The sequence below is a fragment of the Xenopus laevis genome, chromosome 2L (genome assembly GCF_017654675.1).
Source record: "Xenopus laevis strain J_2021 chromosome 2L, Xenopus_laevis_v10.1, whole genome shotgun sequence".
NCBI classification, from domain to species: Eukaryota; Metazoa; Chordata; class Amphibia; order Anura; family Pipidae; genus Xenopus; species Xenopus laevis.
The window spans coordinates 61,741,803-61,813,891 of NC_054373.1; the positions used below are offsets into that span (position 1 = coordinate 61,741,803).

Consider the following 72,089-nt stretch of genomic DNA (forward strand, 5'->3'; position numbering starts at 1 on the left):
CACCGAAAAGCCTTCCTGTGGGCTAAAATCGGAATCGCCAGTGGGATGTCACTTGGAACGCTTCTTTTCTGAAGTTGGCCTCAGTTGACTCACAAGGTAACTTCAGACGTCTAAATCTCCCCAAATCTTGACGTGTGCCCTTACCATTAATGATAGTTTAGTCACTTGTGGCACTTTTAATTAGAATATATGAAGGATATGCACACAGCTTGAATGTGTTTCACTGTACATTTACGTAGATACATTATTCCGAAGATACATTAACATGAACACTGTCGTGAGGAGTGAAGATAAAATCTTCTGTTTAACGGGCACATTTGAAAGCCATGTATCAATGACATAAAAGAGGCTTGGAAACATAATAAGCAGATAATGGCAGTGGTTGCACTAGTCTGAGTATGCGCATCACATTAACCTGTAAGATCTTGGATGTAACAGTATTATTTAATAATGGTGTAATTGGTCACAATTGTATAGTGGCTACCTCCGCTCACCTCCCAACTAAAAGATAAACCCTTTGTTATCGGGTTTATTAACCAACACAATTTCTGTCTATGTGTATTTGTTCCCAAATGCTTTCCACATAGCAAAATACAAAATGCGTTTTATGGTAGATTCAGATCCATCCAGCTCATGCATCAGATCATCACAAACAAAATCTAACAGGTTCATGCAATCCAGTTATGAGTGTTGAATGTGTTTATTTTAATTATTTTTATTTGCAGGGTGAGTAATGCTTAAATTAATTTCTCACCCCTAGGCTTATACTCGAGTCAATAAATTTTTCCAGTTTTGTACAGCAATTTTGTACACTTTGCATCTGAAATTACCCCCCACACTGGAAACTGCACCTGATCTGACACCTCAAGCCATTTTCCTATGTCATTTTGGGCCACATAGTTCCCTCCAGCACCTCCAGCCTGCCTATATCTGGTTAGTCTCCAACAGTGTTTTTCCATGAGTGTTTTTTCTCCTAAAATATCTTATTTCCTGCTGTTACTATAAAGAATGAAAATCACACTGTATAATTACTATTTTATTCTATCTTTTTCTTCCATTTGCAGTTGTGGCATTGCTGATGGCTTGTTTTTGCCTGTAGCAGTCCATTCCATATGGAAGCAAAGAAGTGCAATTTATTTCTGTAATGCCAGTGCCACACAATGAAAAAATTCCAGGAGTGAAATTAGTGAAATTAACACTTGAGTGCAGCCAATCCTGTACAAGCAGTGGAAATCCTGGACAATTACATACCTGAACTGGAAAAGGCCAGTGTTTTCCGGGACATGTAGGAATGTGAATGTTTAACTGTAATGAAAATTAAACTGGTAAGTGGACGGAGCTGAACAGAAGTGCCTAAAACACAGCATATTCATTATAGTGACACTTTGGTTAGAAACTTTATTACAGCGATTTCCCTCCAATTCCCTCCAATAAAGGACAATACATTTATCCCAGAACAGTTCCAAGTTTTAAGTTAAACACCCTCCTAAGGGTCAGTTAGAGCTTGTTGTGCAGCCCCGAGCAGCGATAAGCACAGTGCTCTCTGGTTAAGATCTGATGGAGCTGTGCTGTAAAGTCCTGTTACCCACCTCTCAGTCCTGTTACCCACATATATATATATATTCCTTCCACCATGAAAACTGAAAAGAATAGATCAGAATCACTCATGAACACTGCACAAAGCTGGAATATACTTAACCCAAAATACTGAAAGATCCTGTTGCTGCAAAAGTCAGTGCTACAAAATATTAAGTAGTAGGAGGTGAAGGCACTTTGTATACTATAAATAATAATGTTAGAATGAAGTCTCACAAGTGGTTGAATTGGCACATGGTTACCCATGTGAGCAGTAACGCCACGTCAAAGCTTCAACTCTTGTTACTGTCCATTCACACATCTATTGCAGCAAATGGCTCACCCTATCACTTGCTGCAATAGTTTCCTCTCTGGTCCTTCATGGAGTGACATAAACTGTCATGGGACCTTTCCTCTTCAGGTATCTGACTAATCACACACACACACACACATCATTGACTTTTACTCAGACATTTTTAGATTTAGTTTAAAAATTAGATTTTAAGTTTTAGATGATATATACAGTATACAGTACTGATACAGGAATCATGATGGACCTATTTAGCTGACCACATATGACAAACTATGGGAAGAATAGGGTTGTTCCTAGGTGGAATTTTGGGTCATACACCTCTGCCCAGTCTGTTTATGGACCTTTCTTCCATCCTTGAGCTGACCTGCAATTTATTCTAAATATGGACCTTGGTATTTTGGACTAGTTGTTACAAAAGAGCCAATATTCACATTCACACACGTCTCACACAACCATACAACATTCATACACATAACAAGAATATCACACATGCTATAATTATTGCTGTACTTGACTGTACTTGATTTTTCATCCTTTAGTCCTCTCCTATACATAGGTGGTGATGATAATAATAGAGATAAAGGGAGGTTTAACATAACCCCAAAAGGAAGTGTGCTACAGTATATAATCATAAGTAAGTTCTTCTTTTAGTAGCCTCCCCAATAACCCTGCTCCCCTCTAACTACTGGTTTATAAAAGTCAACCTGGGACATCCCTATTTAATTTAGTTTTTGGCATGCCTTTTCCATTTTGGGGGGTTTGTCTTTTAGTTATATTTATTTTTAATGGCCAATTATTTGCAATGAAATAAATGTAAATGATCCAGGGGGGGCATGTCTGACTGCGCAGTACACAAGACATGCGGTATGAGCGCTCCTGGGGCCCAAAGCTAATACCGGGACTTGCGGCTGCAGAGAGGGCTCACTACCCTCAAGGTCTATCACCGGAGGACTCACCCAACGCCTCCGCTGCCGCGCGCCGCAAATCCCGTTCTTGTAGGTGCTGCTGTGGCATCGATCCGACTGCGGCCTACACACGCTGTTGAAGCCGCGGACTAAATTTCCCGGCCGGGAGTGCGGCTGAGTGACGCTGAGCAGTGCCCGCCCAAACCCAGCCATGTCATAATCCTAGAGGGTGTGCAAAGTGCATCTTAGGCCCCGGGGGTACTATAACACAAATGGGCATTAGCACTAACAGACCATAGATTGAAAAGCTCCGCAGTAACTTCTCAATATCCGACACAATAGCCGGCGCAGAACCGCTTGAAAAGAGACAGCTGCCTACCCCTCACGCTTAAGTCATTGAACGAAAAGCAAACTGAGGAGAGGTGAACAGAAGAGCCGGCGCAAACCGTCTAACAGGTTAGACCAATACCTATCTCCATCGCAAAATGGCGGCGGCAGCCAACAAGGCGCTAAAGGACCCACGGCCCGAGCTTCCTCAAGCAACACACCACCAGACACTGAAGTGGCTGGAAATTCAGTGGAACCTACAATGGCGCAGATGCTCACAGCTATTAATACCAATACAGCGGCGCTTCACACAAGTACTGCCACGCTATCGGAGCGCATAGATGGCATAAAGGTTGATATTTCGCTGCTGCGCCAGGACCTCCAAAATGTCAGAGACAGAGTGAAGGAGGTTGAAACACGGATTGGTGTAGTGGAGGATGATACCGGGCCAATGAGAAATGAGCTACAAACCCTGGAGAGGCAACTAAAACAAACCCAGGCACATGTGGAAGACCTGGAAAATTGCCAGAGGCGTAGTAATATACGCATTATAGGCCTACCAGAAAAAGAGGACCGGGACGCGCCAGAACAATATGTGGAGCAACTACTGCTGCAACAATTTGGAGCAAATGCTTTCTCCTCACAGCTGGTTGTGGAGCGTGCACACCGAGTTCCAAGCTGCCCCCTCCCCCCTGGGGCACCGCCAAGACCGCTACTGGCAAAACTCCTAAACTTTAGAGACAGAGATGCAGCATTAGGGCCGGCCAGACAAAAAGGGCCCAGACGGGTTTCCGGCTGACTGGTATCTAGCAAAAGCCAAGACCCTATTCCCACATTTACATGATACTCTAGCTGATGCCCAAACAAATGGCGAACTCCCCCAAACTATGCAGGAAGCGATTATTGTGGTTATACCAAAAGAGGCAGGGCACCCGGCCTTATGTGAAGCGTGCAGGCCAATATCGTTGCTTAACGTAGACGCAAAAATTCTGGCAAAGGTTTTGGCCACCAGACTGACTAAGGTCATTACTACCCTTATAGAGCCAGACCAATCTGGGTTTATGCCACAAAAAGCCACGGATATAAATATCAGGAGACTATACGCCAATATACAGCTCCCACATATAAACAAGGGTAGTAGAGCTATCTTATCCATAGACTGTGCAAAGGCATTTGACTCAGTTGAGTGGCCTTATTTATGGGAGCTTTTGGCCAAATATGGCATAGGGCCTAAATTCATCGCTTGGCTCAAGCTTCTATATCACAACTCAACAGCCAGAATCAGGGTGAATGGAGTCCTGTCTCCGCCTATACAGCTACAGCGGGGTACAAGACAGGGGTGCCCCTTATCCCCTCTGCTTTTTGCAATGGCAATAGAGCCACTAGCCACTAAAATTAGAGCTTCACAAATTTGCAAGGGATTAGAAATTGGGACTCTTGAGGAGAAAATCTCCCTACTGTATATGCGGACAATGTGCTTCTCTACCTCCAAGACACAGGGCCGTCATTAGCGGCAGCTATGGAAATCATACAGGAACACGGGACTCATTCTGGGCTACAAGTAAACTGGCAGAAATCTGTACTTTTTCCTTTAGACCTACCCCTTGCTCAAACAACATCTCCTAGACAAGACCTTCGAGTTGTGGATACATTCAAATATTTAGGCCTTAAAGTACACAAAAAATTAGCTAATTTTAGTAAGTTAAACCTAGAGCCAGCAACCCAACACTTCACTAGAATGGTGGCGGCATGGCAGCACTTACCACTCACGCTATGGGGAAGAGCGGCCCTATTTAAGATGGTATTTCTTCCCAAATTTTTGTACCTGTTCCGAAATTCTCCAGTGCATATACCAAACAAATTCTTCCAAAGCATTGAGAAGGTCACATTGACCTTTATATGGAACAATAAGGCCCCTAGAATAGCGAAAGAGACATTGTACGCGCCACTGGATAGTGGGGGACTGGCGCTGTCCAATCTCAGGGCTTATTACCTGGCGGCGCAGGCAGCCTATGTTCACTGGTGGCTTGTGCCTAGTGCGGAAAACCCGAACATGCAACTGCAGGCCTCATTTCTGGGTTCTTTGGAAGCCATTCAAAATGTCCCATATAGAGCACTATCAGACATTCCTAAAGATTTCGAGGTAATAACAACAACGCACAAGGCCTGGACGTCAGCATTACGTATAGCGGGAGTAGATCCCCCATTGTTTTCCCCAAACCTACCACTTTGGAGGAACTCTAATCTTATACACTTTGTGGACCTTCCCAATTTTCAAGAGTGTCCACTGGGGGGCATAAAAAAACTAAAGGATGTGCTGGTAGAGGACGCGTTTATCCCATATGTGACCCTCAGGGATAATATGATACCGGGTAACCCTAGACTTCATTCCTATTTTCAACTAAGAGAAGCCTTTACAAGGCAATTCCGATCTCAGTCATTAGTATTTGAGGACTATCCACTGATCAGGCTTGTAAGCTCTGAGACGCCGGCAAAGCGCACATCTCAGATCTACGGGCTGCTAGTCCGAGCCCAAACAGCCCCATTTCACCGAACCTACCTTAAATGGCGAGATACACTAGGGGATTTGGGAGAAGACCAATGGAAGGAGGCAACTGAGAACTTTTTTTCTGGTATCCTCCCGGGATAGACTAATACAGTACAAATGTTTTCACCAGGTTTATCTGACACCCACCAAACTTCACGGATTTGGTAAAAGGGATAATAGCAACTGTCATAGATGTCAGACGGATCAGGCAGACTTCCTACACATGACTTGGCAATGTCCTCATATACAAAACTTTTGGAGAGCAGTCACAACCTACCTATCAGAGCAGCTGGCCCTTCCCCCATTGCTGTCTCCCCACTGTTGTTTGTTGGGGGTGCTGGAGGGAGTGGTTGTGTGTGAGGATTCGGGTCCGCGTTCTGTTCAGCGCAGGCGCAGTCGCGTGAATGCACGCTGGCGCGTGACGCCGGCGACGGGCGCGGGCGCGAAGGCACTGGCGGCGGTCGCTGGTGCAAGGACGCGGGCGAAAACGCCTAAGACGTGCTGACGTCAGTACTGCGACGCCGGCGAAAAGACGCCAGTTTGGCGCCAAACTAACAATATTTAAACCTGGTTCAGACTGAGATGCATTGCCTGGTTATTAGGTTGTTTAACTGAAACCCTAGCATCTCTATACTCTTTGAATTCCTGTTATCGACCCTTGCCTGTACCCGGACTACGTTTCCTGCTGCCTGTCTCGACTCTTCGGCCTGTCTCATCGTTTACGAATCTCGCTGCCTGCCTTCTGACCTCGGACCTCCTGACTACGACTTTGCCTAATCCCTTGTACTTCGTTGATCGTCTCATTGGCTACTCTCCATTGCTCCCTGTTCCACTCCAGGTTGTAGCGGTGGTGTGAGGCGCTTGTGGGTTCACTATCTATGGCTCCAGCTCCTTCTACGACTGGATTATACTGGTAAGCTTGACAGTATAACCAGGCCCTAGGATGGATCCAGCTGAAGGAGCGTCTCCATTTGCCGTCCTAACCCAACAGCTGTCCTCACTAACTCAAGCTGTTCGGGAGCTGCAAAGTGGCTATTCGCAGTTGCAGGAGCATATCAGAACCCATCCGCCAGCTGTTCTTCCTTCCACGGCTGCTCCTCCTCCAGCTCCAACGGAAGTTCAGGTGATTACCTCAGGAATCTCCGAACCTAAAGTGGCCTTTCCAGAAAAGTTCGCTGGTGATCGAAAGGTGTTCCGGAACTTCAGGAGCAACTGTAAGCTGCTGTTTTCTCTTAAACCCCACACGTATCCCACTGAGCAAATCCGGGTTGGGGTTATCATTTCTTTCCTTATGGGCGAACCACAGACCTGGGCCTTCCGTCTCATGGATCGTCAAAGTCCTGTATTGGCCACAGTTGATTCCTTTTTTGATGCGATGGCAGTTATTTTCGATGATCCACACAGAGCCACCACTGCTGAGGCTGCCCTGCGTGCTCTGAAGCAAGGGGACCATCCAGCGGAAGATTACACGCTGGAATTCCGGCAATGGGCGGATGATACCGAATGGAACCCAGCAGCATTAAAGAACCAGTACCGTTTCGGACTTTCATCTGAGTTAAAAAATGAGTTAGCTCGTACTGGCATCCCTGATAGTCTGGAGGATCTCATCCTCATTTCAATCCAATTGGATCAGAGCCTCAGGGAACGCCGGGAAGAAGAAAAGGCTGAGAAAGCAGGTATTTCCCCTCAGACTTGGCTGTTACCATCCGCTCCTCCTCCTGTCCGAATGCCTTCCACAAGTTCTCCAGTTGCTTCTCCATCCATCTTCAACGTAGCTCCAGAGCCTATGCAGATCGGTGCTATTAGGTCTGCGTTAACGTCAGAGGAGCGTATTAGACGTCGCAGACTTAACCTCTGCCTCTATTGTGGACAAGCTGGTCATCTGCTTCGGGGTTGTCCGACCCGCCCAACGGGTAAGAGGATTTTTGAAAAGGACTTTTCTGGGTGTCATGTTCCTGTGCCTCTCCTGACAGTCTCTTTATCTTTGCAGTGGGGAGACAAGAGGGTCGAACTCCAAGCAATTCTTGACTCTGGGGCAAGCGGGTGTTTCTTGGACAATAAAGTGGCATTACAATTCCAGATTCCGCTCCAGTCCAAGAAGAATCCTATAGCTCTTCGTGTGGCAGATGGTTCTCTGATTACTTCTGGCCCTGTGGTGCAAGAGACTATCTCTCTTTTTGTTTTGTTTAATAAAGGGCATGCTGAACTCATGAACTTTGACGCAGAAACACAATCCGTCTATCAACTGGGCAACTGGTGAAGTAACTTTTCTTTCTAACTTTTGTCTTTCCCAATGCATCCTCCCTTCAAATGGTGTGTGTTCTTTATCTCCTGCCTCTGAGATCCAAGACCTTCTTCCTCAAGCATATTGGGAATTTACGGACGTTTTCAATAAAAGAGGGGCTGACAGGTTGCCCCCTCATCGTATTTATGATTGCCCTATTAACCTTCTTCCAGGGGCTCAAATTCCTTTTGGACGAGTGTATCCGTTATCTGAGTCTGAACTTTCGGAGCTCCGTTCGTATTTGGATGAGAATCTGGCTAAGGGATTCATTAGGCAGTCTTCTTCTCCGGCAGGAGCTGGGATTTTCTTCGTTGAGAAAAAGGATCATTCTTTAAGGCCGTGTATCGACTACCGGGATCTGAACAAAATTACAGTCAAAAATCGCTATCCACTTCCTCTCATTCCAGAACTTTTCCAACGCTTGGCGGAGGCTAAGATTTTTTCTAAACTGGATCTTCGGGGTGCATATAACCTAGTCAGAATAAGGGAAGGTGATGAATGGAAGACGGCCTTTCACACTCGTTACGGACATTTTGAATATTTGTCATGCCTTTTGGTCTCTGTAACGCCCCTGCGACATTTCAGCACTTCGTTAATGATGTCTTCAGGGACTTTCTTGATATTTTTGTCATCATATATTTAGATGACATCCTTATTTTTTCTAACTCGTTGGAGGAGCACAGGTTACATTTGAAGAAGGTCCTGACACGTCTGCGTACTCATCAGCTGTATGCTAAGATTGAAAAATGTGTGTTTGAACAAATGTCTGTAGATTTTTTGGGTTTCTTCATTTCTCCCCAGGGAATCCATATGGACTCCAGGAAGATCTCTGCAATTCTTGACTGGCCAATTCCATCATCTAAAAAAGCTGTTCAACGTTTTATTGGTTTTGCAAACTTTTACAGAAAATTTATAAAGAATTTTTCTCAAGTCATTCTTCCAATCACTGAGCTGACCCGTAATAATCAAAAGTTTTGTTGGTCACCTCAGGCTCAGGGGGCTTTTGAGAAACTGAAGACACTTTTTACTTCAGGCCCAATTCTTCACCATCCAGATGTTTCCCTTCCTTTCACCTTAGAAGTTGACGCTTCAGAACTCGCAGTGGGTGCTGTGTTGTCACAGAGAACTGGGATTCAAGACGATCTTCATCCTGTTGCTTTTTTTTCCCGTAAGTTGGCCAAAAGCGAATGTAATTATGATGTAGCTGACGCGAATTACTTGCTATCAAGCTAGCACTTGAAGAGTGGAGGTATCTTCTTGAAGGGTCTAAACATCCGATTCTCATCTTTACGGATCATAGGAATTTGGAGTATCTACGCTCGGCCAAGAGGTTCAGACCTAGACAAACAAGGTGGGCTTTATTCTTTATGCGATTTAATTTTCATCTCACATACCGACCTGGGTCAAAGAATGTTAAGGCAGATGCTTTATCACGAATGTTCTCCCCTGAAGATGAAGTTCCTCTGGCTCCTGAGACGATTTTAAACTCTAATAATTTCCTCCTGTTACAGTCTGCTCTTGTAGATGGAATTAAAGATGCATCTTTAAATGTTTGCGAATCATCATTAGTTCCCAAGGAGGGTTTTCTTCTTCATCAAGGCAAGATTTTTGTTCCGGAACAAATGCGTTTAGAGGTCCTCAAGAATATTCATGATTCCAAACTGGCGGGTCATCCAGGTGTCAAAAAAACTATTATTTTGGCAAGAGATTATTTTGGTGGCCTGGGATGGCTAAAGACTGTTTCAAGTTTGTCTCATCATGTGAAGTTTGCACCAGATCCAAGGACTCTCATTCTAGACCTATTGGTCTTCTTCAACCATTGCCAGTGCCTTCTCGTCCATGGGGATCAGTTTCTTTGGACTTTATTTCTGATTTACCATTGTCATGTGATTGTTCCACTATTGCTGTTTTTGTTGACCGTTTAACTAAGATGGCTCATTTTAAGTCTTTACCAAAACTTCCTTCTGCCTCTGAGACTGCTGATACCTTCATTAAGGAAGTAGTAAGACTCCATGGTCTTCCAGTTGAGGTGGTGTCAGATCGGGGACCGCAGTTCACGTCACAATTTTGGAAATCCTTGTGTGGAGCACTTAAGATTTCGGTGTCCCTTTCCTCTGCTTTTCATCCTCAGTCCAATGGTCAGACCGAGCGAACCAACCAGACCCTCGAGCAATATTTGAGATGTTATTCTTCGTACCTCCAAGATGACTGGGTGAATCTTCTTCCTCTTGCGGAGTTTGCTTATAATAATGCTCATCATTCCTCCATCAGACAGTCCCCTTTCTTCACAAACTATGGTCTTCATCCAGTAACTTTTCCCTCTGCCATTGTTTCTGATATTTTAGTTCCTGCAGTCAAGGACCGATTAACTTTTCTGTCCAATAATTTTCAGAAACTCCAAGAGAACATGAAGAAGGCTCAACAAAACTTCAAAACTTATGCTGATCGGGGACGGAGAGGTGACCCAGAGTTCAAGGTGGGTGACTTGGTTTGGTTGTCAACTGTTAACCTCAAGCTTTCTTGTCCCAGTAGGAAGTTGGGTCAACGTTTCTTGGGTCCTTTTCCCATAATTCGTCAAATTAATCCTGTGGCTTTCCAGCTTAAACTTCCGGCATCCTGGCACATTCATCCAGTGTTTCATACTGCACTTTTGAAACCGGCCTCAACGTTTCGATTTCCTGGGCGTACGGCTCCTCCTCCGCTTCCTGTCGTGGTTGATGGTCAAGAAGAATTTGAGGTTGAAGAGATCTTGGATTCCAGGTTGAGAGGCAAGCGTCTTCAGTACCTGGTAAGGTGGAAAGGTTATGGTCCGGAAGAGAATTCTTGGGAACCAGCGTCTAACATTCACGCTCCAGAGTTGTTGGAAAAGTTCCATGGAACTTACCCTGGTAAGCCTTCTGGTTGTCGCGTCCTGAGGCCGCTCCTTGATGGGGGGCAATGTGAGGATTCGGGTCCGCGTTCTGTTCGGCGCAGGCGCGTGAATGCGCGCCGGCGCGTGACGCTGGACGCCGGCGACGGGGGCTGGCGCACGGACGCGGGCGGAAACGCCTAAGACGGATGTGCTGACGTCAGTACTGCGACGCCGGCGAAAAGACGCCAGTTTGGCGCCAAACTAACAATATTTAAACCTGGTTCAGACTGAGATGCATTGCCTGGTTATTAGGTTGTTTAACTGAAACCCTAGCGTCTCTATACTCCTGAATTCCTGTTATCGACCCTTGCCTGTACCCGGACTACGTTTCCTGCTGCCTGTCTCGACTCTTCGGCCTGTCTCATCGTTTACGAATCTCGCTGCCTGCCTTCTGACCTCGGACCTCCTGACTACGACTTTGCCTAATCCCTTGTACTTCGTTGATCGTCTCATTGGCTACTCTCCACAACCCTGTTCCACTCCAGGTGGGTAGCGGTTGTGTGAGGCGCTTGTGGGTTCACTATCTACAGCTCCAGCTCCTTCTACGACTGGATTATACTGGTAAGCTTGACAGTTGTGGGCAAGTATATGACTCTTCTCATTAGAGGACTACTATATTACACAAAAAAGTGTATTATGAGATGGATGGGGCCTAGGGTACCCACGCTGGGAATGTGGAAATGTCAAGTTAATAATGTTTTACCTATGATTAAACTTACCTACCTGGCACGGGGCTGTCCGGAGAAATTCGGGAAAATTTGGCAGCCATGGACTGAGGCTGAAGGCCTAAACGAATTGGATGCTTGAGATTAAATTGAAATGCGAATACCTACCTGAGAATTGTATGCATATCCTGATAAATATGAGTGAACCCCAGGCGGAACTGTTACCCCCCCCATCTTTATTTCTGTGTTGTATTGTTGAAAGAAAAACAATAAAAAAGTTTTGTTTTAAAAAATTCAAATGATCCAGAGGAAGGCAAAAAAAACCCTTCTGAGGCGGTCTCCAATCTGCCTCAGAAGGGGAAAAAAATTCCTTCCTGACTCCAAAATGGCAATCGGACATGTCCCTGGATCGACAGTAGCCTTGTAAAGGAAATACAATGCCACATAGGGAGTGTACGGGTTCAATTCTATTGCTCCCGTATTGGCATGCCATTAATGAAGCACCAGGCTATAAAAATAACCTGATACTAGTGACTGATTCCTTGAAAGGGAGAACAGGTCATTTCCAATACAGAAATGCTTGTGATTCCAAAAGGGAATTCAACTCAGTGTTCTCCTGTTCAAGGAATGGGTGAGCATTGCAAATAGCTAATTCAACTGATGCACACACACACGTACACACACACACGCACATACACTGAAAGGTGGTAACAATAAACCCCTATATAATCAGGTCTCCAGGGGGTATACTTACCACTACTTACCATTAGGGAGCTCAGCGTCTACTGAGTGATAAAAACCCACCCTTCCTTCCCTAAAAGAAAATTATTTTAGCTTTATTTTAAGAAAAGTTTCTATTAAGAGCATATGTTTTCTTTTCTACCTTGTTTTAGATGCTTGCCTGTCAATAGTTATATAATATCTATTATCCTTCAATAAACTATTGTATAACATTTTATCTAAAGACCTAAAACCGTTGCTCAAAATTGCCAGGCGTAAGGGTGCGAAGTAAAACTAGCGAATTTACGCCAGCGTTCGTTAGTGAATTTGCGAAGTAACGAAAATGCCCAACGCTAGCGAATTGACGCTAGCGTTACGCGCTTCAGCGCTTAGTGAATTTGCCCCAGAGCCTCAATGTAGGTTGACAATCCACATGGAGCTTCCAAATGGCCAATCACAGCACTTATTTGGCACCAAAGAACATTTTTCATGCTAGTGTTACTCCCCAACTCCTTTTACTTCTGAATATTTGTCTCCCTGCTCTAAGAGATGAGTAGCTTCTATGGGAAATGCTTGCCTACAGCACATATAGTGGTGACAATCCATCATCACACAGTAAATCTATGTGTCAGAAAGCACATAGAGACAACACAATATACTGAAAATGTACTCACCGATGAATGATGCCCTTAGAGTGCAGGAACTGGAGGGCAACCACCATCTCCGCTGTGTAGAACCTTTTACAAAAAGAAAATCATCATTGTTCCTATATCACATTCATTACATAGGATTTTTACAGTTAACTATAGAGTTGCCTCGCAGTGTTCTCTGTGCTTGCATCTGATGCAAATATCTATGTGTAACATACAAAAGGGTGCAGGACACGTCTTACTGATAGCACAGGCAAACATGCTACATATGTAACTTGTTATGGGTACAATTTCAGCCCTTTGAAGTGCCCAGCGTCTTCCACTAATAAAAGAGCTCTACTATCTACTAGAAAATCCATTAAAGTGATCCAGCTATAATTCCTTAAACATATCCTGTCCATATCAGTAAAATTAAATCAGAGAAATGAAAAAGGGAAATGTATGAAACGTGGCAAGCAGTGATGGGCGAATTTATTCGCCAGGTGCAAATTTGCGGCGAATTTGTGCGATTCGCTGCCAGCGAATAAATTTGCGAAACGGACGCGAAAATTCGCCGGCGTCAAAAAAAATTTTTCTGAAAAAACGGACGCCGGCGCAAAAACGGGCGCCGGCGTCAAAAACGAGTCGCAGTTTCGCGACTTTAGCGCCGTTTAGCGCGAAATTCGCCCATCACTAGTGGCAAGTATAAAAAGTACACTTTCTAATGCAGTTCCTCTGCAATGGCCCATCGGTTGGGGCAGCAGGGAGGGGTGATATTGCAAGTCTATGGCATGTTTTAGCAACTCCTTTGGCATTGGCCAGAATTTAAACAGCAGCAGAGCAAAATTCATTAAGTGGGCAGCTTAAAGAGAGGAATAAGCACTATGTACCCTAAATTTCTCCGTAATAACAATTAATATAATTCCTGTACAAAGCAGCCCTGTACTTATCTATGGCAAGGGCACAGGGACAGGCTGCATCTTGCACCCAACTAACTAGAGCACCTGAATGAAACACAAGTTACGGTTCAGGAAAGGGGACACTGCTACTCAAGCTTGTCCCTCAGTAAAACAGTGCTGCCATTGTGGAGAACAAAGACCTATTAAAGGCTAAGAGGTAGACATTGAGCAAAGTATGAAAAACATGGTGGGCTGCACCTATTCTTTCCAGATTGTTCCCTATCCCATGTACTGTAAATGGGTCCTAATGTCACTTACATGATTCTTGCCATTGGCAGATTTCCTTTGCGAAGAATCATTTGCATTAAAGATTTCCTGCTGGCATACTCTAGGCTGAAGAAGGCTTCTAGCTGTTAAAGAGAGAATAGAACAAGGTGAGACATAGAACATCCAGCCTCCCAACCAAATATTTAAAACTGTCTGAATAGAAGTGGTAATGTGAGTAAGTGGAAAGCAACATCTTGGCACTCCATGGAGATATAGAAACAGCCATGTATGAGGAGCAAATAAGACCCCACCGCATAGTTTGTCTAACACTGGTCTAATCATGCTAAAAGTTAATTTAAATGCTAGATTCCCTTTAAAGAGAGTATATGCAATTAATAGCAGTATTTACCTCTGATTAAAAAGCTGCGTAGGAATGGCATAAAAATGTGCATCCTCTAGCGGCCGTCAGCACTCGGGCCTCCTTCATCATGATATGGAAGTTGTTCTTGTCTGGACTTTTCTGCATGATCTTTACTGCTACCAATTGCTTCTTAGGTGTAAACGAAGCCAACATCACCTAATAACGAAGGGCAAATATTAAACATGACATGGTGTATGGTAAAGGTAAACTCTAAACACTGAGAGGCTGAATTAAAAAAGTTATTTGTTTTGACTTTACACCATAGGTGGAGAATAATGAAGATTTAAGGAGGTTCAGTCTCCCCAATTAATTAGAAACAGTGTCTTCCAGTGATTCCCTCCCCAACATAAATGTCACCGTTCTATATCACCACTTTATAATGATATTCTTAGAACTGTATTTACAAAACAGTGAGTAATAATACTAAACTACTTTGTTCCTGCCTTTGTTTTCTGCTTCCCTATGATTTATACCAAGAGAAATCATTCCTGGGAAGCTCTTCACTTACCCGGCCAAAGCCTCCTTTTCCCAGCTCTGAATAAAACCTGTAGTTCTTAATATCCAGAGGAACAGGTCTGCTGATATCTACACAGAGTTTCTTTGCTGCGCTTCCACCTTGTTAGGGGAAAAACTCCATTAGTACCTTGTATTACATATAACCTGTACATAGCATATATTAATAAACCCATCTGCAAGCACAAGGCAGGGCTCCTTAATATGAGGCAGCACAAGGGAACTGGAGAGGGGATACCTGCACCTATGTGCCTCCCCTAGGCGGCCCCCATGAATACATCTCCCAGAAAACTTAAACCCTTGATTATATATTGAGAAATGCCAGAAGCCTGCGTTTCTGACATATTGACACGGCAGACCATTAGTGATAGTGATGTTCATCAGAATCAATCAGTACCGTAATTAGATTTGAACAGTTACATAAAAGGTAGAAGATGAAAGCAGATCTGATTGTTTGACATTGGCATCATCACTGATGATATTTATTTCCTATACTATAGAAAACCAGCCCTCATTGGTTGATACTGGCAACATCACTGGTGATTTTTATTTTCCCTATGTTATAGTAAACCAGCCTTAGTTTCATACCAAGATTAAAAAAAGAAGAAATAATGAATAAAAAGATGAGTAATTTTTAATCAGAACAAGACTTTGCATAAATCAGCAAGCTATAAACATCAGGCAAACATATTAATTGCAGAAATCCTTATAAAAAGACATCCCAGCAAGCATGTAATCATGTTATAATACATTTACAAACAATATAAAAATTAATATAGTTATAAATATTAACCCTACAATTTAGATCTACCTACAGTCTACATACAGAAATATATACAATTATGGGCTGCAGTTTAGAACCACCTCCTATAGATATTTGCCACACAGAGCACCTGGTATGAATAACTGGCTGAGAGGGTATGCAGGGGCAGATATGTAAAATTTTGGTACAGAAATGTACATTGAGAAACAAGCACCATAGGGAAATGATTTGGTTCAGACTTTGCATGGAACAGTCTTTAAATAAAGGCAGTCAATACCAAAAGAGCCTGTGATGGACAAGACTCTGAGATACTGTTCAGATATATTGTATTCACTTTGTGATTGGCTTCTGTTAAAGCATCATCATTCTTTAAACATAGCTGTAGATTCCAGGCATCTAACTAAAAGTAATACATGTTTCATTTTAGGAGACAGAGAAAAAAAGGTTTTCCGGTGGCTTAAATTACAGACTTCATTCTAGATCCCTCAGATACAATGCCCTTTATCAGAGTGCAGTTCACCCAAGTGCATTTGTACAGAGTAGTCACAGATATGAAAAATTACTCTGAACTCTCACTTAAAGGGATCCTGTCATGGGAAAACATGTTTTTTTTCAAAATGCATCAGTTAATAGTGCTGCTCCAGCAGAATTCTGCACTGAAATCCATTTCTCAAAAGAGCAAACAGATTTTTTTATATTCAATTTTGAAATCTGACACTGCAGGCTGCTGTTTTTCCTTCTCAATGTAATTGAAGGAGTCTCAGTGGGACATGGGTTTTTACTATTGAGTGTTGTTCTTAGATCTACCAGGCAGCTGTTATCTTGTGTTAGGGAGCTGTTATCTGGTTACCTTCACATTGTTCTGTTGTTAGTCTGCTGGGGGGGTGATATCACTCCAGCTTGCAGTACAGCAGTAAAGAGTGATTGAAGTTTATCAGAGCACAAGTCACGTGACATGAGGCAGCTGTTATCTTGTGTTAGGGAGCTGTTATCTTGTTACCTTCCAATTGTTTTTTTGTTTGGCTGCTGGGGGAGAAAAGGGAGGGGGTGATATCACTCCAACTTGCAGTACAGCAGTAAAGAGTGACTGAAGTTTATCAGAGCACATGACTTGGGGCAGCTGGGAAACTGACAATATGTATAGCCCCATGTCAGATTTCAAAATTGAATAAAAAAAAAAATCTGTTTGCTCTTTTGAGAAATGGATTTCAGTGCAGAATTCTGCTGGAGCAGCACTATTAATTGATTAATTTTGAGAAAAAAAATTACCCATGATAGTATCACTTTAAACTTTCATATAGAAGCACTGGTATTTTCTTGTGTTTAATACACTTCTTCATTTTGGAGTGACCTGGCATCAGCCTCCTCTTAACAACAGCTGTGGAATAGAATTAAAGAAAATACTGATAAATTGGAGCATCTTTTCCATTAAAAGTACTATGGGCAAGCAAGATGAAAACCCGGACCTAGTAACCTGCATTGATTTAAATAAGACACTGGAATACGAATAGGAGGACCTGAATTGGAGTAATAAATGTGTAGCTTTACAGAGCATTTGTTTTTAGATGGGGTCAGTGATCCCAATTTGAAAGCAGGACAGAGGAAGAAGACAGAGGAAGAACACATACAATTAAAAAAAAAACTATGAAAGAATGTAAAAAAAGTTACTAAGAGTTGGTGAGCCATCCCTTTAATGAAGATCACTAAGGCTAATGCTAGATATGGCAGTTACTCCACCTGCGTTTAAAGTTGGAAAAACAGTCAAACCAATCTCGTCTGCTCTTTTATGGCTCTACACTGACAGGGCTATGTCAGTCTGGGTGCAGACACATAGCATAGGGCAAATATGCACTCACTTTCCAACCACTGACATCCGCTCCATGTATCTGCACACAGGCCAACACAGTGACTGTTAATGCAGAGCCATCAAGGATCGTTTCTCCACATGTCACACCTTGAATTAGGCTAATGGTGTTATCTACTGAACAGATTATAAATTCAATCCACCCTTAGGTGGCTAGCACATGGGCATATTCAGGGAGATTTAGTTGCCTGAAGACGAAACGCCTCTTCTGCAGGGCGACAATCTCCCCAAACTGCCTTTGCTGTGCCTGCTATATTGACAAAACCCTAGCGCTAATGCACTCGTGGCGTTTCCATTTCCGAAGTCGCCCGAAGATGCCTCACGAGGCAATTTATTGCGACTTCGGAAATCTAAGCGCCGCGAGTGCATTGGCGCTGGCGTTTTGTAATTATAGCAGACGGCAGGCACAGGGAAGGCAGTTTGGGGAGATTTAGCCAGGCGACTAAATCTCCCCAAATCTGCTCGTGTGCTTGAGGCCTTATTGCTAATTACCCTATTGCTCAGATTCTCTACTCACAAGCCACAGTCTCTGTCTCAGCTGCAATTCCTTCTGGGAGCCAATACAGACTTTAGCTCTTGTGGAACTTGTAGAGTTTTGTGTACAAAACTGACAAAATCAACAACACAAATAGGAAAGTGAGACATGCAGCTGCCGACGCTGCCTCCTCTGTTTGTTGGGAAAAAATAAACACATCTGAGGCCTTTATTTGTCCAACACCAGAAGCCTTCTGTGCTGCAGCCAATGCCTCTTTTGTTGGCTCGTGTTTGCAACTGCACTGTTCTTTTTCTTTTATAATGGCAGCAGTTGGTTTGGGAGCAGTAGTAGATAAAAGACCCACAAGAAGTTTAGGCATCATTTCTTCTTGTTGGGTGGTTGTTGCAGTACCTGGGCCCTCAACAGTAGTTTTTCCTGCAATGCTATTTTTGTAGGTTTTAGAAGCTCCTGACTCTTTTTGCATGGAAGTTGGAGATGGCACAGCCTGGCTGCCCCCTAGATCATTGGATGTGTTCCTGCTTTGTTCAGTTGGAGAATTCAAGTTCATTTCAGGAGAGCCTTTGGAAGTGTTCATGAAGCATTGCTCTCCATATAACGGCTTCCCCCTGGATCTACAAGGTCATCTATTTTTTCGGACCAGAAGGATCTAATGTTACATGAACCTTATTTTCAGATGTTAAAGATTATAAAGCAGTCTTCAATACTGTGTGTGAGATTACTGGCTGAATTTTATTAGCATCAAATGCTGTTTGTTCTACTGACACTGCAGTACTGTACATTATTCTTGTGATGCCATTATAAATAGGGGTGCTTGCTAATATATGGGCTGAACCAAGTAACACATAGTCCCTTCTTCTTCTCTTCAAACCACAGTTTCTTGCTGAAGACATAAAGAAAAGTAATTTTATATGAGATGCATGTTCTTGTATACAAATATATGTTTTTGTGCAGGCTCTTTTATATACATACATTAATTGAGAGACTCACCCTTTTGATATAAACAATATTATAATTACTGGTCACAACCAGTGCAAGCTTGCGGACACTATGGTCTATTCATCAAGAACAGATTTTATAAAAGTAAAAGTTCTTCTAGACCTGACCTGCAGGTAATTCAACCCACATCCTCTCCATACTTGCACTCAGCAGCGTTCCTAGAGGGGGGCGGGCCCTGGTGCGTGACGCGCAGCCGGGTCCCGCCCCCCTCCGTACGGCGCGCTGCAGGGGTGATTTCAGTGGCGTGCGGCGCTGCCGGGGGGCCCTGAGGGGGTGTGGACCCTGGCCCGCTCGCACCCCCTGCTCCCCCGGTAGTTCCGCCACTGCTTGCGCTCTATTGTCAATGACCTGCTCAATGCCCACCTACCATTGTGGATAGTCACGGCTTATTGAATCACTGCAGGGCCCAAACATGGGAAAATACAATATTAAAATAACCTGCTAAGATCAGTAGTAAGGTGTTAATTTTTGCCTTAGCCAGGACTTTGCATTGAACAGCTCGGTGAAAATATATTGGCAAAACTAGAAGAGATATGTTTCTTACCTGGCAGCAAACTTTGGGGCAAAGCTTCTTGTCATGTTTATCAAAGAACACTGACAATGGCCGGACAAGCAAGTCCTGGTATGAACCATCCATGTCCATTTCTCGTTCTCTAGTCCTGTCCATGTTGGCAGTTAGCCAGTTTCTAACTTCACAGAGTTCTATATGTGACATCCCCAGAGTGGAGCCCCAAGTGACCAGGGCAAGAGGCCGAAGAAAGAACACAACAGGCCGGAGCATAATATGATAAGACACAAACGCTTCATTGAAAGCTACAAGGTAATTTATACAACCCACAGCAAAACCACTGATGTTAGTAATAGGCCATTGTTCTAAAGTATTAACGGTCATTCCTGTTAAAAAAAACCATAAGATATAAAACTGATTCTACCCTAAAGAAATAATGCACATAAAGTACAAGCCTATAAAGGTTTTATAATAAAGGGAGAATGAGCATCATGACAAAGTGCTTGTATATTCTTCCATCAAAAAAGTATATAAAAATAAAATGCAAATTACAGGATTCCTCCACCAATGATATCTGAAGTAAAATGAAGAAAATCTAACCATAGATGTGCATTTTTAAAAATAAATTCCAATATGAAAGTCTAGTAGATCCTCATTCTGGGTAGTGGGACACCCTCAAAGTCAGTAAAAACAAACCCCATACCCGTTTAGTAGCACATTATTCACATCAAGACTTTCTGTTAAAAAAACCTTTGTAAGCAGCTGCAAAATATTGAAACAGCAATGAAACCAGCATTTGCATCCATATTCTCTAGATCAATGTCACGGTCGGCACCCAACACCAGAACAAACACCAGGCATCCTGGTCTCGGCTCGTGCTTCACCAGGGAGGAGCCCTCGGCTTACTTGGATGCCACCTGGACTTAAACGAGAGGTGCAAGATGAGGGTTCTGGATAGGCAGAGGGGCACGACTGTAAAGCAAAGTCTTTGGACAGAAGATCGTAGTACAAGGCGTTAGGCAAAAGAGAAGTCAGATCAGGCCGGGTCGAGGCAGGCAGAGAATAAACGTAGTCAGGCAGGCAAGGGTCAAACCAGGAAGTCAACCAGAGGGTTAATCAGAAGTAGTCAGTAATCAGGCAAGGGTCAGGATCCAGAAGTGAGAATAGTCAAAATAGCCAGGCAGGGGTCACAACAGGAATCAAACAGGTTCAGGATATAGCAAACAAATAGCACAAGGCTCAGGAGCACCAGGAAACACAATCCTATCACGGGCACCGAAGACCAGTGGAATGGCCCTTTAAATACCAAGAATGTTTCGAGCCATTGCGCGCGACGTCACACATCAGCACGCCTGCGCCTAAAAAAATAGCAGAGGCGCACCACGCGCCCCCTTATTTCACCAGCGCATCAGGGAGTGAAGACTGGTGTGGCGGGCATCCCCGCCGGCCCGCTAGACCACCAGGGTACGTAGCTTTTATTACATTACCCCCCCTCTAGCGGGGGCCACTGGACCCCCAGGTCTCTCAGGAAACTTTTGGTGGAAATGTCTCCTGAGACGGTCAGCCCTGATGTCATTAACTGAGACCCAAGAGTTCTCCTCGGGACCAAAGCCCTTCCACTTAACTAAATACTGGAGCTTACCACGTACAAGGTGGGAGTCGAGGAGCTCTTGGACCTCAAATTCAGACTGACCTTCTACCAACACTGGGGGAGGAACAGACAGCTGACGGACCTGTGCAGCTGGTTTCAGGAGGGAAACGTCAAAAGAATTAGAAATCTTAAAATAGACTGGTAACTTAAGACGGACCGAAGATGGATTAATTATTTCTGAGATGGGATATGGACCAATAAACCTGGGTCCCAACTTGAGGGAGGGGACCTTAAGCTTGATGTTTTTAGTAGATAACCAAACAGAGTCACCAACCTTATATTTGGGTGCCTCCCTACGGGATCTATCAGCTGCTTTTTTCTGAGCGGCTGTAGCTGCGGAAAGAGAGACCTGAGACCAAATTTTTGCAAACTGTTTGACAGAGGAGTTAACGGAGGGTACGGGAGACACAGAACCAGAAAAGGAAAATGCTTTGGGATGTAACCCATTGATAATAAAGAAAGGGGACTCCCCAGAGGAAGAATGGGTAGCATTATTGTATGCAAATTCTGCCCAGGGTAACAGTTCAGACCATGAGGACTGCTGATCAGACACATAACACCTGAGATACTGCTCAAGAGATTGGTTCACTCTTTCAGTTTGACCGTTGGTTTGGGGGTGATAAGCAGTAGAAAAAGATAACTCAATCCCTACCAAAGAACAGAAAGCACGCCAAAACTTCGAGACAAACTGAACCCCCCTGTCAGAAACAATATTTTCAGGAAAACCATGTAACTTAAAAATGTGAGTAATGAATAGATCAGCCAAGGTTTTAGCAGAAGGGAGGTGTGGAAGGGGAATAAAATGGCCCATCTTACTGAACCTATCCACCACCACCCAAATCACAGTCTTCCCTTGGGAAGGGGGCAAATCCACAATGAAGTACATCGAAAGATGGGACCAAGGTTTTTCTGGGATAGGTAAAGGGATTAACAGATCCTGGGAAGAGTTATGAGATGATTTTGACCTTTGGCAGATCGGACACGAATTAACAAAGGCCTTTGCATCCTGTTTGAAAGAAGACCACCAGACATAGCGGGATAACAGAGACACCGTCTTAATAATGCCCGGATGCCCCGCCATTTTAGAATCGTGAACCTCCTTCAATACTTGTTCCATTAACTCCTGTGGAACGAACAATCTCCCAGAGGGAGTTTCTACCGGAGCAGATGATTGAACGCGGGACAATAAGGAGGAAAGGTCCGACTCTAGTGCTACTACAATTACTTCCCTGGGGATGATGGGGATGCACTCGCTAGACTCTGAGGAATCAGACTCAAAGCTTCTAGAGAGTGCATCCGCTTTAGTACATTTGGAACCAGGCCTAAACGTTAGACAAAAATTGAACCTGGTGAAAAACAGCGCCCATCTAGCATGCCTTGGATTTAGTCGTTTGGCCGACTCAATGTACCGAAGATTCTTATGATCAGTATAAACCGTGATCACATGTTTTGCTCCCTCCAGCAGATGCCGCCATTCCTCAAAGGCCCATTTAACAGCCAACCATTCTCTATTTTCGATATCATAGTTGATCTCAGCAAGAGAAAATTTTTTAGAGAAAAATGCACAGGGATGCACTTTGTTGGTTGTCGGATGCCTTTGAGAAAGGACTGCCCCTGCCCCAACTTCAGAAGCATCTACCTCTACTATAAAAGGAAGTGCAGTGTCGGGGTGTCGAAGAATTGGGGCAGAACTGAATTCCTTTTTGAGGAAGTCAAAAGCTTGTACAGCTTCAGGAGGCCAAATGCTGGGGTCAGCACCCTTCTTAGTCAAATCAGTAATGGGGGCCACAATTAGGGAAATTATTTTAATAAACTGACAATAGTAATTTGCAAACCCTAGGAACCTTTGGGTAGCACGCAGTGATTGGGGTTGGTCCAATCCAGTACAGCTCTCACCTTGCCTGGATCCATCTCAAGACCCTTGCTGGAAATATTAAACCCCAAAAACTGAACGGAAGTAACCTCAAAGATACATTTCTCCAGTTTTGCATAAAGATCATTCTCCCTGAGTCTGCACAAGACTTGATGAACATGATTTCTATGTTCACCCAAGTTAGAGGAGAAAATTAAAATATTGTCAAGATAGACCACTACGAATATCCCCAGCAGGTCCCGAAAGATGTCGTTGACAAATTTTTGGAACACTGCGGGTGCGTTACAGAGACCAAAGAGCATTACAAGATATTCGTAGTGGCCGTCCCTGGTGTTAAATGCACCCTACTTCCACTCATCTCCTTCCCTAATACGTATGAGGTTATAAGCGCTCCAAGCTTGGAATAGATCTTAGCACCCTTAACCTGGTCAAACAATTCAGAAATTAAAGGGAGGGGATAGCTTTTTTTTATGGTGATCTTATTGAGACCCCTATAATCTATACAGGGGCGCAGACCACCATCCTTTTTCCCAACAAAAAAGAAGCCCGACCCACAGGGGAACTAGAAGGCCTCAAGATTGTCTTTTATATACTTTTTCATTGCCTGGGCCACCGGCAAGGAAAGAGGGTAAGTTCTACCCCGAGGGGGAGTAGATCCAGGAATTAGATCTATAGGGCAGTCATACTGCCTGTGTGGGGGTAGGGTTTTTGCATTTTTCTTAGAAAATATGTCAGCATATTCAGCATATGCTGCAGGTAAACCTTCTACCACCACCTGAGGAATACATGAACCACCACACTTCTCCCAAAATAAGAGGAGAAGACGCACCCTCAATAATATGAAGGACTAACCTCTCACTGTGAAGATTATCAGTGCACATGGAAAGGAACACAGAATTTTTAGTTACCAGGCCTGACCCTAAGGGTTTTTTATCAACTGCCAAAATCCTCATAGGAGGAATTAGAGGGGTTAAAGGAATACCACATTTTGCCGCAAAAGCATCCAGAAAATTCCCCTCCGCCCCTGAATCCACAAAAGCTGACACCTTGACAGAGCCCGTTGGCCAGGTAAGTTTAACCGGTATCAAAATCCTAGAGGTAGACTGGGGAGAGGAAACTTCTGCACCCAAATGGAGCTCCCCTTCTCCATTTAGGCTTGGAAGTTTCCCGGCCTCTTAGGACATAGATTCAGAAAATGACCCTTTTCCCCACAGTAAATGCAAAGACCAAGGGAACGCCTGCGGGCTTTTTCCTCTGGGGTTAGATGGGATATGCTTAATTGCATGGGTTCCTCCTGAGGTTGAAGCATGGAAGGGTTGGGGACTTAACATTGGACACCACATTAGAAAAGTTATACTTACATTGGTAAACCCAGAATGCAAAGAAGAACCCCTCTCACCCCTTCTTTCCCTCTGCCTCCTATCTACCTGGATGGCAAGTGACATGAGATCATCCAGGTTGAAAGATAAAGGGTAATTTACCAAACTATCGTTGACAGAATCAGACAGCCCAATACGGAACTGGCTGCGAAGCGCCATGTCGTTCCACCCAGTTTCCACTGGTTCAATACACCTCCTGTTTCCCCTGGCGCAATTTACGAATCGCGGAGTCGGCAGAAGATGCACGATCCGGTACAGCCATGGTTTTAAAGAATGAATCAAGTGAAAAACGGGCAGGATCTGAGAGGGGCAATCTCAGAGCCCAAATTTGGGGATCACCCATTACAAACCTCACTTTTTCTTCGCCAGTAGCAAAAGAGTGGGGGAAAAAGCTGAGGTATAATTTACATGCCTCTTAGAACACGAAAAATTTGGACCTGACCCCACTGAATTTGTTGGTGAACACAATCTTGGGTTCATGGGTTTTGGATACATTACCCAACAAAGCAGGAGAACCCACAGGAGGGGTGACTACTGGAGCTGGAGACTGAACAGAAGCATCCAGTCGATGGGTCAAATTGTGGAAACCTTGCATCAGGTAGTCTTGCCTCTGCTCATGTTCTTCCAGTCGCTGTAACAGTGTGGTGAGTAGCGCTTCAGTGGTGGAAGGAGCAGTGGCAGCAGCAGCGCGACCTTCTTCGTCCATCTTGGGCCCATGATAATGTCATGGTCGGCACCCAACACCAGAACAAACACCAGGCACCCTGGTCTCGGCTCGTGCTTCGCCAGTAGTGTGACCGCCTTTGGGCCTCGGGAGGAGCCCTCGGCTTACTTGGATGCCACCTGGACTTAAACGAGAGGTGCAAGATGAGGGTTCTGGATAGGCAGAGGGGCACCACTGCAAAGCAAAGTCTTTGGACAGAAGGTCGTAGTACAAGGCGTTAGGCAAAAGAGTAGTCAGATCAGGCCGGGTCGAGGCAGGCAGAGAATAAACGTAGTCAGGCAGGAAAGGGTCAAACCAGGAAGTCAATCAGAGGGTTAATCAGAAGAGGTAGTCAGTAATCAGGCAAGGGTCAGGATCCAGAAGTCAGAATAGTCAAAATAGCCAGGCAGGGGTCACAACAGGAATCAAACAGGTTCAGGATATAGCAAACAAATAGCACAAGGCTCAGGAGCACCAGGAAACACAATCCTATCACAGGCACCGAAGACCAGTGGAATGGCACTTTAAATACCCAGAATGCTTGCTCCATTGTGTGACATCAGCGCTCCTGCGCCTATAAAAAATAGCGCGCCCCTTAGTTCACCGGCGCATCAGGGAGTGAAGACCGGCATCCCCGCCGAGAGCACGGAGGGCGTCCCCTCCGGCACGCTAGACCACCAGGGTACGTAGCTTTTCTTACAATAAGATAGAGCACATTGCCTCCACTGATATTTAAGTTCATTTGCACAAGCAACAATTGTGAATGCCGGGTTACGGAATGCATTTTAGGACATCACCAGAAGAACACATGCTCCTGCATGCGCTCTACTAACGAAGAAGTATGCAGACTCGCCTCTTATTATATTCACTTATCCCAAGAGGCTGCATTCACACCTCCGTGCTGCCCTCATATGCTGTTGCAATCTCCCCCCTCGTGGCTCATTCCTCATTACAAACACTCAGCCCTCCCTCTTCAGCCCTCCCGCCTCATACCTCAGCTCCTAAGCCAGGCTGATGGCTGAGGACGGAGGGCTGATGGCTGAGGAGGGAGGGCTGAGGACGGACAGCATTTGTACTGAGGACCGAGGAGGGAGGGCTGACGGATGATGCCTGAGGAGGGAGGGCTGAGGAGGAAGAGCTGAAGGCTGAAGGCTGAGTAGGGAGGACCCCGGATGGAGGTGCGACTCCAGCCTTTCAGGATGGGTGAGAGAAAAAGCAGGCAAAGCTGCATTCCTCTGCTATCGGAGAGGAGCATGCAGGGGAGCAATTTCCCCTGAGGATGTCCTAAAATGTGTTCCGTATGTTCATCTCCCTGCCACCTCTATGTCATCTCCCTTGCATCTTCCTGCCACTTTGATGTTCAAAAGGGGGTTGTGTATCTTATAAGAGCTGCTGTAGAGAGGCTCACCATACAACACCCCACCACACAGGCATAATGTTATTGGGCATCATTTCCAACGGATGACATATTTTTTAGGCAATTACATGCTTTGCAGAGTAAATCCCGTCGCCTATAATATATGTTTATATCCACTGAAATTATAGTTTAACTCACTCCTCCCCCACAATGGTAATGTAGCTAAGAGCAGGACAAAATATGAGATATTACATGTTCGTGTAAAAGTTAACTTCCCCTTTAAATTTTCCCCTCTGCAAGTTGTTCGTAGTAACGTCTCTCTGAACTGCCCAGGGAGAAACGTTTCCTAACAAAGAGAGTCGGGAGTTATTAGAGGAGCTGCGGAGCCACTCACCCGGCCAGGGCCGGACTGGGAGTAAAAAGCACACTTCTGTTACCGTTTGCAGAGCGCTGTTCAAAGCAATCACGGAGTCTGGCAGATTAATATCAATGTAATGGCTTTATTGAGCGCATTAAAAACTGCTAAGGAGGGGGATCACATAACGCGTTTCGTGTCAGAGAACCTGACACTTCATCAGAGTAATTAGTGCATATCTGTGTAAGTGCTTAAATAGTGTCACATATGCATATCATTAGTGTATTAAAGTTAAAGGACATTCTTGTGAAACAGCAAACAAATTGTTAAAATTATACATATAGAATAAAACAATTGTATCCAAGTGCTATTCATTATCTCTAAATGTGATACTTATTTTCTTAATATTATATGTATATTTATTTAAAAGGTTATTGAATTAAAATATATACATTGTATTAATAGTGTTGATGTACTCCAATTCATCAAATTACTGTAAATAAATAAATGAAGTACTGTGTGATATTAATAAATGTATATAGATAAATAAAAAATAGATCAAATAACCATTTTTTGTGATTAATTCATTAAGAAATATTAGTGTAATAAATTGATTTAAAAAATTTGTCTTGGTGATTGAATAGTGCACTTATGGTGATAAAAACTTTTTTGTTCATTTATATATATCTGTTACATTTCTAATAACAATTGAAAGTACATATCCATATAGATACAAAAAGATCTGGTCAATGTCTTAATATGTTAGTTATAGACATTCCGGACCATTTCTTTTGTTTTATTTTATTTTATTTTATATAATTTTATTGTTGCTTAGGAGTAAAAAGCAGCCTGGGCAAAAAAAATCAAAGCAGCCCACATGTAAACATGCAATGGTCTTGTACACATCCACTGATATTTGGGGTAAAACTGCAAAAAATTATGTACAAGATTCTGCAGCCTTGTGCCTTTATATGGTCACAGAACCCGTCAGTGAGTTCTAATATCCTTATAATTTACAGTAGGGGGTACATTGTCCCTTATAATACATGAGTGATACTCAGAGTTCCCTGTATAACTCAGCCTGCAGCCTTGTGCCTTTATATGGTCACAGAACCCCTCAGTGACTTCTAATATCCCTATAATTTACAGTAGGCGGTAAATTATCCCTTATAATACACAAGTGATACTCAGAGTTCTCTGTATAACTCAGCCTGCAGCCTTGTGTCTTTATTTGGTCACAGAACAACCCCTCAGTGACTTCTAATATCCTTATAATTTACAGTAGGGGGTAAATAAGAGTATAGATGTGCAGGGTAATTATATCACAAGGAATGTGTATATAAATAGTGTGGTGAGTGTGTAACACTGTATAATACACAAAAGCCATGAATATCCTGTAAATTATATCCTTATAAATGGTGAGTTCTGATGTCATCAGTTATAAACGGTGAGTTCTGATGTAATTTCTGTCACATGACTCACTGAAATTTGTGTATTATAATAAATAAAGTACCCCCAGTTGTAAAATATGAGGATATTAGAAGTTACCTCGGAGTTCCATGACCTGTATAAAAACACTCGGCCTTCGGCCTCGTGTTTTTATATAGTCATGAAACTCCTCGGTAACTTATAATATCCTTATATTTTACAAGAGGGGGTACTTTATTCACTATATATGTGTCTGTGTGACTACATAGGTATGCAGTAATCGCGCAACACGGTAGAATGCAGATGGGGTGCACCCAGGGCCCCCATCAGGGGGGGGGACAGGGGGGAGAGTTGTAGGGGCCTGAGGGTAAGGGGGCCCGGCCACGCCACACTTACTTGATTAGCCGGGCCCCCCATCTTTCTGAGAGGCATGGACATTCAAGGGGCCCTGGCCACCAATTTTCTTATAATGTGGGGTGGGGCCCTGGCCACCAATTTTGGCCACCAATTTTTTTTCTCATATGGGGTCCTAGCCACCAATATTTTTTAATGGGGGGGCCCTGGTCACAATTGTTTTTTTATGGGGGGCCCTGACCACCAATACCTTTTTATTTTTTATTAACATGTGGGAACCCTAGCCACCAATATTTTTTTGATTCTTTACTGTGGGGTGGGGAGGGCGGACCTGTAGGTGGGGCTTGTGGTGTGCGCAGCCCAGGGGCCCCAGAAAATTTTGTCGTATGGGGCCCTGAGATTTCTGATGGCGGTCCTGCATCAGCAGCAGCAGCAGGAGAAGAGGAGTGGGAGGGGCGGAGCCACAGTGGGAGATAGGGCGGAGGAGCGGTCCTAGAGCCCGCCGGATTCATCCAAAGGGAGTTTCTTATTAGAATTATCACTCAGGACTCGGAGTGGCCCACTTAAACAAAGTATAGAGCGGTCCCTCTGGCATTTGCCTGACATTCATTCTTTTTGGTACTTCCATTGATGCATGTATGCATTGAAATAGGGATGTTATAAAATTCAGGATTGAAAGGGGTTGTTTACCTTATAGTATGATGTATACATTTATATTCTGAGATATTTTGCAGTTGGTCTTCACTTTTGTGTTATTTCAGTTTTTTTTTGTTCAGCAGCTCTCTAGTTTGGTATTTTAGAAACAATCTGGTTGCTATAGCCTTAATTACCCTTGATACCAGTCAGTGGTTTGAATAAGAGAGTGGAATATGAATAGGCAAGGAAATGAATATGTAAGTAAGAAAAAGTAAGAATAAGAATAAAATTATAGCCTCACAGAGCAATAGTGACCTCCATTTGAAATCTGGAAAGAGGTGGAAAACTATTTGTATTTCAAAAACTATAAAAAAATAAAGATGACCAATCGTAACGTTGAATAGGAGATTCTGTAACATTAAACTGAAAGGTGAACCACCCCTTTAACTTGTGATAAGTGTTATCACGGAAAGCAGGGCAGGGAGATTTTTTTTGCCTGCCCCACCGCCACCGCGCCAGTGTGCAATATGTACGGCACTGTGCCCAGGTCTGCATCCTACACTCAGGACAGCCGTTGCCTAGTTATGCCACTGGACTGGTCACTACATTGTTTTTTAGTCATTCAGTTCAGAGTTTCTGTATCAGATCAGTTCAAAACTGATGGTACAAAGAGCATTGGAAAGTAGTAGAATCACAAGAAAGGACTTAATTCACAAACTTTTCCTGTCCCCAAAGCAGATGGTTGTTAAAGGAAAACTTTACCCCCAAAAACGAATACTTGGGCAAAAGATTTATATCAATTTAAGTGGCATATTGAAGAATCTTACCCAAATGGAATGTAGATATCAGTCATTATTGCCCTTTTACATCTCTTACCTTGAACTACCATGCAATTCTGCAAACAGATTTTTTTATACTCAATTCTGAAATCTGACATGGGGCTAGACATATTGCCAATTTCCCAGCTGCCCCAAGTCATGTGACTTGTGCAGTGTGATAAACTTCAACTTACATTGAAAAGGTAAAACAGCAGCCTGCCAGAAAGCATTTCTCTGCAGGCGCAAGTCACATGAAGAGGGGCAGCTGGGAAATTGACAAAATATCTAGCCCCGTGTCAGATTTCAAAATTTAATATAAAAAAATCTGTTTGCTCTTTTGAGAAATGGAATTCAGTGCAGAATTCTGCTGGAGTAGCACTATTAACTGACTCATTTTGAAAAGGATAAAATTTGTTCTTACCTGAAATTTTCCTTTTCTTTAGTCTGTAAGGCAGCACACACCAAAGGGTTAATCCCCAGCTCCACCTCTAATGACACAGGAAAAAAGAACAACCAATAGTTAAACAACATCCATAAATACAGTACCTCCTTAGCACAGTCCCCCCTTTGTGTTATTTCCAAGCTCCCCAAAATAAAGACTGACAACATATCATTAGTGATGGGCGAATTTATTCGCCAGGCGCGAATTTGCGGCGAATTCGCGCGTTTTTTCGAAAAAACGGACGCCGGCGCCAAAAACGGGTGCCGGCGTTGGAAAAACGGGCGCTGGCGTCAAAAACGAGACGCCGGCGCCGTTTCGCGAATTTTTCGCCGTTTTGCGAATTTCGCCCGAAATTCGCGAATTTTTCGGCGAAGCGAAATGGTGCAAATTCGCCCATCACTACATATCATGCAATAATTTTATTCAAATGGGAGGGATTATTTGTGCTGCCTTACGGACTAAAGAAAAGAAAATTTCAGGTAAGAACAAATTTTATCCTTTCCTTAGTCCTACAGGCAGCACACACCAAAGGGAACTAGCAAGCTAGCCCTAAAGAGGGGGGAAACTTAATTATACGTGGTCTCGACAAACTGCCTCCAACACACGGCTGCCAAAAGCTGTATCTTGTAAGGCTGTCCAGTCCAGTCTGTAGCACCTGACAAACGTTGAGGTGCTGCTTCAAGCAGCCGCTTTGCAGATTTCTTCCATGCAAAGAGATGACTTTTCTGCCCAAGAAGTAGAGACTGCTCTTGTTGAGAGAGCCTTCAGCTGCTCCAGCAGATCTTTTGCTTTCAAAGTATAAGCCAGAGTAATTACTTTTTTTACCCAGGAGGAAATTGTTGATTTTGAAGCCTTATTTCCTCTAGACTTCCCTCCAAATAAAAGGAAAAGGTGCTCTGATTTCCTAAAGACTTTTGTTCTCTCAATGTAACTCAAAAGGCACCTCCTAACATACAAATTATGCCAGTTTGCCTCTTCCTCATCCAAGGGAGAAGGAAAAAAAGATGGTAATTCAATTTGAGAGTTGATATTCCTTTCAGAGGGAATTTATGGAGTAAACTGCGGAAGAGTTCTGAGAACTACTTTGTCTGGAAAGAAAATCGTGTATGGAGAATTTGTTCCTAATGCTTGTAACTCACTAACCCTTCTGGCTGATGTAATGGCCACTAAAAACGCTGTTTTACAAGTCAGATACTTCAGTTTTATAAGCTCTAGAGGCTCAAAGGGATCGATACATAATTCGTTGAATTTAAGTCCCCCTAAAGGTTCATTAGTCAAGACTCTACCTGAAATTACTGAAAGAGCTGCAACATGCACCTTTAAGGTTGCTGGTTTAAGGCCCTTGTCGAATCCGTCTTGTAAAAATTGTAGAATTTCTGAAATCGGACAATTTTCTGAAGAAATGTGTTTGTTTTCACACCATTGCTGAAAAACTCGCCAAATTTTGCTATTAACCTTAGAGATAGACAATTTCCTTGAATGTAAGAGTGTTTTTACCATTCCTTGAGACAGCCCTTGTGAATCTAAAATGACTTTGTCAAATTCCAAGCCGTCAGGTTCCACTTGGAAGGATCTGGATGAAACACTTTCCCTTGACACAGCAGGTCTGGCCTCTGTGGCAGGCGCCAGAACACATACTTGGACAGATAAATCAGATCTGTAAACCATGCCCTCCTCGGGCCAGAAGGGGGCTATCAAGATCACTGATGCCTGGTCCTGTTTGATTTTCTTCAGGACTCTTTGAATCATGGGTAAGGGTGGAAACACATAAGTTATCTCGAAATTTCATTGAATCGACATTGCATCCAAAAAATCCGGACTGTCTATCCTCCTCAACGAGCAAAATTTTTGAACTTTAATGATGAGTCTGGATGCCATTAAGTCTATCTGAGGAATGCCCCACATCTGAACTATGTGATAAAACACTTCCGAGTTCCCACTCGCCTTGATTCAGGGATTTCCGGCTCAGATGATCCGCCAAGCAATTGTCTTCTCCTTTTATATGAATTGTCCTGAGAAGAGATAGATTGCACTCTGCCCATTGCATAAGTTGATGACATTCCTTCATCAATAATGGAATTCTTGTCCCTCCTTGTCGGTTGATGTAAGAAACCGTTGTGACATTGTCTGACTGGATCAATACCTGCCGGCCTTTCAGAAAAGGCTTGAATCTCTGGACTGCTCTGAGTTCTTTGAAATTTGAGGATCTTTTCCTTTCCTGAAATGAGCACTTGCCTTGGACTAAATGATCCCCAAGGTGAGCTCCCCAATCTGATAAAGATGCATCCGTTGTCACCAACAGAAAATTGGGCGCCTGAAAAGACATTCCCTTTGAGAGTACTTCTGGCCTCAACCACCACCTCAACGTCTTTTTAAACTTGACTGAAATTTGCATGTTGTTGTCCAAGGTGTGAGGACAATGATCCCACCTCCGAAGAATCTCTATCTGCAGAGGACTCATGTGGGCCCTTGCCCAAGGTACTGCCTCCAAGGAAGCTGTCATCAAGCCTAGAACCTTCATGGCAAAGCGAATAGGCACCGTCATAGACTTGATTAAGACTTTGACCGCTCCCATCAGTGTTACCACCTTGTCTTTCGAAAGAAAAATCTTCATCTGTGTTGAATCCAACATGAAACCTAGGAACCTCACAGATGTTGTTGGGTGAAGCATAGACTTCTTTAGATTTATGACCCAACCATGACTTCTTAGAAGAGAAAGTACAATCTCCCTGTGTAACAGAAGCTGCTGGTAAGATTCGGCTTTCACTAGCCAATCGTTGAGATAAGGAATTACGAAAATGCCTTGTTGTCTCAGAGCGGCAGCTATCACTACAATTATCTTGGTAAATACTCTGGGAGCGAAGGTGATGCCAAAGGGTAGAGCCTTGAACTGATAATGATGAACTGTATCTCTCACTTGTATCGCAACTCGAAGATACTTCCTGGAGAGAGGATGTATCGGAGCATGGAGATACGCATCTTTCAAATCTATCGTCAACATGTAATCCCCTTTTTCTAGGATATTCATAGCCGACCTTATTGACTCCATGCGAAATTTTTCTTTTACAATAAACTGGTTCAAATGCTTCAGATTTATTATCAACCTGAGTCTGCCATCCACTTTTGGAACCAGAAATAAGGTTGAATAAACTCCCATATAAGCGGAACTGGTTCCAAAACTTTCATGTATAGGAAGTCTTTTACCGCATCCTGTAATGCCTCTTGTTTCTCCGGAAAAGACTTCAATGAAGTCATTTGAAACCTCTGAACTGGAGGTTCCATAAACTTTATGAAATAACCTGTTTTTATTACTCTTAAAACCCAGGTGTCAGAGGTAGTCTCTTCCCATTGGGGATAAAAGAATGCCAGTCTTCCTCCCACCTCCAACTGGACTTTTTTCATCTGTTTTTCTCTAAATTTGGGAAAAACACAATTTTAATTAGACCCTACAGTGTTATCAGATAATTCTGTTTATGTAATGTGGACATTCTAAACAACATTTGCTTAGAAAACAGGGGATCACTGAATCATACTGGGATCATCTGGGATCATTTGGAGGGGTTGATGGACTATTGTCTTTATTCAGTCCAAATTAACTATGTAACTATGTAATACAATCAATGCTTCAACTTCCTTGTTTGTGTGAGTCACGTTATTTTTTGGATTTGGATTTAGTTCGGCCAGGCATTTGGATTTCGACAAATCTGAATCTTATGACTTATGTTTTCCACATGGGGGTCTGAAGGATCTTTGTTCATTATTTTTAGACCCACTGTAGCCTATTTCACAAGTATCTAGTAGCCCATTTACTAGAATTTGTTTCTTGAATTTTTCACCATTTCACAATTTTTGCCGCAGTTTAGCAAACCTTTTATTAGAAGATTTGGACAGTTTCACTCAACACTAATCATCATAGTTAAATTCAAACTTTTCTGACACTAATTGACATTTCCATTGGGATTTCTATTCCTGCTAGTGTGCTCCCAAGTTACATGTTAATGTTCTAATATGACAGAAACTACTAACTGAACTACACTGGGGATCCATGCACTGACCAGCGAGACTGATTTTACAGTATGCAGTGTAAGCAAACCCATCATTCATTAATTTGAGAATATTTACATCTAGGGGCAGATTTATCAAGGGTCGAAGTGAATTAGAGGGAATTTTCTAAGTAAAAAAATTCGAAATTCAAAGTAATTTTTGTATACTTCGACCATCGAATAGGCTACTACGACTTCAACCTTCCATTCGAAGAAAGATCGTTTTTTCTACTTCAAAATTCGACCCTTGATAAATCTGCCCCCTTGTGATGCACAAACATTTTAAACTAGTAATCCAGCATTGTAAAGGAAAAGGAAAGCTCTGCAGCTATAAGCACAGGCCTGCATGACAAAGGGATCCGATTGAACAGCAGCCAGATTAAACTGATAATGTTCAGAGATTGGCAGAATCAAATGTAGTTGTGATTGGTTGAGAAACAATGAGTTAAGGCATGGGAAGCGTCTTCTGTTTTTTTTTTAGTTTTGGATTTCATCTATACATACATGATTAATCCATGAAGAGCTTGCAGGATAGCTACAGTATGCATGTATTTGGACATTCCAGCTGGCCTGTTATCATACCCTATAGAGGCTGCATGCTGTCATTATATAGAATTTAGCAGCCGAAAAGATTATATCATACAGGGCCTGCTTATTGTAGCTTTGGCTTAATATATTTATATATTTAAGGCATCATTCCCTGGCACAATGCTAGCCTTCATTTTCATAGTAGTTTTATTTTCTGGGCATAAAGCAGTTCCCCATTGTCAATATAACATTTCATGATCATCTAGCAACCCCTTAAAATAACACCCTTTGGACCTACTCAGTGCTATCTCTTTGGACTGTTGCACTGCTGATTTATTTATTTACAGTATCTTAGAATTACTTAATTCAGTAAGCTGTATGTAGTACTTTTCACCAGGAACTGCTTGTCTGGCAAACAGTTGCCCCTTATTAACTCATCGCATGGGAAGGAAGATATACATTTCTGTATTTTATGACAGTATAGTGGAAAGGTATACTTAAAAATGGGCCTGTTAACTGTTTTTTTGTAAACCCTGCATATTATGGATCTTGCATGTTATGTCACCCTGGATAGAATAAGGTACCATAGTTTAAGTTAAGACATTTAGAGACTGCATCTAAGCTATAGCTAATGGGTAGTTGGTAACTTGATAAACGTATCATCTAACTAGCAGGAATGCTTTTGAACTTAGGGTTACTACTACTACTCTGATTATGTAATCCTAAATATGTTTTTAGTTCATAGTTTACTGAGAAAGCCTGGGTTAAATGAGGGGGGGGGCAAACAAGGTGTAAGGAAAAGTGGTTGGTTGACCTTTTTCTCTGAGTTTGGCATATGTGGCTGGAGTGAGGTTGCTACACGGAGGATGGGCTGTTACGGAAACAGCATGACAAAGTGGTTGGTTGACCTTCAGGGTCGGACTGGGCTGGCGGGACACTGGGAAAAAAACCCAATGGGCCCTCTGCTCTTGTGGACCCCGCTGGCCCAGATCTGCACCCTGTGCTCCAGCGCTGTCATCACCGGCCCAAAGAAGGGCCTGAAGAACACAGTGCTTGCACGTGCACACCCAGTACAGGTGGGGTGGAGGGGGCCCTGAGGCAGCGGCCCCAGTGGGCCTCGGGCCCCCCCAGTACGACCCTGTTGACCTTACCTTCTGACCTGGGCTCTCAGAGCTAGGCATGTACAGCTGGAGGGAGGTCTCTTTAGCGTGGGCAGGCTGAACTGCACCCCATTATTATTAAAAGAAATATAAAAGTAAGTTTAGTATCCAGGATGAAATTAAATTGCCTCTGAAAGTCTGCGTAAGCATCATAGTCTACCACATCGGCAGAGCAAATGGTAATTAGTAGAAAAATAATGCATTGATTTCCTGGGTCAAGTCTCCTGGTCAATGGAATGCTTTAGTTGTTTTGTGCTCATCCAGTTCTCTAGCAATTAATTGTTTTGTCTAGCATGGTAGGAAACCTAATGGTAAGTTTGCCTTGTTTTAACCTGTCCAACAAATATACATCCACAGGCAGGCCTGGACTGGCAATCTGTGGGTTCTGACAAATGCCAGAGGGGCTGCTATAAGGTGCCATAGAAAGTCAGAATTTAGTGGGCTGGTGGATGGGGCCTCTGGGTACCTGAAATACCAGGGCCTATTCTGATTCTCAGTCCAGACCTGTCACAGGAGAGTGACTGGCTTTTCTGCTAACTGCACGGTCATAGATTATTTTAAATGTATTTCAATAAACAAATGTATTTATTTGTTTTTTTGCATATGATTAGACTAATGGCCAATTTTATTTCATCCATTGTGGTACAGTGTATTTGGTACAAAGAAAATGTTTTGTATATTTTGTGAATATTTAATTTTTTACTCCTTTTCTATGTTTTATTAACTATAAACATAAGTTTAGTACTAAGTACTGCACAGGATATCTTAGAAAAAGGAGAAAGGAGGTTCTCTCCTGTGACCGATCGGTCAAGGTCCTACCACCACCATAACTTTATAACTTATATAACCTATGTTTATTAGTAAATAAAATATAGAAAAGGAGTGAGAATTTAAATATTTAAAAATATACCAAACATTTTCTTTGTGTCAAACATACTGTACCACACGATGGAATAAAATTATCCATTAGCCTAATCATATGCAAAAAACAAAATATATTTGTTTGATGAAATACATTTAAAATAATCTATGACCGTGTGCAATAGGCAGAAAAGCCAGAGGGTAAGGTCAACCAACCACGTTGCCATGCTGCTCCCATAGCAGCTCAACCATTCTGTAGAGACCTTCCACCAGCTGTGCATGCCTAGCTCAGAGGGTAAAGTCAACAGCATCAGACTGGGGGGCCCAAGGCCCACTGGGGCTGCCATCTCAGGGCCCCCTCCGCCCCCCCCCCGGCGCAGTGTGTGAGCGCAAACAATGTGTTCTTCGGGCCGGGGACAGGAGAGCTGGAGCGTAGGGTGTGGATCTGATGCCACACATGCACTCAAACATATGTAGGTAGGGACTTTGGCCAATAAATTGCTTGGCATACAGATTGGTGTTGCATTCACTCTATAAGTATAGCAATATAGCTAATAGTATAACAAGTGTGTCATTTTCATGTGTACCAGGCTTTAATGGAAACCATACCATACTAGGCTACCCAGAAGGTAACAGATAATTTGGTAACGTTAGGGGCCTATTTACTAACATTCGTATTTCCATTTTTTCGCAAATCATATTTTTTTTATTTTGTTTACTAAAAATTAATGTTTTTTTTACATTGTTTTCTAAAACTTCTCCAAGTCAAGGTCAATAGGAGCTGCTCAAATTTTTAGAAGTTGTTAGAGATATTCATATTTGTTTCAGATCGTCAATGCTTTTTTTCCATTTGTACTTTTTATATTCAGATCTTTTAATAACTTTCATGGCATTCATGATTCGTGATTCATGGTTAGAGTAAATCAGCCTTTAACCGTTCAGTTGCACTGTTGTTGAAGTGAAAAGCAGAAGCCCAGTTGTCTCAAGGTTGTAAGAGGGCAGCTTATCCTTCATATTTATCCCTTTTAGTTATTGCCTGTTGCTAAACTTTATTGGTAGAACAAATAGACAAGCTCTCCAATATTTTCAATATGCCCAGCATTGCAAGCCCCCTCTTATGTGCAGCCAGTTTGTTGCCAATATATTCGGAGCCCACTTATTATCCCCTTTATACAGAGAAATGCTATAGTGGCTCATGGTCTCTAACTGTGCCCACATATATATTTTAAGCCTTGTTTAGCATTAATTAAGCAGTAAAAGAACCAAGACTATAAATCACATAATGACAGAGTTAAGATATTATCTGAAATTTATTAGGTACTGGATAAAAATTTCAAAGCTAACAAAAATGTAATTACCTAATAAAAGACCACAGCTCTCATTTTGAAAGGTAGTTATGAGCATTTTACTTGAAAAAAGAAAAGACTTTCTGGGTGGTAAAAACAAATAATGGGTGATCAGGCTCATTTACTAACATGGGCAATAACCCGTATCAACCAGACAGTGATAATCTTCATTCAGTCAACTGCAGGACTAATGACGAAAGCAACAATTTGATTGATTACCATGATTAATTGTACTTGCAAACTTTTCCACTCTTAGCAAATAAAGCCCAATACTGTTTCTGAATCACTTACTGTTGTGCTATACTAAGGGATACACTATAATCATTTCCTGAATGGATATCACCATACATCTATCTAATACCTTATTAATAAGGAAGTAAGAGACAGGACCACACTTTGTAAAATGCAGAAGGAGCTATAAATTTAAGCAGGACGCATCCAATATAGACATGCTAACCAATACAGCTGATTTTATTTACTAAACCTATGCCCATGTGATATGCAAATTTAATCATTTTTCATAAGAGGTGAATGGGGCACAGTACATGCCACTTCTTTAATAACTGAGACTCTCCAGCTTTGAACCCTTTAATTCCTCTTTTGGGATCAGTGGTCAGCATGTGTCATATGACTAGAACTAAACCATGTAACTGTTACTGGGAAAAACTCAATGATTAAATTACTGGATTATGATTAAGGGAATCCCAGGTTTATGTCAAAGTTTTTGTGAATTTCCTGTTTCTAGTGATTTCATTTAGTCGAAGACCATCTCATATAACTAGTAGGCATTTATAAGAATAATAATTATCACAAGTAATATGTAAGCCAGTGTACCAGTAGCAGTATGCATTCTAAATATGATACAGAGCAAATTGGCACTAAAGTGAAAGATTCTCATCCATGATCTTCACCGACACCAAACTTCAAAATATCATGGAACTCTGGAACTCCATGAGAACTTTACATGGCGGTCATAAGTATTAGGGGCAAAAGAAGTGAACTCAAAGCCCATTTCATAGAGAAACCTGTAAAAAAAAAAATACAAAATATTTAAAATTAGACATATATAGGTTTGCCAAGTCCTCAGCCTTAGACATCATTAACGTCTACTTGCTTTAAAATGACTTTTGATAGTTGGGGTTACACTTTATATTAACATTGCCCTTCTTTATTTTTCCCCAAATACCACACCACCATTCTTTTTTGCCCTTCCCAATTGATCCCTACCTGTTAACTGTGCCCAATTTCCTAGTGTATTGCTATCAAATTCATTGCATTGACTGTTTTGCATGTTTCACACATATTTTGTAACTGTGCGTTTTGTATTTGGTTGCTGATTGTAATAACATTTATGCTATTTCTAAAAATGTTCTTATTATTTCATTTGGTACATGATAGTCTATTCTTATGAATAGTATACATGTGCAGGCTATTAATAACCCAACCAACTACAAAAGTTGGTTTATACTCAAAATAGTCACACAAAACAAAATAGTTTGCAAAATGATCAGAATAAATACTGCCAGTGTTGGACTGGGCTACCAGGACACTGGGAAAAAACCCGGTGGATCCCAGCCTCTCCTCCAGATGGCCCAGTCCAACCCTGAATATTGCATAACTCAAGCAATAATTCTAGACAATTTTGTGTCTGTATCTTATTCTCAATATACAAAAGAGAAGGAACCTTATACAGCTTTCATTTTAAAGGAATATTAGCTACTTCTATGCAAATCAAAAATAGCGATTTCATTTTACTTACAGCCAAGGGTGCTGGAAGCTGAATTTTGAGCTGTAAAAAAGACAAGCTTTGTCACTTAAGGGAGGTAAAAACATAACGTGCCCTCAAACAGAATTCTAATGTAATGCTTTAACAATTAAGTCATTAATTGTTAAAAACTCAAAACCATTCAGCATCTAAATTTTGGTGAGAACAGGTAGAATCAATGAGAGTTTTTGAAAACAATTTGAAATTTGGAAGACTAATTGCAAATTTTTGAGTTTTTAATAAATAGGCACATATTTAAGATTTTTGCCCTATAGTGTCTCAGTCTAAGTATGTCAAGAAACATAGTGGCATAGTCTGTGTTCTAACCACACCACACAAACTCTGGGTATAAATGAGATGACATCTTTATATTTTGTAAGCTGTTATGCCCCATTTGCATCTTCCTGCTCTATAGTTATAATAATATTTTGTGTCTAGTTTGTTATGTAGGTGTTTTTTCTTTCTGGAATAATATTTTACGTGTATACCCTATGTTCTATAGTAATTGAGAGAATGGCACTACATTGAAAAAACACATACCTTTTGAATGGGACTGATGCTTTACCCAGACACAATTTAAATTAATATTATCAGAGCTAAAATACAGGTATTTTTAAAGGATTCACACTCCACTTTGTAGATGTAAATTCCTGTGTTGGATGAGACAAGTAAGGTGACAAGAAAGGTTATCACTTACTAAACTGAAGACGCACGCTGACTGTTGTATCATAGCTCTGATCGCTTGTTGAGCGGCTATTACAGTTCTAATTTAAGAAGAGGGAGCAGAGATTTAGATACTGAAATGTGCAAGGAAATTAATAAAGTTGCTTACAGTGTTTTGAATATCTTGTAAAATAGGCACATGTGCAGTGGCGTGACTAGAGTGCACCGGGCCCCCCTGCAAAAAAATCTTCAGAGGGGCCCGACATACTCCAATCCCAATCCTCCCGTCCACTTCCCACCCCACCTCTGCCCCGCCCATGTGCCGCCCCAACTCTGCCCCGCCCATTACCCACCCAACCCTGCCTACTCCTGCCCGACTTGCAACCCCCTCCTCTCCACAGGTAAGAGAGCAGCTGGGGAGGAGGTTTTTTTTATTAGCTATAGGGGAAACAGACTCCACATTTCCGGGCCCCCCTGTTCCTCGCGCCCCCTGCGACCGCTGGGTCTGCTTCCTCTATAGTTACATCACTGCACATATGCTTAGACTAATTCATCTGCAGAGAAAAGTTTAAGGACCGCAATATTTATTTATGATAGTTACTTTTTTTACAGTATCTCTAATACAATTTTCATGGAAGTATAAGTTCTGTTTTTTATCTGTGACTTTTTAATCATATGGTGTAGCAGATAGTGTAAATGGTTTTACCTGAGTGCAGGAACTATTACACATGGCAACATCTGCATACAGATAATAAAAGGAGCTGCCAGAAATCTGAAAATCTTTCATTTCAAACCGTGCTTCAGTGTAAGGTCCATTCCATATTGTTGTAAGTAGGAAGGCTCCAAGGCTAAGGTTGGGACAGCTGGTAAGAGATGAAATGTTATGTTGTAGTTACAGCTCTTAGGAATTCTATACCAACCTGCTGGGTGCAGTCAAGCCAGGTAAAGATTTTTTTTTTTTTACTTAGATATTGCTTACTTTTCACTTTGTTGGCAGATAAGTGATAACAAGAGTTGCCTTTCTGCAACTTACCTATTCTGAAGCAGATAATATTTTGGATCAGCAGAGCGATTTGATGATGCAGAGGTGTACAAATTGACCACTTTTAGGACGTAGCTGTCTACAGTTTGCATCAGCACTGAGACATAAATCTTTTGCTCCACCACCAATGTGGTGCTAGTGGTGACAGGAATGGTAAATGAAGGGTCAGTGTAAATTGCCATGGTTACCGAGATTTTCCCACTTTGACCAGGGAGAGAAGCTGAATTGCTCCTAAAATATAAATATCATCATAAATACAAAAACTAATACCTTACCTCTACAAAAAAATTTTTTGCAAATCTGTTTGTTTATACATGTAACATATAGCAGGATTTACAGTCAGGTGGACAAAATATTTAGATAAGTGGTGTAACTTAAAAAAGCTTTGAAGCACAGAGTGGATCTGCATCCTCTATAGTTGTGCGGCACATCACTGATATACTTTTTTGTTTAACTTTTGTAAGATTCATAGCATAAAACTAGAGGAATAAAAAATGTAGGATTGATTTTATGAATCTCATTAGATGTACTTGTACAGTTTCAAACAAATTGTGCAGATAAAAGTCTCACTGAACATTGGAATGGCCAAGCTACTGCTCATCACAAAATCCCAATTAAGGCATCATTCTGGTGAGCAAAATTTGAATTTCATAAAGTGGATTACCATACTACTTGCTTAAAGGGGTGATTCACCTTCAAGTTAACTTTTAGTATGTTGTAGAATGATCAATTCTAAGCAACATTTCAATTGGTCTTCATTATTTATTTTTTATAGTTTTTTTATATCTGCCTTTTTTTTCCAGCTCTGTCCAGCTTTCAGAACGAGGGTCACTGACCTCTGTACGGTTACACATTTGTTGTTATTGCTATTTTTTATTACTTATCTTTCTATCTAGGCCCTCTCCTATTCATATTCCAGCCTGTTATTCAAATCAGTGCATGGTTACTAGGGTAATTTGGACCCTTCCAACCAGAATATAAACACTGTAATAAATGTTGTAAATCAGCAATCCGGAAGGCTAAGAAAAGAAATGAAGAGTTAATAGCGGTGGAGGTGAAAACTAACCCTAAAAAGTTTTTTAAATATATTAATAGTAAAAAGATGCAGGTTGAGAGTGTTGCTCCATTAAATAATGGTACCAGTATGTTTGTAACAGATACAGAAAAGGCAAATGTGTTAAATCAGTTCTTTTCTTCAGTGTATACAATAGAGGAGTCTGGGTTCACAGGCTCATTTAATAACTGCACGAATGGTTCAGCTCAATCTAGTCAGTGGCTGACTCAGGATATGATTCAAAAAGCTTTAATACAAATTAATGTAAACAAGGCTCCAGGGCCTGATGGCATACACCCCGGGTTCTAAGAGAGCTTAGTTCAGTTTTAGACCAGCCCTTATTTCTGATTTTCTCAGATTCACTGTCATCTGGTATGGTGCCTATGGATTGGAGAAAAGCTGATGTTATTCCAATATTTAAAAAGGGATTACGATCTCAGCCTGGCAATTATAGGCCAGTAAGCTTGACATCTGTGGTGGGCAAATTATTTGAAGGCTTGTTAAGGGATCACATTCAAAATTTTGTCCTTATGAATGGCATTATGAGCAACAATCAGCATGGCTTTATGAAGGATAGGTCATGTCAGACTAATTTGATTGCATTTTATGATGTGGTAAGTAAGATTCTGGATAGTGGGGGGGCAGTAGATGTGATCTATTTGGATTTTGCCAAAGCGTTTGATACTGTGCCCCACAAACGTCTGCTTTCTAAACTAAGGTCTGTTGGGCTTAATGAAGTCGTTTGCACGTGGATAGGAAACTGGCTACAGGATCGGGTACAGAGGGTGGTTGTTAATGGGACATTCTCTACTTGGAGTAAGGTTCTTAGTGGGGTCCCCCAGGGCTCAGTATTGGGTCCACTTTTATTTAACTTGTTCACTAATGACTTAGGGGAGGGTGTTGTAAGTAATGTATCAGTGTTTGCAGATGACACAAAATTATCCAGCCCAATTAATTCCATCCAGGATGTGGCATCCTTGCAACATGATCTTGACAAACTGGCAATCTGGGCAGCTAAGTGGCAAATGAGATTCAATGTTGATAAATGTAAAGTCATGCACCTGGGATGTAAAAATATCCAAGCCACTTATACCCTTAATGGGACTGCACTAGGCAAATCCATTATGGAAAATGACCTTGGAGTGCTTGTAGATGATAAACTTGGCTGTAGCAAGCAATGCCAGTCAGCAGCATCAAGGGCAAATAAGGTCTTGAGCTGTATTAAAAGGGGCATAGAGTCAAGGGAGGAGGGGGTCATTCTTCCACTGTATAGAGCACTTGTAAGGCCCCATCTAGAATATGCCGTACAGTTTTGGTCTCCATCACTCAAACAGGACATTATAGTATTAGAGAGGGTACAGAGAAGGGCAACTAAGCTGGTAAAAGGTATTGAAAATCTTAGCTATGAGGAAAGACTGGCCAAATTGGAGATGTTCACGCTGGAGAAGAGGCGCTTAAGGGGTGATATGATGACTATGTATAAATATATAAGGGGATCATATAATAATCTCTCTAATGCTTTATTTACCAGTAGGTCTTTCCAGCTGACACGAGGTCACCCATTCCGATTAGAAGAAAAGAGGTTCCGCCTAAATATTCGGAAGGGGTTTTTTACAGTGAGAGCTGTGAAGATGTGGAATTCTCTCCCTGAATCGGTTGTACAGGCTGATACATTAGATAGCTTTAAGAAGGGGTTGGATGGCTTTTTAGCAAGTAAGGGAATACAGGGTTATGGGAAATAGCTCATAGTCCAAGTTGATCCAGGGACTAGTCCGATTGCCATTTTGGAGTCAGGAAAGAATTTTTCCCCCTCTAAGGCAAATTGGAGAGGCTTCAGATGGGTTTTTTGCCTTCCTCTGGATCAACTGGCAGATAGGTAGTTAATAAAAAAAAAAAAAAAAAGGTTGAACGCGATGGACATGTGTCTTTTTTCAACCTTACTTACTATGTTACTATGTAGATTGTTGAAATTGCAAACTGCAGAGCTGATGACTAAAAAGCAAAATAACTCAAAATCCACAAATGATAAAAAAATAAAAAACAATTTCAAAATGTCCCAGAATATCACTCTCTACATCATACTAAAAGTTAACCCAAAGGTGAACAACCTCTTTAGAGGGTTCCTTCCATCTCATCTCCATTGGCTAGATACTATTACATATTTAATTATTATTTTAATTCTATTACATTTGGAATAATTTTATGAAAAAAGTTTATGTTCCTGTTTGATATCACTCTTTGATATCACTAACCTGTGACATTTTACATATTATAGGGTTTGTGGAAATATTTCAAATGTAACATTTATATTCTCCATTGCTCCCTAGATCCAGTTTTTATGGTCATGGGGCCTTAAAAAAAACAAACAAAACAAACCCAGCTTTTTGTTGGATCCATTTATGTATATAAAATAGTATTGCCTTACCTTCAGCCATTATAAAATTACCAACAACCAGTGGCATAACTTGATAGCACTAGGCACCCGCCAATAGTTTTAGGTGGCAAAGTTTAAAGATAGGAGAGTGGTTGGGGAGTGCTGGGACTACTATACAGCAGACCCTGCGGTCTGGACACCCTGGGGCCCTCCCTGCTACTGTTAATAACGTCTAAAAGGTCACGTCTACTCCTTCCCTACTTTATAAAATTTAATTTAAAAACAAATGCCTAATTTACAACAGATTTCCAATTCTGTTCTACTTCAAACACAATTTGTCATTTTCCATTATTTATATATTATACTTTTGAAGAAGTTTCAGAGTAATTTGTACTCCAGATCAGATCTGGCAAAATTCCATTATTTACTAAAAGAATGAAGAATGCAGAGTTCAAAGTGAATTGAACAGTAATGAACAGCGCTTATCTGAAGTGAGACCAATTCTAGCGATTAAAGCAACTTATCAAAAAAATACAAAAATTATATATATATATATATATATATATATATATATATATATATATATATATATATATATATATATATATATATATATATATATATATATATATATAGAGAGAGAAAAATGCGGAACGCACACCTACAGCCAAAATAAAAGATTGGGTGCCAGTCTGGAAAAAACTTAATAAGTACTGTGGGATGACGGCACACCAAAAAAATGCAGCAACACAAATCTTAGCAAATAAGTAGGAGGTTCAGTCCAATAAACCTCCTACTTATTTGCTAAGATTTGTGTTGCTGCATTTTTTTGGTGTGCCGTCATCCCACAGTACTTATATATATATATATATATATATATATATATATATATATATATATATATATATATATATATATATATATTAGATCATTTAAGAGCACTCACGGGTGTTTGTGAAGAATACTTTTTATTGGAGTGTTACAATCTACCCCACATCAACGCGTTTCGGTTCTTTCTGAACCGTCGTCAGGATGCACCCAGAAGTCATCACGTGATCCATAAATACAAGCATAAACCAATCAGTGAACAGAGTTAATTAGTGAGCAGAGTTGGTTATATATTCACAACAGTGTTCTGCATTAAAGTGTTAGCATAAATTACTGAATCCATTAACAAAAATTCCATATACATGTTAAAAATTCCAAATACATGTTAAAAGATTTTTTATATAAAAAGTGTGAAAAAAGTGAAAAAAGTTAACCTTGTTAAAACCTTAAAAATATATGTATATAGTGACTCATATAGTTTCTTTGAGACATAAGGACTGTACAGATGACACATCCCAAAACAAAGTTATCAAAGGTATCCATGTGTTCCGGTGCAACAAGCTGGTCCAAAGAATTTTTAATCTATAAATAATAATATGTAGCAGCATTTGGGGGTACATAGTTACTAAGTTAATAACAGCCCTTCCAGAGCCATATAGCATCTAATTGGAATAGGGGTCTGGTCATATATTAATCTGTCAATGGTTCCGTGTACTACACATATTGAACCGCATGGACTGCTTATCTCTTATTATTGTTTCTACAGGGTAGAATAATCCTGTCCAAAAGCACCAGTCAAATATAATCAAGTATAAATTCATCCCTGACATGTGATTGTCAGGAGAATATTTTGAACCATTGTTATAGCACCTATATTGTATATATTGTTAGCGTGGTTCCTTGATACCCAGTTCTGAGGTCAAGTACATGTAGTAAAAGAATGAATCCCACTTATAGTGTATCTATATGTCGCCACTCCCATATCCCACTTATCGTGTAGAACAATTCCCCGTGCCAAGAAAAATAAAAACACGAACAGAGCCGTACTGCCAATATTTCAAGGTAACTTACCTTGAAATATTGGCAGTACGGCTCTGTTCGTGTTTTTATATTTGATTATATTTGACTGGTGCTTTTGGACAGGATTATTCTACCCTGTAGAAACAATAATAAGAGATAAGCAGTCCATGCGGTTCAATATGTGTAGTACACGGAACCATTGACAGATTAATATATGACCAGACCCCTATTCCAATTAGATGCTATATGGCTCTGGAAGGGCTGTTATTAACTTAGTAACTATGTACCCCCAAATGCTGCTACATATTATTATTTATAGATTAAAAATTCTTTGGACCAGCTTGTTGCACCGGAACACATGGATACCTTTGATAACTTTGTTTTGGGATGTGTCATCTGTACAGTCCTTATGTCTCAAAGAAACTATATGAGTCACTATATACATATATTTTTTAAGGTTTTAACAAGGTTAACTTTTTTCACTTTTTTCACACTTTTTATATAAAAAATCTTTTAACATGTATTTGGAATTTTTAACATGTATATGGAATTTTTGTTAATGGATTCAGTAATTTATGCTAACACTTTAATGCAGAACACTGTTGTGAATATATAACCAACTCTGCTCACTAATTAACTCTGTTCACTGATTGGTTTATGCTTGTATTTATGGATCACGTGATGACTTCTGGGTGCATCCTGACGACGGTTCAGAAAGAACCGAAACGCGTTGATGTGGGGTAGATTGTAACACTCCAATAAAAAGTATTCTTCAGAAACACCCGTGAGTGCTCTTAAATGATCTAATATGCAAACCCTTGAAGCAGCACCCGGGGCTCGATGATTTGAGGGTGAGTGCCGGTTCTACTACACTATTATATATATATATATATATATATATATATATATATATATATATATACTGTCGGTTCAGTGAACGCACTCCTTCCGGATTTGTTTCAATCGATGGTGGTGCGTTGGTCAAAGTGTAATACAATTCAGTAAGCAGGACCCGCACTCGTTCATATTCAGTGAAATAAAAGTGTCTTTATTCACAGGTTCATTTTCCAACGTTTCGGTCCCAGTGAGGACCGAAACGTTGGAAAATGAACCTGTGAATAAAGACACTTTTATTTCACTGAATATGAACGAGTGCGGGTCCTGCTTACTGAATTATATATATATATATATATATATATATATATATATATATATATATATATATATATATATATATATATATATATATATATATATATATATATATATATATATATATATATATGCACATTGCACTGTGTTCATAAATGAGTCTTTAGATATTAGCATATATGCACAGTATTTCTGCTCTTTTTGTCTCATGGCCATATCCATACAGACTTTCTGCTCTTCTTTAGAAATGCATTGCAAAATAATTTTCAGCTACATTTTTAAGGTTAGTCTTTTCTTATATTGTGGTACAGTAGTTCAAATCAATTACTTACCCTGTTATTGATTTCACAGGGAAATTAAGGGCAGTAGGATCCATGTTTTTTGGATAACTGCAGGAGAAGTTTATATTGATGTTATTTTTGATGATAAGTGCTGATTTTTTAGGGGTTATGTTCAGCGTATTGTTGTAAGTTACATGGGTTGCATTTTCCTGTTAAAAAATAAATTAAATTAATGAGAATATAATAGCAAACTGCATTTTCACTTCTAGAGTGGCCAAACATAAGCATCCTGCCTTGTGATAAGGTACAAAATTAGATCACTGTTGCAATCAGAAGGGGGGCTGTTTTACAATGGGTCCTATAAACACTCTATGGACCTGTGTTGATGCAGCCCTTTGGTTACTTATTGACTACAACTCTTGACATCAAGCCTGCAGAAGCCTAATGTCAGTTTGTGTGCTCTACACTAGCATATGCAGAATACACAGAACAGAAGGCTATTTAAGAATCAGGCAAATTGTTTTGATACCCACTATTTCTTTGCTTTTAACTGATGCAAGCAATATTCCCTTCCCCACCAACAGCCACTCCTGCTTCATTTGAATGGGATATGTGCTGCCCATTACATATACTACAGAAGTCAGACAGCTTTCTATCATGAATGTAAGACGTATAGCATGCTTTCAACTAATGTGCATGCACATTAGTTACAGGGAAATCTGTAATAATGTTTACGGTAAATGTTTTGCAATGTTGATATTGTCAGGCTGTCATGGTAAGACTTTAGATTTATTCTCTTGTAAAGCTATTATGTTTCAGACTTTTCTGTACCCAGAATATAATAAACTCACCGTTCGAATGTTACCACACTCTCTCAGCCACAAATAACTGAGGGTTGATACATCCGCTGGATATGGCTGGGTAAGTCTGCATGTTGGCATAATTAGGCTTAAGCTGGAAGAGTTATATCCATTTTTCTCCATCTGACATCTTGGTATCCGCAAAACCATATTATAGTCGCATGTTAATTGTGGTATTGGACTTTGCTCTAAAAATACACAGGAAAAAGTGAAAGAAATGATTCACCAAGGCAAGGTAATTTTCACAATTATATCCCATTAGCATGCATGAACAAATGGACACTCCCAAAATTCAGTATTGGCACTTTTTACTCAAAACAGTAGTTTCCTATTATTAAGAACATTATTAATATACAGTACATCCAGTTGAAGAAAAATTCAGCACAGTGAAGTTTACATACTTTACCTGTTTCACTGTACTTTGAAAGATTACAATCACAAAGGCTGGTTACATTGTTGCAGGTCTCATCAGAAGAACATGTTGGACAGCCTGCAAATACTAAAGAGAAATCAAAAATGAGCAAGAAGTATTAGGTAGTATAAACTTATCTCAGTAAAATCAAATACATTTTATTTCAGTTCTGAGATGTAGATATATGGGGTCATGTGCGTGTTCGTAATTTGCACTTTGCAAACTGTACTCTTTGGAGCAAAAAGTCTTGTGGCTTCTGATTAAATATAGTGTGTCTGCATTTCACAGCGCTCTATTTGAGAGGAGGAGTGCCCGGGTGAGTAAAAAGTAAAAAGTATTGCTAAGGCATAGTATCATAGTAAGTTAGGATAAGAAAAGACACGCCCCTCAAGTTCAACCTTTTATGTATATATATGTATATATATAACTTGCCTAACTGCTAGTTGATCCAGAGAAAGGCAAAAACCCCATTTAAAACCTCTCTAAATTGCCTCAGAGGGGGAAAAAATCCTTCCTGACTTCAAGATGGCTATCGGACCAATCCCTGGATCAAGTTATACTATGAGCTATCATCCATACCCCTGTATTCCTTCAGTAGCTAAAAAAAAAGCCATTCAAACCCCTTATTAAAGCTATTGAATGTATCAGCCAGTACAATTGATCCAAGGACAGAATTCCTTTTTTTTACTCTGTAAAAAACCCTTTCTGAATATTTAGACAGAACCTCCTTTATTCTAGTCAGATTGGGTGCCCTCATGTCAGCTGGAAAGACCTACTGGTAAATAAAACATTAGAGAGATTATTTTATGATCCCCTTATAGCAAGGTGCTGCATCCTGAATGGAATTAATTGGGTTGCATAGTTTTGTGTCATCTGTAAACACTTATACATCACTTACAATGCCCTTCTCTAAGTCATTAATGAACAAATTAAATAAAAGTGGACCCAATACTGAGCCCTGAGGGACCCAACTAAGAACCTTACTCCAAGTAGAGAATGTACCATTAACAACCACCCTCTGTACCCAATCCTGTAGCCAGTTTCCTATCCATGTGCAAATGACTTCAATAAACCCAACAGTTTGCTTTGGCAAAATCCAAATAAACTTTCTATATGCAATGCTGTTTTGCCTGTTAAGGTATCCTATAGAGGAGCAGCTTAACAATTATTTCTAATTTTTGTTACTTTAAATATCAGTTATCAGTCAAGGCCAAAATGACCCACTACCAAGTACTCCTAGGAGCAGAAAATTCTGTAAAATAAGTGAGAAAAAACCAGACTGGGTTTCAGGGATCCATTCAAGATATTCTCTGCTCCCTTGTTCTCTGTTGTGTTCAGCTCATCTTCTTATTCCTTTCTCTTTTTCTTTCTTTTATTCCCTTTCGCCTTTTATAATTTTTTTTTTAGTTCTATTTCTACTCTCTTTAAAACTGGAAGAGTAAATGTCCAAGATACTGGTACAGAAGGCCAGCTGGTTTTGTACAGGCCATTTTGGGCCTCCATGTTTTCCTGGTACCCTGGTTGCCAAACTTATAACATCATTTAAAAAAACAACATTGTTTCTTTCTTGTCTATTTTATCAGTCTGTTTAGCTGCTAATGAAGGAAGAGCTATTTGGAAGCTGGGGAAACAATGCTGAACATCCCTGGACTAGATTTAGGGGCAAATTCACTAAAGGGCAGTGTCCGCTGCAACACACTTCGCGCCACTTTGCCAGGTGAAAATTCGTTACCACTACGATAATTCACTAAAATGTGAAGTTGAGTCTCAGCTGCTGAACACTGGCGAATTTTCCCTAGCGTTACATCAGCTGGGCGAGCATTTCATAACAAATTTTTGCTTGCGTTCATTTCTGCCTAGAGAAACTTCTTATGCTTAGGTTAATTTGAATTGGGGCGGCAGGCCCGGATTTGTGGAAAGCCCATCAAGGCCCAGGCAGAATTTTAGGGGGTGGCATGAAGCCCAACTACACCCACATTGGTTCGGAAGCTCTGGGGTTGATCATGAGATACAATCGTTTTTTAAATGTCCCATGCGCTAATCCCCAGTGCTCCCAACCTCATGCTGAAAATTTGAAGGGGAGGGGACAGGGGTGACGAACGGGAGTGGGCCTAGGGGCACCTGCTATGTAATTCCTGAGGGCGGGTACCTAAAATTCATATGGATGTCTTTATTAGTAATGTTGGTGCAAGTGCAAAGTGACCACTTTTTCAAACATGTCCAATAAGACATAAGACAGAAGAGATCCTCTAATGCCCTAGACATGAGCTCACCCTCAAACACATTGTGCATGCCTCTCAAATTAGTTTTAAAAAATTGTTCACAAATGAATCTTTAAGCGATTGGACTTTTGAAGGCAATCCCGCTCTAACAAAAGAAAAGTCACCAGCGTTTTATACAAAAAATTGTTCACACATAAATCTTTAATAGTTCGGACCATTGAAGGCAATTCCGCTCTAACAAAAGCCTTGGCCTTATACACTAGAAATAGACCAGGGTGGCACTAACCTTAAGGCTATAAACAGTATCATTATAATCTATTGCAATTATAATCTATTGCCACAAAAGGGTGGCAAGGTGTCTGCCCACCCCTTGCCCAAATTGTAATTGTCTTTTGCAAAGCTGGACATTTCTAGTGTCAAAGATTACCACCACATTTATTTACCTGTTTTTAGGATGCACAGAACAAGGAATAATTCCAGACTGAACCTCATTTTCATAGTCTGTGGAACCAAATTGTTGTAAATAGATTAAAAACATTAATTATTTGCAGTCTTTGCAAAAATGCTACAGCAGTAGGTATGTTAGGACTATTTAAAATATCATACAAAATAGTATATTATAATATAAACCTCAGATTATCTGATTGTTCAGACAGTGGGACAACTTTAGATATACTTCAGACACATAAACTGTATTGATCAACAAGGCCTTCCATGCTAACAGCCACTTTCTATGCCTTTAAATAAGAAACTCACTGTCTATGGCACAGTAGGTAGGACAAATTTGCAAAGCCTAACACTGTGTTTCTGGACCAAGATCAGTCTCTCACTAAAACTTCACACATATGTGTTATAATATAGTGAGAAATACAGGTATGAGACCTGTTCTCCAAAATGCTTGGGACATGGAGTTTTCCAAATAAAATATATTTTCATAATCTGGATCTTCATACCTTAAGTCTACTAGAAAATCATGTAAACATTAAATAAACCCAATAAACTAGTTTTGCTTCCAATAAGGATGAATTATATCTTAGTTTAGGCCAATTAATGTTTAAAAATTTGCATTATTTGGATAAAATGGAGCCAATAGGAGATGGTCTTTCTGTAATTTGATGCTTTCTGGATAACAGGTTTCCAGATAACAGATCGGATCATATATATATATATATATATATATATATATATATATATATATATATATATATATATATATATATATATTATATGAAGCTAGCTATGAAGATAGCTGTTTGTAGGGACACTGAATCCATTGAATCTTAATCCTAACTTACATTTCCAGATTTGAGAAAAATAAAACATTAGCATTATCTGTTAACAAAAAATATTTTGTTTTCAGTTGTCCAGAGCTTTAAAGTCACACATAATGCCAGCTTATGATGTTGAAACATACTACAGATATGGGACCTATTATACAGAAGGCTCGGGATGTGGGGTTTTCCGATTAAGGGATCTTTCTAAAATGTATTTAAACATTAAATAAACCCAACAACATTGTTTTGCCTCTAATAAGAGTGGGTTGTATCTTGACTGGGCACAAGGTATAAATAAAATCAATGGTAAAAACTTGAATTATTTGATCAAAATGGAGTCTATGGGAGACTTCCTTCCGGTAACTCAGAGCTATCTGGATAACGGGTTTCCAGATAATGGATCCAATACCTGTATTAACAATTGCATATTTAAGGGGGTTATTTATTAAAGTCCAAATGCTAAAAACTCACAAATTTCTGTTTTTTTTGTTTTTAGTGGAAAAAAACTCTAAATTTTTTCAAGATGCAAAAAGTCTGAATCCGAAAATATGCCATCTCAAACCTGTCGAGGTTACATACAAGTCAATGGAAGAGGTCCCTATCCTATTTGGAAATTTCTGTGCTCGAATTAGCCCAAAAATCTGATCGGGCAAAAATCTGAAAAATTCTGACTTTTCTGAAAAAATCCATGAAAAATCGTACAATATGATTTTTTTGTATAATCTTTTCGGGTTTCCCCCGAACTGATTAATTTGTGCTTTTTAAATATTAAATAAGGTCAAATCGTGGATTTGGTCGGACTTTTTTTGTTTTTTTTTGTTGTTGTCAGAAAAATTTGGATTTTTATAAATATAACTCCCTTAAACTATTTTTTTACAAGTGTAAAAAGTACACATATGATTTATATTTTTTTCTTTCTGGGCATTTCGCAATATGTTTGCAACACATTTCCATCCTTCCGTGAATTGTATATAAACCAAAACCTGTAGGCATTATTTTGCTTATTGATGTATGTAAAGCACATTCCATTCCCTTTTTGAAGTTGAAATTAGTGTCTCTGTATATTTACCTATCTCTCTATGATCAGTTTTGATCCGTTTTGTGACTTTTCTGCGACTTTAAATTTAGGAGTGGCAAAAATCACAACCATAACAACAATCAAGTGCCTGTCCAGTAAGTCACATGACAGTATTTCCCTTTACCACTGCAGTGCATGGACTTGTGTTCCTTACCTTCAAACATCTAAAAGATGCTTGTAAATACTAGTTTGCATACTTTTCCAGTAATGTCATGGCATGTTGAAAATCATAGGTTTCACATTTGTTCAAAAGAAATATTTTTTTTTTACAAACATGATGGCTGTGTGTAATGTAAATACCTTCTTGGCTCAGTTAACCTATCTCAAGCGAATTTTCCTCATGAATAATTAAGAGGTAAAATAACCAGGGATCCCATTTAAATATATACTGAGTCTTTCAATAAAAGAGAAAAAAACATGGAAGCTTTTTGCTGCTCACTATGCTAGGAAGACATTCACAGGCACATTTCTTCAGACTAACCCTTGGCAAAGGTAGGAGCAAAATGATGTGCCTAGAAAGTTTTCTCTAGAAACTCCCTGTCTACCAAGCAGTGACTTATGAAGACCCTTTTCCCTAAACTCCATAAGAGCATGAATAAAAATGTAGCAGGTCCCCTTTTCAATCATGCTGTACTGGAATTCACTTTTCCCTTTTATTGCTTCTGCTTTGAGGACTTATAAAATACATTAGTCATCCCATGCAAACAAACAGTTTTGTCCATTGGCTATAGTTTTTGAACAATTCAACTCAAGGGACCTGATTTTAGTCAGTTTTTGGTCCCCCCTTTTGTTTTATGATCATTGCATGAGCACTGGTCTGTTAGCATGGGAAAGGTTAATCATGCCATGTGGGTGGTGAAGAGGTTTTCATTGGTACAGGAGTATTAGTTTGCAGCCTAATGCAGGAAATGTTTTTTTTTATGGGCTAGAACCTAAAACTTGGTGGCCTTGATGTTTATGTTGTGCCAGCATGATATTCCTGAATATAGTAAAAGTTCCTTCTATAACAGAAAATAGTCACCAAGGTACATAAACCAGTTTAAGATCTATGTGTTCATCTTCCAACTTAACATGGATCCCTGGAAAAAAAAAACCAGTGTACTAATGGTTATCAGGTAATAGATAGCAATATTAGTTTTCTTGGACTCTTCTCATGGAGGAAGATGGGTGGTGCTAGGAGCATGGGTTTGGGAAGACCTCGTATGAGTTTTTTCGGAGTTTCGGAGTATTTTCCCAAATCACTTTTTTCTGACTTTTTCCCGAAAAGCCCGAAATAGTTAGATTTACCAGACCACAGAAACTTCCAAATAGGATAAGAATAGGAAGTTCCATTGACTTATATACAACCCCTGCAGTTCTGAGATGCCAGATTTTCGGATTCAGACTTCCGCAGGGTATAATAAATCTCGAAAAATACTTGTGTTTTTTCCTCCACTAAATATTTGGATTTTATAGAAAAAAAACTAAAATTTTTCTTGGCATTCAGACTTTAATAAATAAGCCCCTTAGTGTTGGGTATCACTGTTGATCCTACATGTAGTTCTAAAGTTTTTTTTTATCTAAATGTTAAAATCTCTGGAAAATTCTAGGTTTTTTTCACTAGAAAACTCGCATTTTTAGAGGAAACAAAACTTGAATTTTTAGAGGAAATAAAACTCGCATTTTTAGAGGAAATAAAACTCAAATTTTTCGAGCTTTATTATACCCTGATGCTGCAGAAATCCTGAATCTGTAAATTCGCCATCTCAGACCTGTCAAGGTCCTGTATAAGTCAGTGGGAGAAGCATCTATCTCAATTTGAAGTTTTTCAGGGAAAAACTCGAAAAATTCAAGTGATTCAGGAAAAAGGCCTGAAAAAGTCGAGCAATCCGGAAAACACCAGTAAAAGTTGAGAGATTCAGGTTTTCCCTCTCAGTTTTTCAGCAATCCAATTAAATCTGGGTTTTTTATTAATAAACAAGCTAAAATCAGGCATGGGAATTTGGTTGTGGTTTTCTTAAATAAAATATGAGATAAATTCAGATTTTAGTAAATAACCCCCTTATAGTCAGCCTGAAACACCACCAATGCATGTAAAGGTTTGGCATGTTTCATGTGTTCCACCAGTATATAGACAAAAGAGTGTAGACTTGAAGTGTCTTGTACAAGGGCAAGGGCCCAATTGAATACAAAAGTCCTGTGTAACCCATGTTCTACTGGAGTTTGCCGAGTTAGTGTCCAAGTTAACATTCCAAGATGCAATAAGTACAAGCATAGTATAAATAGCACAAATGAAAAAAACAAGTACGAATACCTTGAAATTTAAGTTTATGCAGACATTTTAATGCAATTACAAGCAAAAAACACCACCAAAACCGCAAATTAAATAAATATTTAGAATAATTTGTGATTTTAGAGTAATTATTCAAATACATGATTTTTAGTTTTAAAAAGTTTGATTTGTGCAAAAAAGAATACAAACGTTAGTAAATCAGCCCCTAAGAGACTACTGCTATCATTACCTACTGTATTTCTATACATAAAATAACAGCAGGTGTCTAAGAATACTTATCTTTACCGTGTCATGATATTTCATTATATTGGAAAAGCTACCATTTTCTGTCAACCAAAATACTGTTCCTATTTAACACTATAGGGGTCATCAACAATTGAAACTGCAGCTGTGGTCACAAAAATGAATACAGTCGTTGCACACTCCTTGCAATTCCACTTGGGCTGTGCAGACTGGTGTCTAAAAAGAAGCAGTAGCAGATATCAGTTTTGTGACGAGCACCAATTATAACAGAATTCCAACTTTGGACATTTTTAGTGCAATTTCACTGAAATTGATTAATTAGAATGGGATTGTGGAGAAATGTGGGTAAAAACATGATAAATCGTATCCCAAATTTCACTTTACACACCGCAGTTGCGTTTGTAAATAACCCTTTATACAGTACTTGCCATTCGTTATTTTATATGTGCATTGACATGATGCAAATATCTAAGAATTGCTATCAAATACTAATTTGCATACGTTTACCGTAATGGCATGTCATGTTGAAGATCATGAAAGATCATTGGTTTTTCCCAATTTCATATTTGTTCAATTGAAAATATTTTTCTGCATTGCATTTTCAAACATTTATGTTGTTGGTTCTTGGTTTATTTAATCTATCTCAAGCGAAAATTTCCTTATACCTAATCTGCACCTCTCCTCAACTGCACCCTCCTTCTTCAATTATGTAGTGATGCTATCAGTCCTATGGATGTTTGGTATCACATCACTATACAGAAATATCATAAATTAAAGGAATGACACTCATATAGAAGTTCAGGTCCTTATTCTTTTATTTCAAGCCGCAGACTGACTTGTGTAGTGAAATGCAATGTTTCAGTGGTGGCATACACCATCCCTTCCTAAAAGAGAGGGTATATCCCCCCCTGAAACATTGAATTTCACCTCAAAAGTCAACCTGTGGCATGAAATAAAAGGATAAGTGCAATTACCATCGAGTGGACAGAGTATTGGGTGGGGCTGGGAAAGACCCAGCGGTCTTGGTACACATAGGTACCAATGACAAAGTTAGCGGAGGTGGTGAAGTTCTCAAGAACGATTTTAAAAAACTAGGTGTAAAGTTGAGGGAGATGGGCTGATTCTCAATGATGATTTTGGGGAAGAAGATGGCTAGAAGAATGGAGGAGATTTTAAACTAGGCATGGGGGTAGGGTTCAGCAAAGGAAGGGAAATAGGGGTTTGGGCGGGTTCTCTTAAGGACAGGGAGGACCACATATCATATGTTAAATATGTTACCAGTATTACCAGTCTGACTGGTAAAATGGGAGAGCTGGAGGTGCTGGTGGGAAAATATGATGTGATTTATCTGGCCGAAACATGGCTGAATGAGTCACATGACTCACATGGGCAGTTAATATCAGCAGCTATACTTTGTTTTGGAGGGACAGAGGCAATACAAAAGGAGGAAGGCTATGTCTATTTGTTAGGCAGGATTTAAAAGCTAATATAAAGGAGGAGGTGATGTTAGAAAATGAGGGGGTAGAAATCTTATGGGTGGAGCTCTTCACTGATTGTAAAGAGTCCAACAAATTAATTGTAGGTTTATGCTACAGACCCCCTAATGTAAGTGAGGAGGAGGAGGAGGCTAAGCTCCTGATGCAAATAAAAAAGGGTGTTAGTTTGGGGAAAAGTAATGAGAATGGGGGATGTTAATTACTCAGATATTGACTGGGGCAACAGTACTGCCAGGTCAGTTAATGGGAACAAGTTTATAAACGTGTTGCATGACAAGTTTATGGCACAAGTTGTTGAGGAGCCAACCAGAAAAAATGTTATACTGGATCTAGTGATCCCTAATGACCCAGAACGTAAATGTGCAAGTAGTGGAACCCCTGGGTAATAGTGACCATAATGTAATATAATTTAATGTCTGGTGAATAAAAGCAAATATACACTGCGACAACAAAAACCATGAATTTCAGAAAAGCTCATTTAAGTGCGTTGAGGGCTGCACTTCAGAGAGTAGAGGGGCATTATGTTTTCATCTAAAAACCAGAACAGAAATGGTTGTCATTTAAATGATATTAAATTGTTACTGTTCTCAATTTATTTCCTTAAGGAGTAAATGTAGAAGCACTAAGAACCACCCTATGTGGCTTAATATAGAAGTAAAAAAGTTAATAGGAAAGAAGAGAAAGGCATTTAAAAACTACAAGTCTGTTGGGACAGAAGCTGCATTTAATGAATATAAACACTATAATTAATGTTGTAAAACAGCAATCTGGAAGGCAAATTTAGGTAATGAAGAGTGCATTGCGGCTGAGGCTACGACTAACCCTAAAAGGTTTTTCAAGTATATTAATAGTAAAAGGATGCGGGTTGAGAGTGTTGCTCCTTTAAATAATGGTACCAGTATGGTTGTAACAGACACAGAAAAGGCAAATGCATTAAATCAGTTATTTTCTTCAGTGTATACAATAGAGGAGTCAGAGAACCCAGGCTCACTTCATAGCTGCACTAATGGCTCAGCTAAATCTAGTCAGTAGTGATGGGCGAATTTATTCGCGGTGAATTCGCGCGTTTCTCCGCCAGCGAATAAATTCGCGAAACGCCCGCGAAAATTCGCGTCAAAAAACGGGCGCCAGCGGCAAAAACGAGACGCCGGCGCCGTTTCGCGAATTTTTCAAATTCGCCCATCACTACTAGTCAGTGTTTGACTCAGGATATGATTCATAAAGCTTTAAAAATATTTAATGTAAACAAGGCACCACGGCCAGATGGCATACACCCCCAGGTTCTAAGAGAGCTTCGTTTAGTTTTAAACTGGCCCCTATTTCTAATTTTCTCCGATTCTCTTTCATCTGGTATGGTACCTATGGATTGGAGAAAAGCTGATGTCATTCCAATATTAAAAAGGGATTACAATCTCAGCCTGCCAATTATAGACCAGTAAGTTTGACATCTGTGGTGGGCAAATTATTTGAAGGCTTGTTAAGAGATCACATTCAAATTTTTGTGCTAGTGAATGGCATTATGAGCGACAATCAGCATGGCTTTATGAAGTATAATAGTCAGTAGAGTAGAGATACACTGGCACACAGGGCGATTGCAATGCACGGTTACCCCATGCTGTTTATTTCTGCTAACGTGCAAGGTTTCAGAGCAAACCCCTTTATCAAGCATAAAAAATGACCAATGTGCAGACAATATAAAACGTGACCAATTGAAATAATTAACATACAAAATTGAAAACCCCACCCTCCAATTTACCAGCCAAGTGTGTCGACCACTCAGACATCGTAGAATAAATTTTAAAAGTTATTTGAGTCCAATCAAAAAATGCTTCCATAAAGGGGGGCTGCCGTACCCTCTACACTGTGCACCAGGCTACTACATGGAAAGAGATTTAAGAGTGTGCTCTACCTCACCTTGTTCTGGTTTATGAAGGATAAATCATGTCAGACAAATTTGATTGCTTTTTATGATGAGGTAAGTAAGATGATGGACAGTGGGGGAGCAGTAGATGTGATCTATTTGGATTTTACCAAAGCATTTGATACTGTGCTCCACAAATGACTGCTTTCTAAACTAAGGTCTGTTGAGCTTAATGAAGTTGTTTGCACATGGATAGGAAACTGGCAACACGATCGGGTACAGAGGGTGTTTGTTAATGGTGCATTCTCTACTTCGAGTAGGGCTCTTCGTGGGGGGCACTTTAGAGCTCGGCATTGGGTCCACTTTTATTTAACTTGTTCTTTAATGACTTAGGGGACGGTATTGTAAGTAATGTAGTGTTTGCAGATGGCACAAAACTATCCAGCCCAACTATCCAGCCCAATTAATTCCACCTAGGATGCAGCATCCTTGCAACAGGATCTTGACAAACTGGCAATCTGGGCAGCTAAGTGGCAAATGATATTCAATGTTGATAAATGTAAAGTCATGCACCTGGGATGTAAAAATATCCAAACCACTTATACCCTTAATGGGACGGCACTAGGCAAATCCATAATGGAAAAGTACCTTGGAGTCCTTGTAGATAATAAACTTGGCTGTAGCAAGCAATGCCAGTCAGCAGCATTAAGGGCAAATAAGGCATTCAACTGTATTAAAAGGGGAATTGATTCACGGGAGGAGGGGGTCATTCTTTCACTGCATATAGCACTGGTAAGGCCCCATCTAGAACATGCTGTACAGTTTTGGTCTCCATCACTCAAACAAGATATTATTGTATTAGAGAGCGTCTAGAGACGGGCAACTAAGCTGGTGAAAGGTATGGAAAATCTTAGCTATGAGGAAAGACTGGTATATGACTATGTATAAATACATAAGGGGATCATATAATAATCTCTTTAATGCTTTATTTACCAGTAGGTATTTCCAGCTGACACAAGGTCACCCATTCCGATTAGAAGAAAGAAAATTCCGCCTAATTATTCGGAGAAGCGTTTTTACAGTGAGAGTTGTAAACATGGTGAATTCTTTCCCTAAATCAGCCATACAGGCTGATACATTATATAGCTTTAAGAAGGGGTTGGATGGCTTTTTAGCAAGTGAGGGAATACAGGGTTATGAAAGATAGCTCATAGTATAAGTTGATCCAGGGACTAGCCCGATTGTCATTTTGGAGTAAGGAAGCAATTTTTTTTCCACCTCTGAGGTAAATTTCAAGTGGGGGGTTGCCTTCCTCTGGATCACCTAGCAGTTAGGCAGGTTAAAATAAAGTTAAAAGGTTGAACTTGATGGGCATGTGTCCTTTTTCAACCTAACTTATTATGTTACTATGTTACTATTATTTATGATGTTCACAGGCACACCCTTTCAGGACTTCATTTCTTATAGGTTGGGACCTAAAACTGGGTGCCCATGCTGTTTATGATGTGCCACAATGAGCTACCTGAATACAGAAAAAGTTCTACTTACAACAGAAAATAGTCAAGATTGTACATTTTATGTCGATATGCTTATTCTTCAACTTAATTTGAGTTCCTGGGAAAATAAACCCTATCCTAGTTGTGTACGAGTATAAGGTAAAGTGGGCGTATTTATCATTTCTGACACCCATTGATAAATTGATCTTTAAAGGGATTCTGTCATGATTTTATGATGTAGTTTTTATTTCTAAAGTACACTGTTTACACTGCAAATAATTCACTCTACAATACAAAATTTCATTCCTGAACCAGCAAGTGTATTTTTTTTAGTTGTAATATTGGTGTGTAGGCAGCCATCTCAGGTCAGTTTGCCTGTGTCATGTGCTTTCAGAAAGAGTCAGCACTTTAGAATGGAACTGCTTTCTGGCAAGTTGTTGTTTCTCCTACTCAATGTAACTGAATGTGTCGCAGTGGGACCTGGATTTTACTATTGAGTGCTGTTCTTAGATCTACCAGGCTTCTTAGATCTACTTAGGGAGCTGCTATCTGGTTACTTTCCCATTGTTCTGCTGATGGGCTGCTGGGTGGAGGGAAGGCAGGGAGGTGATATCACTACAACTTGCAGTAAAGAGTGACTGAAGTTTATCAGAGTCACATGACTCGGGGGAGCTGGGAAACTGACAATGTCTAGCCCCATGTTATATTTCAAAATTAAATATAAAAAAAATCAGTTTGTTCTTTTAAGAAATGGATTTCAGTGTAGAATTCTGCTGGAGCAGCGCTAATAACTGATGCGTTTAAAAAAAAAAAAAAAACATTTTTTCCCATGACAGTATCCCTTTAAAAAAAACTTGAAATCAACAGATGGAGGAATCTTAATCTGACAAACAGTTGTGAGTTCTATTTCCACTGTTTTAAAAATCTGCCCCTTAGGCTCTTATCATGGAGGACTGTGGATTATAGAAAGAAAAATATTGACACAAAAAAGTCCCAAATAGACTGTCCATAATTAAAGTCTATAATCCACAGCAAAAATGGCCATAGTTGATTGCAAAAATAAAAAAATAGTAAATAGTAACCATACTGGTGAAAAATAAACAAAGTAATTGCAAAGATAAAATAAAAACTTACCCTGTCCTAAAGGAACAGAATTTCTTTATTGTAATAAAAGAGAAGTAACACTGTTAGTAATTAGGTACAACCTATACAAATGTAATTCTTTATTAAGCCTGGTAGAAGCTTTACAATGCCCAGATCAAGTGGCATTGCCTCTCAAAAATGGTTTTCTTTCCATCCTGTCATTATTTTACTTATTTTTCCTCTAATATCTGTCATCTGACTTTTTGTCACACAAACAATGAGCTAAGATTGCATATCTTTTTAATCCTTCCTTGCCCTACTTCTGAGGGTTCAGGAGTTGGCCAAATCCTTAATGAAATATTCAGGATTGACATAAATCCCAAATAGTGATCTCTTATAAGAAACGTAAATAATTAGAAAACACTGAAAATAAAAAAATACAAATTGTCATGTACAGGTATAGGTTTCATTATCCTGAATGCTTGGAACCTGGGGGTTTCCAGGTCCAGATCCAGATTAAGGGATTTTACTGTAATTTGGAGTACCATACCTTAAAGGAGAAGGAAAGGTGTATATTAAGTACTGACTATAGTTAGTCCTAATGCTGCTTTCCTTAAATACATTTTCCACTAAATGCATTTTTTCAAAATCGTTAAGCTGCGTCTGCTGCAACCGCAGCGGAAAGTAATCACCGATGTGAATACTTAGCAGCCACAATTCTTAAAGGGCAACTAAACCCTAACAATGAATATGGTAAAAATGCCACATTTTATATACTTACACACCAGCGTAAAGTTTAAGCATCTCAATTGCAGTAATGATCCAGAACTGCAAACTTGTCACAGGGGATAACCATCTTGGAAAGTGTCTGTGACACTCACATGCTCAGAGGGTTCTCTCTCTTAGATAAGCTTAGGGGTCTTCTCAAATTTACAAGAAGAAAATTAGGGTTATCTGTAATATAAGCTGATGCTACAAGGCTAATTATTAAATTATGATGCTAATTGTACTGCTTTCTGAGCTGCAGTGTACCAGTAATCTGTATTAAGTACTGATCAGTCTTATATTGTGACATTTCTATTCTGTATATACAGTATATTGTAAGTTGACCCCTAAGCTCAGGTAACTGACAGCAGCACAGACCATGCACAGTGAATCAGCAAAAAAGAAGATGGGGAGCTACTGAGGTCTTCTTCAGAGACGCAGATCTTCCCTGCGAAAGGGATTGCCTTGGGCTGATACAAAAGCCCAAAGCAAAATATAATGTACAACATTTCTAGCCTACTTTTTTAGTTAGGCTTTAGTTCTCCATAAATCCTGTTGACATCACTTTCCCCGGGCACTTCAAAGTGTGCATGCACAAGTTTGCAATGCTCCACTTTGAGGAACCTGCAGAGATTTCAGCCAGGCACAGGCACAAGGCATTTGCCTTGGGCAGAGGATTTCAGCAAGAAGAGGAGATGCCATGATGTCGGCCAAGTTGAAGAGATTAATTTTTAGAAATGATTACAACGTATTGTATTGTACATGTTCAAAAAGAAGAAAAGATATTCCGAAGTTGTGCTGCATTTTTTTCCTGGAAACACTAACACAGTATTATCAAAAAGTGGCTGCAACAAATTCATCAAGAGGATATTCAGATCATGGCTAAAAAAAAATCAAATGGAAAAAAACTTGTATTAAGCACCCTTACCAGGATTTAAAAAGAATCTTCAAAGTCAATGCTCTGCTGCCAACATTCCCACAAACATCTCAGCAGTCTGAAAGCATAGAAAGTGAAGAATCCTTTGTTTCATGACCAAAGAAAAGGCAAAAAGTGTTGCCTTCAGGACAATTGATGATCTATCTTAAGAGTCAACCTCTGCAACATTACAAGAAGATCCACTCGCCAGTATTAAATATACTCATTCAAAAAAGTCCTAATTAGACATAACCATTATTCAAATATCACCACTTGAAAGATCTACTCAACACCAAGCTTTATTACAACCCCACAATCCGTTTTTTCCTGTAAAGGTCTAAGTTCTGGACTTTAGCTCTTTCAAAGTTAATCCACTAAAATATACAGCAACTGTTGATAAATGTGCCAAAACTATCTATTTTGCAAATAACAAGAACATTGGAATCAATATAGTTCTCAAACTAGTTTTTAAAATGCTGCTATTCATATGATACCCAAAAGACTAATGGTATTTATTGTGAAATTTTAAAGACAACACATACTGGGTTCTCAACATTATATATCTGCTTCTCAAACTGATATTTTTCATTCAATGCCCATTAAAATTACCAGAACATGGTTTAACTGTTATATTCAAAGGTGCTTCTTTTGTGGCTCCAGTTTATTCTCATTAGAGCAGTTTACAACAGTCATACAATTAATTTGAATAATCAGTAGAGAAAATAAAAGAAAGCCTCCCTCCCAACATATACCCCCTCTCCATCCCTCACCATTGTCACACTACATACCTTTTACATTGAATTTAGATCGGGCAAAAGGGGGAGGGTTTGTCTTCAGTATGAAAGGGAAAGGACCTGGGTCTGGGCCCCCTCTGGGTTTGTTCTCAGTTTCCTGCTGGCCCAGTCCAACCCTGTCCTTGAACTTTCATTTGATTAAGTTGTGCAGTATAAAGTAAAGCACTGGACAATTCAAGTTTGTTTGGAAGATGTAACTTTTTGGGATTTTGCCCAGCTATATGCAATTTATGGTTTAATTATGTAGAGACCCTGAGGGTTTTGCTGAGGCAGTTTCCCTATGTTTGGTCCATTGATTTATCCAGGCAGCTGTTGTCTCTTTTCCTGGGTTTATGGTGATTCAGTGACCAGTAGAGGGCATTGTGTCTGTTATAAAAGGGTATAGCACCATGTGCTCAGGGTCTTTCCTTGAACCTCACCTCACTGGGAGGTTGTTACAGGCCCAGAGCAATAGCTGTGTTAAATTATTGATAAGATTAGCCAGGTACAGCTAGTTATGTAATAGTCACTCTAGGAGCGAGAGTGACTAGAGTGACTATTTATTTATTTTATTAAAAGTGTTCATTGTTACCCTGTTATTTGCTGAAAGAAACCACTGTGATTTGGATCCTTTAAGGATAAAGAGGACCACACAAGGTACCTGGAGTTGGTAGGAGTTGCTTGGGTACAAGTGGGTTAGCGACACAGTACAAGCAGCATTGCCCTGTTTAGATACTACCAGCACACACTTCTCAGGCCTACCTACGCATGTGCTACAATTAGGTCCAGTCTTTTATAGAGCATTTGGTATTAAGATTAATCCAAAAATGATGAATTTGAGTTATCCCTTTAAAATATTGATGATTTTTTACATTTTCTTGGGAGACAATTTTCCACTCTGGTGCAATCTAAACCAATGGCTAATCTAACATGGTGCTTCCATTGTTACTTTCATTGTTCATCCTGCAATTAGTTGAAAAGATCATTATTGATTGATTGCTAAGTGTTTCTGCCCACGTGCAAATTTGCCAGGTATTCTAACACAACTATTATGAGGAGGTCATAGCATAGCAATTTATACATGGTCCAGAATGACACCCCCATTTGACCTTTCATTTATGTCACCAGTCATTTGAAAGTTTCTAATGAAGTTCATTTTAATTAGCTAATCAAATCTTTATCCCTGCACTATAAGTACATATAGTACTCATATTTTCTCAATGTTTAGCTATTGTGTTTCATGGTTCCTCAGATAACTTACAGAAGGAATAAATGAGCATTCTGAAGGTAATTTTTAGGTGCAATGCTAATACATACTGTACGAGTCAATAATTTCAGTTTTAAAATCACTTCTTCCAATTTGGGTCATGCGAATTTAGGCCAAAAGTGTTGTACATCTCTGTTGTGAAAAGAAGGCATGCATAACTGAAAGCAAAGCATGTAGCGTTAACATATTGAAAATTAAACAAAATACTTTATTCCTGTAACTTTAACTGCAGGTGGCAACCATATACTGGAATAGAGGGTGGATAACACTCATATTTGTTTAAGTGCTCATTCTATAATAATATTGATTACACAACATTTCAAGTCACCAGGAACCTATCTCACTTTAATAATTGAAATCAGTGAAGAAAACAAGAAACAAAGAAGAGTAAAGAAAACAGAGATTTCTGACTAACCCAAAGGTCATTGTTTAGTGAGAGGAGAATATGTGAAGCATCCAATAGAAGATATGTGATGCTACTATGGTTATATATTTACTAAAGTCAAGTCCCTGTATGAGCTAGGTTATGTAAGCCAGATAAGAGCAATAACATTAACATTTAATGTGAGCAGGATTCTAGCATTAGAATATTTATGCAGAATTCTGAATTCACACACTCCATTTGGAAAGCATTTTAATAATTGGCATGGCAGCACATAGCAAAGCTAACATGTTTTGGAAATAGTGGTGTAACTAGATGTAAGTAGGCCAATACCATTTAGGGCCCCAAAATATTGATACATTGGCCTGTTCTACCAATATATTTTACAATTGCTCATTAATTAGAGCCTCACTGAGTCCCCTACACTCCTGGCCCCCACTGCAACCACAGGGTCTGCTTCCTCTGTAGTTACGTCCCTGGAAATAATTAAAGGGTAACTATCGTGAAAATGAAAATTTAACATATGCTTTAGAAATCAATTAAAAATTCTGTACAATATCTAAAATAATCAAGTTTATCTTCACTATCCCTCTCTCATTCTTTGTTTCTCTTCATTCTGTCTTCATGCAGGAGTTGGGAGTCAGATTTTCATTGACAGTTACTAGGGATGCACTGAATCCACTATTTTGGATTCGGCCGAACCACCGAATCCTTCTTGAATATCGAACCGAATCTGAACCCTAAAGGTGGCCATAGACTCAAAGATCCGCTCGTTTGGCGACATCGCCAAACAAGCGGATCTTTCCCCGATATGCCACTAAACAGCATGACTATATCGGGGGTAATTCGAAAGTTCAGCTGTATGGCCGAACGATCGAATTACGATGCGCCAAGGGGCTCTGACGGGTCGGTCGGTTAAAAATCCAACCTTCCCGATCGATATCGTGGCCAGATATCAGTCGGGAAGACCCGTCGGAAGCCCCTATGCACGGGCAGATAAGCTGTCAAATCGGTCCAAACGACCGATATTGGCAGCTTTATCTGCCCGTGTATGGCCACCTTTACTTGCATATGCAAATTAGGATTCGGATTTGGTTCGGCCTGGCAGAAGGATTCGGCCGAATCCTGGCCGAATCCCGAACCAAATCCTGGATTCGGGGCATCCCTAACAGTTACATCCAATATATCTTATGGGGGGTTCCCTTTCCTAGAAAATGTATTAGAGCTCACTCAAATAGCCGATTGCAGGTCAAACAAAATCTAACAAAATAACTAATAATGGCACAAAGTTTGCATGTATAGAGATAGGGATTTTATTAGAGAGTGCTTTACTACATCTTCTAGGCAAAAGGAGCCCACCTAAAAGATATATTGGATTTAATCAGACTCCAAACTCCTGCATGAAGAGAGAATGAAGAGAGGTGGATAGTGAAGAAAAACGTGAATATTTCAGAAACAGTACAACATTTTTTAATTGATTATATTTCGAAAATATTGTATTTCAGTATAATGAAGCTTATATTAAATTTTTATATTTGCAATAGTTCCCCTTTAAGAAAACTGTCAGAATGAGGTGGTTCATCTGTTAAGTTATGGTCCCTCCCAATAGCTTCACTAACTTAAGGTGGCCATACACGGAGAGGTGGGCATATCAGGGAGAGATCCGCTCGTTTGGCGGCATTGCCAAACGAGCGGATCTCTCCCCAATATGCCCACCTTGAGATGGGCAATATCGGGAGGATCCGATTGTGGGCCCTAGGGCCCCCATAGACGGGCCAATAAGCTGCCGACTTGGTCTGTCGGTAGCTTTAATCAGCCCGTGTATGGCCACCTTGACTCAAATAATAGGGGCCATATCTGCCACATGGGGTTACAAGGTCTCATGACTGCTGTGTCATAAAAATTCATGCTACAAGTTATGTAATTCAACCCTGTTGTTAAAAGAGGCCATGCATAGATGCAATTAGAGTTAGAGCATGTAGCATTAAAATATTGGCCTTTAATGATTTCATATAACTTTCCCAAGGTGACCATATTTCCCTGTACTTTTCTGTATGTATGTATGTACTTCCTGTATGTGCTAGCAATGTAATTTCTTTCATCTGTCTAATTTCCTCTGTTTTTATAAGCCACTCTCTAAATGTTGGTGGATCTGCTAATTTCCAATACTTAGGGATTATCTCTTTTGCTGATTGTAGTAATTGCAGAGTGAGTGGATCTTTTATTATTTTCTTTGTATTTTTATGTAAATTATCTATCCTAATCTTGTTCTGTGTTATCTTCCCTATGGCATTGATTATATTTTCCCAATAATAATGCAACACTGGGCATGTTAACCATATATCTGTATGGTTACCTTCTTCTTCATAGCACCTCCAGCACCTCCCTGAGTTATTAGAGTACATCCTATTAAGTTTCATTGGGGTGTAATGCCACCTTGTTAACAATTTGTATGCTGCTTCCCTTGTTTTGGCTGCTTTAAAGTTTGGCTGCTTTGAAGTTTTGTAAATAGTTTTAATGACATCTTTCCATAGATCTTCAGAAATCTCAATCATTAACTCATTCCCCCAATGCCTATGTTGTGAGACATTACTACTTAACTGTTGCTTCATGCTACGTATGGGAAGGTCATTAGCCTACTGCATACTGTGCTCTGCATCTGGAAATCTTTAGCTTCCAGAACATGTGCCTCGACTGCCTCCATTATCTTTTTGGGGCTCTCCATGAAAGCAATCCCAAGCAGCCTCTGGCAGAATGTATTTGCCTGCCTACAGTTATGCTTGCAGTGCTGAGTAAATTTCTCCCAAGAGTTGCCATCTCATCCCTTTAATACTGTACATATTAATGTGTGTTTTACGTGCCAAAAACAGCAGTTAAATGCAGTTAGATGCATTGTGTGACATGGGGTTACTAATTCTCATAACTACTGTGACCATTAATAAAAAGACACAAAAAGAAGTGAATGTGAGATATGGGAAGTGTATAATAAATTAATAAAAAAAACAGTAAAAGAGTACAAATGCCATATGGCTCCAGCCATTCAGCTAGGTGGAAACAGGTGCAGGTGAAGCAGGTGCAGCAAATAAAAAAACAAAGTGCATTGAGCAAATTGTCATACTGGAACAACTGTGAGTTCCCAAACATTGCAGTGCCTATTCAGACACCCCAAGGTTGCTACACCTGGGACAAGGTGCACTTGAGTTTCTTATGCTACGTCTACCTTTTGGTAGACTGGGGTAGAATCCCGAAAACTCCTCCTACAGGTAAAATACTGGTATGGGATCCGTTATCTAGAAAGTTCCGAATTAAGGAATGTCTCCCATAGACTCCGTTTTATCCAAATAATCCAAATTTTTAAAAATGATTTCCTTTTTCTCTGTAGTAATAAAACAGTAGCTTGTACATGATCCCAACTAAGATTTAATTAAATCAGGCAAAAAATTGGGATGGACATACTGCTGAGCCCACCTAGGCACAAAATGCGTTCCGCTTCTATATGTCCTTATAAAGATTTTTTAACTTTTAATTATACTTGGGCTACTTCTTCACTCAGCAGTAGGTACTTCCCAATTTTTTGCCTGAATTATCCCACGGACAACCCTTGGACTGGGGGTTTCTGTTATAATTTATGATTTCACTGGACTTTAAAATGATCAGTCAAGTCCACAATGGGGAACTAACCTCAATAGTTCAACAGGGTATGGGTCTCTTAGAGTGCACTCAAATCAACCACAGTTTCACATCCTTCACATTTTTTCATCCTCAGCTGTGTACAGCATTTTTAATAATGGTGTCCCACCCTCCACATTTTCTCTACCATTTGGACATAGTTCCAATCCACCTTTGTTTTGTCTCAGTTGGTCTGGGTGAGCCAGTTACGAGGCATCTTTCTCACTATCTCCTCTGTATTCCAATTTTCGAGCAGGTGTTCCATCCATTCATACAGCCACAATGGTGCATATGGCATTATATATCCCCACATTTTATTCCCTTTAAGGTTAATTGCACATTGAACACAGACTTACTGTAAATACCCCTGGGTCTACTTGTCCAGGCAGCACCTAGAATGACTTCTGGACTAATATCTAGAACTTATGATAGGGATGCTCTCTGGCATTTTAAACAGAGTTTCAACCACCCCTTCAAACTCTGCTAGCCGTACAGTGTCCTCCTTCCAGCAGAGATCCAACTCCATATTTGATGCTACACTTCCCCCACCTATCATCCACTAGTCCTAACTGCAAATTCCTGGTCCATAACTGCTTACAACTCTAATTGATCTTGTCCTTAATCCACTTCTGCTGCTGCAGGGCTATCACTGAGGTTCATGCCAGTCAGAAACAATACCACACAACCTCGGATGACCCTCCTCTTGCCCCTGAATGGGTCCATCTGGCAATCCATTTTGGACACTGTGGTTTCTAGAATTTGAACCTGATTATGGTACCTGCACAGAAGACATAACAAATGTATTATATTTGCTTTGCTCTCCAGCACTCAAACAGTACATTATTGTATTAGATAGGGTACCGAGAAGGGCAACTAAGCTGGTAAAAGGTATGGAAAATCTAAACTATGAGAAAAGACTGGCCAAGTTGGGGTTGTTCAAGCTGGAGTAGAGGCGCTTAAGAGGTGATATTATAACTATGTATACTATGTATACTATTGTATGTAAATATATATTAATCTCTCTAAAGCTTTATTTACCAGTAGGTAAATAAAGCTGACACAAGGTCATCCAGGTTTAACCTGGTGGAGCAGATTCTGGCAAAAAGGTTAGTGGAAAATTCACACATGATGAATTTGCGGAGACACGATCATTCACCTGAGCAAAAGTTCGCCTGGCGAAAGGGCACAAAACTTTGTTAGCGCTGAGCTCTTTCACTAGCAAATTGTCCACTTCGCCCTTTAGTAAATTTGCCCATTTATGACATTGCCCATCTTAAGTCTCTATAAAATGGGACACTCTAAC

The 72,089-nt window shown here is 40.2% G+C and overlaps 1 pseudogene; it reads right to left on the bottom strand.

Annotated features, from left to right (window-relative positions):
- Nucleotides 1–14,458: 14,458 nt before the first annotated feature.
- Nucleotides 14,459–19,763, bottom strand: LOC108707479 (annotated as a pseudogene).
- Nucleotides 19,764–72,089: the final 52,326 nt, after the last annotated feature.